Raw genomic sequence first — 72,089 nt, forward strand, 5'->3', positions numbered from 1 at the left:
AGTCACTAATCCCAAGTGATCAACTTCAATAACAACCCTATTAAATGTTGAACTAACAACTCAACTAAGACAAATTAACAACTATGCCAAGTTAGTGAAACATAAAGTGGTGTACACAAAGATTCAACACTAACCCTTATGATGACATTAGTGTAAGAACATGATTGGTTATGCATCTGGCCTTGAGTTTTTATGATAACTTTACATGGTATCTTAGAGAACAATTGTGTACTCTAATGGTTTTGGTTTACTGTGTAGCTTTTGCTAAACAGGTTCTGACTCTGGTAAGAATGCATGTGAGATCATCAGATTTTGAACTCAACATTCTGAAAGAATACCTTTGGTGTGTTACAAAGTTAAGTCAAGATCTTGGAATGCTTCTTATGCAACGATTCTAAGGAATGTTAGTACAAGTGCTTCTGATTGTGACTTTTCAAGGAAGCTTTGGAGGCCTTCTAAAGCTTTACTTCTGTTGTCCCAAGTTCTGAAGATGATAAAGTCAAGGTTTTGCTGAATGAGTTCTGAAGATCTGATGACATTACTTGTGAAGACCAAATGCTGAAGACTCTGAAGACAGGTTTCGGCTGAACAAGTTTTGAAGCCTCCAAAGACTTAGGTTAAGAAGACTCAAGTTGTGATCCTTCTACAATATGTTTCATCAACATACATCAGAAGCCTCTGAAGAAATAGAAGATAAAGATAAATACTGTTTTGCGTGAGATGGTGAGTATAAAAGTACAAAGTACATTGTGACCACTACTCTAATAGGGTAGCATACAGACAATCTTTTTTTACTTGTTATCTACCATTTCCACCATGACCATTGGGGACAAAACATCTGATTTAATGTTTCCTATTATACCTTCCAGCAGATCTCTTTTTCAGCTATAAAAGAAGAACCTGGAAGAATTTGAAATCAATGAATCAGTTCTACAAAACTACGCTAAAGCGCTGCACAAACTCTTTTCAGATATTCTTTGTATAGTTTTGTATTTTTAGTAAGGAGCTTTTGTTCATCTTTTTATCAACACTATTATGTTGTTGTACTTAAACATTGTGTAATCTGGTTGTCAGAAGCATCTCAGTATACACATATTTGTAATCAACGGTTGTTGATAGGTTTCTTGAGAGACTAGGTGTAGTCAAGATTCTCAAGAAGACTTTGGTTGTGGTCATTGTGGATTGGCAATAAGGATCGGCTGGCTTGTCGGGTTGCCCGCAAGGTTGATCAGACTTATTATAAGGATCGATGGACTTGTTGAGATTGTCAACAAGGTTGATCAGACTTATAGTAAGGATCGACTGACTTGTTAGGGTTGTCAACAAGATTGATCAGACTTATTGTGGTTGTCTGTAATTCGTTGTTTATAGTGGATTAAGTCCTTGTGAATAAGGCAAATCACCTTGTTGAGTGGACTGGAGTAACTTAGTTAACAATGAACCCGGATAAAAATAATTATATTCATTTATTTTTATTCACTTGTTAGATTTTTGTTTGAGTTGTGATAAGATTATATTTGGTGGAACTCAATTCAAACCCCCCATTTCTTGTGTTTATCGCACCTCCAATTAGGTGGAATATAAGTTACAAAGACTCAAAACCCTAGCACAAGGATATTAAATCTTGCGCACAAAATCCATGTCTCAAGCATGACACTTGAGCCTCCTTGTATAGCAATGTCTTATGAGATTTTCTCCTTTGGATATTTGATTTGATTTAGTCTAGAAGTGTCATCAAGTTTCACTTCTTGATAAGGTGAGATTTGGTGATACCATACGGATCGTGTTTGTCCTAAGGCTTTATTTTGGATCTTCTTAATTATTTTAATTGGAATCAGTAGCTAAATTGGGAAATTCGAAGGAAACATACTCTGTTGTAAAGTTGGGAACAAAATGATCTTCTAATACAATTTCTTACTACTTTGGCTTTGGGTCAAACAGGATTTTACCGTGGAATTTTGCAAGAATTCGATGTCGATTCCCACATGGGGTGCCAATGTTTCAAATTGGAACTAGAATAGGTATTAATTGATGAGTTTGGACTCTAGAATTTATGGTGTTGATCTGTAGTACGGGGGCGTGGGATAGACTAGAAAAGTCAACCCTCCAACATCCAAGTCAGTTATAGAGTCCAAGATGATTAAATTAAATAGTGGAAATTAGAAAGTATTCCTTGAATATCACGTTTTCTGGCTATATTCGTTAGATAATTTTATTTCGGATAAGTATGGTCGGGCTCTCGAATTGGGCCTTTGGCTAGCCCAGAGTAGAAATGAATTTAGAGGTACTAAGTGACTTGATCGGTAATTTTTTCCGTAACTAAGTATAACTATGTTAGGACCTTTGTAAGTGCAAGTGTTTTCCATGTGAAAATTATTATGTGATAAGATTATAGGCACTTGAAACTGCAAACCATGCTTGAGATTCAAGTCTTTGAGGTATATGAAGATCTTCCTAATGAGTTATAAATGTTGTTGCTTCAATTGATGATGAACCTTGAATTTTTTTATTATCATTGCCATGAATGTGACTTACACCACCAAAGGAATTTGTTTGTGGCATGACTTGAGTTGGCTTGAAGGATTCATCAGACTTGTCTCAGCATTCCATGACAGGGTGGTCATACTAGTTACAGAGTTGACACGTTGGACAATCACCAATGCCAAAATTGGACCTACCACGACCATGACCACCAAATTGGCATCCTCTACTACGAAATTGTTGATAACTACCATGACTTCCACCATTTCTACATGATTTTTCACTATGTGCAATGTGAGCCAAATTTGTAATAGCATTTTGTGACTGCTAACTCTTGAAAATACTTCTTAAACTTTGCTTCTTGCACATTTAGAAGGGCATAAAATCCATAATCCAATGACTTAGTTTTACCTTAGATCATCGTGATGAATGTATTTTATTCTTCAAGAAATCCTTTTAGAATCACATTGACCTGATCTCTTTCAGAGATGGGATTTCATGTTGCAAGAAGGGAATCAGCGATAACATTGATTTATAGAACATACTCTAATATTGAACAATTACCCGTCTTCATGATTTTAAGTTCTTACCTCCATTGATGAACCCTAACTTTCATCAATGTTTGTGAATTTTGTTAAGAGTCCCACATCGGACAATATATGGCTTGAACATGTGCTTATAAGTGGGGCAATCCTCACCCTACAAGCCAGTTTTGTAGGGTTGAGTTAGGCTCAACTATATTTCTTAACATGGTATCAAGAGTCTCATTTAAGATCCGGTGGGCCACCTATTATGGTTTCTACTATCGGGTCACCCACCATTTATTTTCACGCTCCAGTTGTCTAGTCCTGGGCGTGAGGGGGTGTGTTAAGAGTCCAACATCAGACAATATATGACCTGAACATGTACTTATAAGTGAGGGCAATCATCACCCTACAAGCCGGTTTTGTAGGGTTGAGTTAGGCTCAACCACATTTCTTAACAAATTTAATTTCATCCTTCATAATCATGCTTGCAAGACAACATACAAGAAAAAAACAAATTGTATAATGCTATTTTTCTTATTATATCCTTAAATATTTATTATTCTCTCTCCTTTCAATTATATAAATGTATCTTCCCCATTACATTAATGAATGATAATTTTGTAAAAACCTTTATAATTTCTCATTTTCATACAACAATTATTATTTTTCTTAATCTGTGTGAAAAGTCTAAAACGACTTATAATAAAAAACGGAGGGAGTAATAGATAATGTTCCTCAATGTATTGAGTTTATCGCTAAGACATAAGTTAAGTTTGTTAAGAGTCTAACAACCTTCCCTTAATAGACTTAACTAACTCTAACTAATAGGACTCAATCTCCGTTATTGGATTTATATTACGCTTTCTAATTTCATTAGAGTCGTCTATCTAGACTCAAATGTTCAAGGGCGTTAACATCACATTTAATTCAAACTAGGAATATTCTTGCCGTAAAAACTATCTATTTAAAAATAAAATAAAATGAAATAAAAGTCTACTTGAAAATATTTAACAAATATAAATTCTATATTATCTATAAAAAGTTGTGAATTATAAGTTATTCACAACTAATTACAATAAGTTACGTATAGTCTACTAACTCTATTTTTAAAAAATTTATGTTTGACAATTTTTATTATTTATAGATAATAATTACAACAAGTGACGTATAGTCTACCTACTCTATTTTTAAAATGTATGTTTGACAAATTTTATTATTTATAGATATTTCATCTACAATTTTTTTAAAATAATAGTTCCTACAGTTGTAGAAGTGCTTATTTTTTAAGCTGCTCCCAGAAGCTTATACAATACATTTGAATTATTATGTACTTCCAATACACTACCATAATTCAAATGCTCCAAGTTTTTCATGGCCAATCTCATCACCAACTTCTTAAACACAACATTTGTGACCCCTTTTTGTCAACAAATCTGCAACTTGTTCTTTGCTTAGACATTATCTCAACTTCAACTTGCCTTCACAAACCAGATCCTAAGTAATAAAACTTCATCTCAATATACTTGCTCCTCTCATGTGCAATAAGATTCTTAGCAAGGTTAATGGCTGAAACATTATCAATCAAGAGTGTGACAGCTTCTCCGGCATTAATTGCTGCCCAACTCTCCCAATAGATTCATAAGTCACACAACTTGACACACACATAAAGATGCGTCGATATACTCGGCCTCCCAAGAACAGGGTGCAACCAATTGTTCATTTTTAGAACACCAAGAGATTGGTATTCCTCTGTACATAAAGACATAATCAACCGTAGACTTTCGATCATCTTCACTTTTGGACAGCTGCAACCTTGCTTCAGCTGGTGTATATTCTTTGATGCACGAGCAATCCCAATTGACTTGTGGAACTCTGTGCCAAGAAAGTAAGTCATAATTCAAGGTCACTCATTTCAAACTCTTCCATAAGTTCACTCTTGAACATGGAAATACTCAACTCATTACTGCCTGTGATCAAAAAATCATTAACATATAAGAAAATTATGATCACATCTTTGCATGTATCCGTCTTCACATAGACATCATGCTCAGAAACACATTTCTTAAAAACAACGTCGACTAGGAAACCATTTATGTGTTTGTTCTAAGCTCTTAGAGCTTGTTTCAAACCATAAAGCGCTTTCTTCAATGTGTAAACCCTTCCCTCTTGATTTTTCACAACAAAACTAGGGGGTTGTTCTACATAAACTTCCTCCTCAAGTGGACCATTCAAAAACGTGGATTTAACATCCATTTGATACATCGACCAATTATTACAATTCGCAATGCCAACAACTCACCTTATGGTTTCTAGCTTAGCAATAGGTGCAAACACCTCATCAAAGTTTATACCTTCTCTTTGCAAAAATTTCTTCGCAACTAGTTGAGCCTTATCGTTGATAATTTCACCTTTGAGATTTTCCTTCACTTTATAGACCCATCTCACACCGATTGGCTTATTTCGTTCTGGTAGATCAACCAACTCCTAAGTATTGTTCTTCTCAATTGATTCAAGTTCCTTTTTCATCGCACACACCCGCTTTAGATCATTTAATGCCTCTTCCATGTTAACGGGCTCGGATTTGGACATAAGCGCAAATTGAATGAAATCATCATCATCATTGATTTTGTAGTCCTGGAATACTTCACAATCTTGGAGTCTCCGAGGAAAACCTCTTTGCCTAGTTGGTCGTCTACTGTGTGCTCCAATTTCGGTTTCAATCGGTTGTTATTCAGTACCTGCTGCAACCTGATTTTCTACAGTTTCACTGTCGTAACATGTTACAGGATTCTCGTAATCAGTTATGCCTTCTACTACACTAGTTCCACCAGCCTCTGGTAGCAGGAAATCGCGTAGTAATTGGTTACGCCATTCTAGCAACCGGTTACGGGACCAGTCAAACTCAATTTTTTACTGTCAAAAGGCTTTAGCTCGTCGACCAGAACGTCCCAACTAATCATGGTTCTATAAAAAATTATAATCTTCAGTAGGATAAAAACCAACAAGCACCATCTTTTCACCCTTAACATCCAACTTTTTTCGAAGTTGATTCAAAACGTGTCAAAATGTTATCGAATCAAAAACTCTCAAATGACTTAAACTTGGTTTAAATCCAGACCATACCTTTTCTGGAGTTATCTTATCAAGATTCTTTGTAGGTCACCTATTCAATAAATAGGCGGTTGTAGAAATGGGTTCACCACATAGCTCTTTTGGTAAGTATTCTCCCTTTAACATGCTTCGAACCATGTTCATTATCGAATGATTCTTCCTCTCGGCTACACCATTATGTTGTGGCGTGTAGGGTGACACAACTTCGCACACTATCCCCTCATCATCACAATACTTCCCAAACTCATTCGAGGTATATTCACCTCCATCATCTGTTTTGAGAATTTTAAGTCTGTGATCGCTTTTCCGCTCAACCATGAACTTAAATAATTTGAACACATCAAATACCCCATCTTTTCTCTTGATTAGGTATGTCTATAGTTTCCTACTAAAATCGTCGATAAAAGTGACAAAGTACCTATTGCCACCATATGAGTTAACATGCATTGGAGCGCACACATCGGAGTACACCACCTCAAGGTGATGCTTGGTCCTATCACATGCATCCTTGCTGAAACTACTATTGTGCAACTTCCCTTGCACACACTCTTCACATATCTCAGTTGGAATATTTATTTTTCGCAACCTGGTTACCAAACCATCCCTTTGTAATGCGTTGAGGTCTCACAAACTGAGATATCCAATACGGTAGTGCCACAACCAGTCTTCTCGAATGGCCACTGTATCAAGACACCTATGTTCCATCACTTCTAACTCTATCTTGAAAGTCCTATTGCATCCATAGGAGCTTTAAGGACTAAAACCTGTTTCGGTCCAAAATGCGCAAAATCTTCTTTTCCATGCGAATCATGTAATCCTTATCAAGAAATTAGCCAATACTCAAGAGATTACATTTAATTCTAGGAATGTATAACACATATTTGAGTAAATAATGTCCACTATCCCTTCTCATGAACAAAACATCACCGACCCCGTCGATCACTAAAGTGATATCATCCGCGAATTTCACCTTATTCTTTGTGGCTTGATTGATTTTGACAAACCAATCCTTTCGATCCGTCATATGTATTGAACAACCAGAATCCAAGTACCACTCATCACTGCCTTGGACTCCATCTCAAACTGTTACCATCACGCTTTGCTCCGAATGCGCTTATGTAACATTTTTCAAACTGCTCCAGCTGTTGTCCAGCAACTTGCATATACTACTGCTGCTATCCAACAGCTCATTATTGCCATAATTCTCCTCTGTGATCACCGTCAAAAGTGTGTTAACACCATCCACCTCCTGTCGAGAAAGCTTAGCCTCATCGCTTTGATTTTCCCATGGTTTCGTGTTACGATCACTTGCAAAATGACCAAGTCTATGACAACTGTAACAGTTCACATTACTCTTGTCAATTCTCTTAGAGTTGTTGCCTTGACCACTAACTTTGGAGCTGCTCTCGCCTCTTTTCCCCATCGAAACCTTCGAATTTTTTGGATCTTTTCCACCAAAATTCTAAAAATTTGACTTCCCTCTCTAAGTCCATTTTCATTTTGATCTTTTACTCTCCTCGTTGAACCGTGCTTGCAAAGCAATCTCCGCTTTGACTTTATCATTTCCTCGTTCATACATCCTTTTTTCATGAGCCTCAAGCGAGCTTTGAAGCTCCTCCTTGCTCAATGTCGAAGATCCTTCGATTCTTCGATTTCCACTACAATGTTGTCAAATCTTGACGTTAAATAACGCAAGATCTTCAACACAACATTCTGCTCCACAACAGTTTCTCCCTAAGACTTGATTTGATTCACCAAATGCGTAATGCGCATTACGTATTCATTGATTGTCTCCTTCTTTTCCATTTGAACTAATTCAAACCGAAGCTTATGAGTTTGTAACCTCACCACCTTTACTTTATCAGCCCTTTCATAGGCTTTCTTCAAGATCTCCCAAGCTTGGTTCACTAAATCGCAATCGCCAACTTTTTCAAAGTTGTCACCATCAGCAAAATAGTGAATCAAGAAGAGTGCCTTGTAATCTTTCTTCTTTTCTTCCTCGTGTGTAGCCTTTTTAGCATATGTAGCTTCTGCCCTAAGTGGAGGAACTTCATTGTTAACCACTTCAAGAACATGTTGATAGCCAAACAACACCTTCATTTGTTTGCACCATTTATCATTATTCTTCGAATCAAAGGTTGAAAGGTTGGTGGGAACTCAATCATTGGAGACGGTAGTCATCTTTGCAGCGGATTAAGGATCGTAACTAAGACTCTTGATTTCAAATGCTGGAACATACACAAACTATGTTGGTGAATCAATGGAGAAAAGTGATATTTGGAGAAGATGAAAATGAGAGAATAATATATATATATATATATATATATATATATATATATATATATATATATATATATATATATATATATATATATATATATATATATATATATATATATATATATAGAGAGAGAGAGAGAGAGAGAGAGAGATGAGCATCAAAATATTACACTTGAGGGTACTTATATAAGTTAAGCAGAAAAACACAATAAATTACCACACAACTTAAAATTAAGCTGAAATGCCCAAATTCGGGCTCGTAATCGGTTACGTCAACTCCAACAGAAACCCAGAATTGAAAAACACCTTCTGTAACCGGTTACACCTTTTCACATAATCGGTTACACTCTCGAAAAATCAATTCCTACAGTTCCAAAAGTACTTAATTTTTAAACTGCTCACATCCGATTGCTCCTATAAACTTATACGATTTGAATTATTATGTACTTCGAATATAGGAATGTATCTCATGATCTAATTTTAGTAATAAAATACATGAGAAGTACAAAGTTTCATTATAGTACAAGTGACGAGTACTAAGTTTTCTCCATAGTCTAATTGATAACAACTAGTCAAGTACCATACTTAAAAGGTAGTACAAAATCAATGGAAGTTATTTGTCAAAAAAAAAAAATCAATGGAAGTTGATGTACTGCATAGTCATGTTTATATAAGTAACAGTGTTGCAAGAAATAATGTAGATCTCATTTATTGCGAATTAATTCCCTGTATTGAAGAAACATCATCGAGTGCAGCGTTGATGAATTAATTCCATAATTGAATATTGTATGATCTAATTTCATCAATGCTACATTCAATTATGTTTTTTCTAAAATACGGTCGTGGCTAAAGAATAGTTTGTTTTGAGTTTATACTTTTGAATTTCTTCTACTCTCTTCAAAGTGCAGTTTTGGCTGGCCCTTGCAGCACTAACCTTAGATTCTGCAGCCATGGTGAATTCATGATAAGTTTTCTTCAATTTAAATTTTATATGTTTGAAATAAACTATATTATGGTGTTGTAGTATTTTTCTGCAATAAGTACTAGACATATGTTTGATGGATAATAAAAGAAGAAGAAGAAGAATTCAAATATATATTTTGATAGTTTTTTTCAGACTTTTGATTTTTTCCAGATTTAAAGTTCAACATTGAAACTGAGATACAAATAAATAGTCATTTATTTGTTAAATACTTGTTAAAGTGGTTGACATAACATTTTCACTTAATTGTAAGTATTTTATTTTAGGTTTAATTAGAATTTTAGTTATTTATCTTAATTGTTTGTTATATATTAGTCTCATAACTTGTACTTACTTTTAGATCTCATAATTATATTTTTATTAATCAATTTAATTAATAAATTTAATTGAAATACAATGTAAATGTAAAGAAACTTTACACCGTCAGTGAATGGTTAAATTACTTTGATTTTTATTTTAAATATATCTAAAATAATGAATATGAATGATTGTGGTGGGTAAATTGTGTAAAACTTTTTATATTGACAGTGCATATCAATTAATCTTTTAATCTATTTCATTAATTTTTATTCTTAAATATCTAATAAAAATATTGGCTTAATTGTAATTTTGGTCCCCTTATTATTTAGTTTTTGGGGTTTTGGTCTCCCTATTTTAAAATCCGGAATTTTAGTCCCTTTATTTTAGTTTTTTGAGAATTTTAGTCCCGTTGCAAATTCGAAGGCAATTTTTAATGAAATAGAACTCACATTGAAGAGATGTTCAACATGAATCTTAAATAAAATTAGTTTTTTTGAATAATTTACTGTTGAACTGACAATGACTCATCATCATTGTGAATGTCATTTCATTTAAAATTGCTTTCGAATTTGCAAGGGGACTAAAATCCTCAAAAAACTAAAATATAGGGACTAAAATTCCGGATTTTAAAATAAGAGGACCAAAACCCAAAAAAAAGAATAATAGGGGGATCAAAATTGCAATTAAGCCAAAAATATTTAAACATAAACCCATAGACCATACACCACCAAGAGTTCTTGGGAGTATTTAAGTGCTTCTCAGCTCAAAAAATTTAGCATATGAGAATGCAATTTAAATTTATTTGATTTTATTATGTTTTTTATTTTAAAAAACTTAGGTTTTATAAGAAGGTGTATGAATATGTTTTTTTTTTTTAAAAAAAAAAAAAACCTAAAATCCAATAAAATCAAAGGGAGAACCAAAGACAAAAGCTCAAGAAAGGGGGATCAAACCAGAATTCCTTTAGGAAGAAGAAAGTCTAAGCCTGAGAATACTTAGCTTGTCGTACAAGAAATTACTAGATATGTTGACAAGAACATGAAGAAACTAACCCAAGAAAAAGTTCTAGTATTGAAACCAAGTCTAGAGACGTGGTTGGCACAAGAGAAGGAGATTGGCAAAGAACCTCAATAACAATCTTAATCTTTGGAGGATGAATATTAATTCTGAAATGCTTTAGAATGCACAAGTTTAACATTGAGGAATTAGAAACTTTATTGGCATGGTTAGCTGACATCATGAGTTGGCAATTTATTGTGCTAAGATTTTCCACATCAACAAAGATTTCGAAGGAGGGATGCTAGGATTCTAAGAAAACTTGTTCCATAAGGCAATGATGGTGAAAATGATGAACAATAAGATGGAAGAAGATAAAGAAATATAAATAAAATTATATATTAGATGATTTTCTTTTAAATTCAATAGACCTCGGAGATTCAATCGTTTGATTTTTTGAAGGAGATCACTAGAGTTGAATTTTAGGAGTTTGTTGTTGAAGTTGCTGAGAATTTTTCTATTGAGCTCACGCCTTCATTCTTAAATAATTGAACTGATTCATTCAACTTCTTTATAATTTCTTGCTTTTTTTATTTTTCCTGAAAGTCAGGAACATTCCCTCTATTGAATTAAGGGTTGGATCAAATTTATGATTTCAACACTACTACAAAAAAACACATTTAACCTCATATGTGTAATACATTTAACCTCGGTTACAGAAGCAAGTTAACGAATGGAGTGATGAAAAGTTGTTACATTATCCCTTGATAATTAAAAAATCGAGGGGTAAAATTATATGCACATGAGTTTGATCCTCAACAAAAGCTTTTTTATATTTTAAAAACTAGTGCCACATACCTCTCAGTTTATGAACAAAACCGAAGGGATAGTTAAATTCTTTTTTTAAAATACTCGTTACATTGTTTGCATAAAATATTAATAAACTAATTTGTTTACAAACTACATTGTTTATATATATATATATATATATATATATATATATATATATATATATATATATATATATATATATATATATATATATATATATATATATATATATATATATATATATATATATATATATATATATATATAAATAATATTACATTGCTTAAACAAAATATTAAAGTAAAAATCAATGTGTCAGTGAAGATCATATGCTAGATTTTTGAATAATTGAATCTTGGGAAAGATCAAATATTGGATGCGAGTATATTCTCAAGATATATAATGGTGGATGTCGATAGTTTCACAAAAAATGGTGAATGATAAAAAATTGAAAGTAACATGTCATGTTTCCATTTTAATTTTTTTATTATTTACCATTTTTTATGCTTGCAATTTACGGCATGTTTAGGATTAAATTTATCAATGTCGTCAACCAAGGAAAGCAATGATGTTTTCTTTTATTGACAATATATGAAGGTTATTCTAAAAATATAACATCAACACCATTATATGAAATAAATTGCAAGGGCAAAAAAAGTGTTTTGTTCAAGATAGAAGAAGACATAACATCGGAAAAAAATTTGTCTTGCAATCCATCTCAAAGAATGATGAATACGAGTTTGGGGCGGCTACATATAAGTTAGGATTAGGGTCAAATCTATTTAATGAGTGCTTTTATAGTAAAATTTGATTATTTTATCCCTCGGTTATTACGAAAACCGAAGGGATAGAACATTTAGTTTACAAATTAAAATAGAAATAAAATTAAAGGAACCACTTATAAAGAATAAAAACATTAACTGCATTAGATGGGATTCGAAGCATGTTCTGAATTATTTTTCCCCTCAGTTATATTTAGAAACTGGGGGAATATGTGGTTTTTATTTTTAAAACAAATAAAACATGGCGCATCCGGGATTATACCTCGTTTTTTTTATATGTGAGGTGAAATCGTTGTCATGAAAAGTAGTTTTTCTAGTAATGCAATTCTTAATTCTTAGATATTTGTTATTGACAAATGTTTTTACATTATTTTCAGCATTTCTAAACTTAGAGAAGCCATCTATGAATAAAATACTCATCTTTTTCGCCTCTTGTGTTTCTTCATTCTTGTTCAACATTTGAAGAAACTCCATATATCCTTTCAAGAGTGTCTCACATTTCCTTAGAGGATTTACAATTATGAAAATAAAGGAATTGATTATCATCTAAAGCTTAAGAAGAACATCATTTTCTTGTGCCTTTGGAAACTAGAGAAGAAGTTCCACCAGCAGTTCCTTTCTTGATGGTACTTGTAGCGATTGTCTCATGCAGAGTTTTTGATACTTCCATAAGCTTAAGTAGCACCTCCTTTCTTGTGTCTTTGAAAATTGGAGAAGAAGCTTCATGGTATGATTAAATACATATTCTCCAAAGTTTAACTTAGACTTGGTTCCAATTAGAAAAATCAGTTTGGCCAAGGCATGAGTGATGCTTGAACTATGATCAGTGGGTGCCCAATTTGATGCACCTATTATGTTTAGAACAACATATTTCACACTTAATCTACCAAAGTGTAACCCTTTGTTGGGCCATTGTTTCACTTGACCAACAGTGATTTCCTTTGCAATCTTGTCCATGGAGAGAACATTTTTCAGATTCAACAGACTTGTTTCTTCCCAAATATGCATAAATAATGAAGGGTGAAAACTTCACACACTTTCCTCTAACCTAAAACTTCCTATACTCTTGAATTCCTTTAACATTGCAATCAGGTGACACGTTCACATTGAACTCTTTGACCAGATTTTCATAGCAGGGTCTTATATCTAAAACAGTCTTCATCAATCCAACATTCTTAAGTAGATTTATGACATCTTTCCACTCAAGAATATATTTACTCAACTCTCTTTCATAAGAAACCCTTCTTTGATAGGAGTTGGGGAACGACTGCGATTTCGTCTGTGACAGCGGCGGTGATCCGTCGGCTTCGGGGAAGGCGATCTTGATCGTCCTTTCGGACATGGAGAAGGTGAGCGCCGATGAGAGCGATGATCTTTTTTGCTTCTTTTGGCTAGAGAAGAAGGCTGGTCTCTTTTTGACGGGGAGTGTTTCCTTTTCTTGGCTGCTGAAACATCAGGCTTGGGACGCCTGTCTCTGTCGGTGTGGTGTTGATGTTCCAATGCTCCAATTTGATCATTCTGCTGCCGGATCAGAGCATTCGTCTGATTTAGAGCGGCGGAAATGACAGCCATCGTTGGATCGGTCGAGGTTGGCTCTATTGCCAAGAAAGGGTTTTCAAGAAAGGCTTCTTGGTCCTTTCTGCTAGTGTCCCCGTGGTGGAAGGCGGCGTTGTCGTGGCCGTCTTCAGGTGAGGGGGATGCGGTGTGACCGTTGCGCAGCTGGGAGACGGTGTTATTGGGAGGTATGATTAATCCAACATCGTCTTTTCCCAGTAGCGTAGCATCACGAGTGGAGAGATCTTTGCCGTCGCCGACCATGATGAATGAAGTGTGTAAGCTTTTAGTTCATGTGTTCTTGAAGGTTCAAGAAGTGGTCAAGAAGCGCAAGAAAGAGGAACAGGGAGACTTAGCAAATTCCCACAGACGGCGCCACTGTTCTTTTCGGTTGAACAGGTGGCCAGCAACGAGGTTCAACAAAAATATGAGGTTTTGGGTGAGATTGAAAAATCACCTTACCCTCTAGGACTAGAAGGCTATTTATAGGGGCGCTCCTTGGAGTGGATCTCCTCTTTTGTGGGCCTAAGCGTGGCTACCGGTCCAGAAAGCGGGAGAACTAACCGTTGCCGAGCACGGTGTCTCAGCGTGCTCGGTTACGTCTTGAACGTGCCCGGATCAGGCCAAGGATGGTTCTTATCCGTTTGGGCCAATGCTTATTGGGCCATAGGTGAGATTGGGCCAATTAAGATAATCGGGCCAGTCCATAACAAACATATTATTACAATTAGTTTATTTAAGGATGATCTTTTATTAGGGGTTTAACTCTAAGATTTAGAAGAGAGTTTAAATTGTTTGAGATAGATTTTGTAAAATAATTGAGTATGCTTTCCATAATGATTTATTATAAAAAAACACTTAGGGTCTGTTTGGTAAGATAAAAAAAGAGCTTTTAGCTTTTAACTTTTAGCTTTTAGCTTTTAACTTTTAGCTTTTAGCTTTTCAACTCACATTAATAAAAAAACTCTATTTGGTAATGCTACTTTAGCTTTTAACTTGTAACTTTTTTTACTAACTTTTAGTTTTTTTATCAAAAGCTATTTGAATTAGTTTTTTAGCTTTTGTAACCTTTTTTTTTCCATTTATACCCTTTTTATTTTAATCAAATGTTATTACCCTTATTAATTAAAATGATCATTTATGTCATTTTGTATCTATCAACTAATAAAACAGTTAATTTATCAAACACTCATGTTAGCTTATCCGCTATCAGTCACTAGTTATAAGCTACCAGCTATCAGCTAGTTTTATCAGACAGAACCTTATTAAAAAAACATTAAATATTATTTCATTTCAAAATTTATTCTAAATATTTATCTTCAAAATTAAATGTGAATTACATTTAATTTATTTTCTTTCTATTTATTTTCCATAAACAATAACTAATTGAAAGTAATTTATTTTCTTTCTATTTATTTTCCATAAACAATAACTAATTGAAAGTCGGAAACTCGTAAATGAGATAATATTAATGTATGAAACTTTTTTGAGAATTTCTAGTTTACTCTATCCAAATTCACTCAAATAAACTATCAAAAAGATATTTTCAATAAACATCTTCATCTAAAAAGATGGATAACTAAATTTTTTATTAAAAAAATTAAAAACCACATGCTACCAACCAATACATTATAATGTAACTCATAATTTTAGAGCTATAAAAAGATGGAAGTACAAGATTACATTCCAGTACAAGTGACTGGTACAATTTTGATCAAATGTTGAAAAGTACATACACAAATAGACAGAGGATAGTAACATCTAACAACTTGTTTTGACCCTTCCCCAAACAAAAAACCTAATTGTAAATTGTACTATGGAAAAACATTATACTGTGACACTTCTGCTCGGTGAAGGTATTGAATTACTGTTTATTAGTTGGACTATTGGGTTATTGATTGAACCGCATAACTAAATCGGATTAAATCGGATAACTCGGTTGAATAAATCGGTCTCTATTAAAATACTATATATTTATTAAATCGGTCGAATATGATGACTTAGTCTTTAAAAAATATCACAACACCTACAAGATTTTACAATTTTAAAATATCATAATTTCACATGTTTATTTTTTACATTCAAATTCTAAATATAATTACTCACAAGAAAATAATACAAATTATAAATTTAAATATATTTTAAACCAAATCTAATTGCAAACAGAAGAAAAGTTATTTCAAATAAGGTTTGAATAAAGTCTAATTATATTTTAATTATATTTTTTATAAAAAAATAATAATAACGACGTCTTTTGTGTCAAAAAAAATATGCATTTGAATTACCGGTTTTTTAAAACCGTCGATTCACTGGTTTTAACCGATTTTTACCGATTTTCACTGGTTCAATAGCATATTTGGTCCAACAATTAGACTAGACCAGTGACCCCTCCGGTTTTTGGTTTGACCGGTCCGACCGACTGGTTCGGTCCGGTTTTTAAAACACTGCTTCTACTTTCATGGTATAAATAAGATAAATAATTTTTTATGATTTTTTTTTTTGTTTTTTATACAATAATATTTTTTAAATAATTTATTTATTTATGTCACTCAATAATTATGCAAAATTTAAAGAAAAAATAATAATGTTCGAGGTATTGATATATCATATACCATGTATATACTTTGCATCCCAACAACATTAATTAAGAAAATAAACTTGTGAAGTACCAAAATATATAAGGTAGTACAAAATCAGCTAGAGTTGGTGTACTGCATCTGCATCTACATATAAGCATTAGTTTTGCAAGGGATTCAAAAAAGTTGATCTGAATACAAAATAATATATTCTGAACTAATTCCCCATATTGAAGAAACGTTATTGAGTTCACTGTTGATGAAATCTTAAACATCAATTACCTTGGGTTTATCTCATGTTGCATCCTTAATTTCATCGACATTGAACTCAATCATGTTTTTTTAAATATGGTTATAGTTTGTGTTTCTTAATTAACTTGCACTTTTGGGTGTTAACTTTATTTGCTATATATTGAGTGCATATGAAATCTTGCAGGTATGTTTTTTTTTTTTCATCATTTTTCATCATTGTAAAATTCAATTTCATATCATTCTATCATCATCTGATAATATGTTTCTTAGTCAAACTATGATCTAATTTGTTACTATGATTAGTAGATTAATTAGGACTCTCTAATCCTCTATCATAACACTAACGGATGTATTTCGGAAATTATGCTTACTTTTTAGAATTGGCTATGTTCTTATTACAGTCTAAAAGATTCTTATAATTTTCACGTTTAAAATATTCTACCCTTCTCTTGTTTCGAGAAGTAGAAGTTTTTCGTGTTGTTTTTTCGGTTGAAATATCCCTTATACTCCTTATCAATTACATTGCTTATTAAAAAAACTAATATGTCGTTACACTCATAATCTCTAGAGTTTCGTGGCTGCAGAGAATCTAAATTTGATAAAACTATATTATAAATAACGTTATTGTAGAGAATTCAAATCCAACATAAATCTATCATAAAATTGTCATTGTATAAAATTAAAAAACTATATAAATATTATTAATGTATGAGACACTTTTAATAAAAAGTGAAAGAGAGAATAAAAAAATAAAGATTATTATTATTATTAGGCTTAAATACACTTTTGGTCCTCCTATATTGGTATTTTTAACATTTTAGTCCCCAAACTAAAAAAGCCAACTATTAGGTCTCCCAATTTCAAATAACGTGAATTTTTTATGGTCCGTGGTCACTTGGCAGATTTTTTAATGACATGGCACCTTAAAATTTGTCCAGTCACTTGCCACCTCATTAAAATCAATTAACTATCCATTAAAAAAAGGTAAATTCTTTGGTACCCATGTATTCAAGTTGGGTACCGGTACCTTTAGTGTTAACTATTATTAAATAATTATTTATTTTAAAATAAATTAAAATAAATAAGTGACATGGCATGAAATTATAGCATTTGATTGGTTGAGGGTACCGGTACCCATCTAAACTCAAGGGTACCGGAGTGTTCACCTTAAAAAAATTTAAGGTGCCATGTTACTAAAAAAAGTTAATTGATTTTAATGAGGTGGCAAGTGACTGGACAAATTTTAATGTGCCATGTCACTACAAAGAGTTAATTGATTTTAATGAGGTGACAAGTGACTGGACAAATTTTAAGGTGCCATGTCATTAAAAAATCTGCCAAGTGACTAGGGACCATAAAAAATTCACGTTATTTGAAATTGGGGGACCTAATAGTTGGTTTTTTTAGTTTGCGGACTAAAATATTAAAAATACCAATATAGGGGGACCAAAAATGAATTTAAGCCTTATTATTATGATATGCCATATATACATATATATGGAAAATGCTAATTGTTAAGAAAACATAAAAACAAGAAAGGCAAGAATAAATCTCAACCATTCATTATCACGACCACCCCATGATTCCTATTAAAAAGGAAATTAAATTAAAAATTTCCCTATAATATAGTAACATGTGTTCATTCTTGCATTTCTTCTCCAAATTCCTTCGTACTAAATAGCATATATATATATATATATATATATATATATATATATATATATATATATATATATATATATATATATATATATATATATATATATATATATATATATATATATATATATATATATATATATATATATATATTGCATATCATATGAGAATGTGAGAATGAATCAGAACCATTAGATTTTAAAATAAAAGGTGGAGATTATGTGGGAATCTTTTTTTCCCTCTCCTCGATTATTAAAATAAATGATGTAGGAGAGAGAAAAAGATTCTAACATAATCTCCACCATTTATTTTAACATCTAATGGTTCATGCCCTCATATATATATATATATATATATATATATATATATATATATATATATATATATATATATATATATATATATATAATCAACAAACTCTAATTAACTTGGGTTCGGGTTTGGATCAAAACATATTCTCTTATAATTCAAGTTGTCGAACATACGCTAATTATAGTCGATCTGAACTATTCTTAATTTTTTTTTCTCATATTCAGGAATCTGTCGATCTTCAATCCTTTAAGGAAAATGTCGGTCAATTGTGCTTCACTTGAGCAATGCCTTACTTCAAGTTCACCTCAATTTACCTTTTCTCTTAAGAAGTAAAATCTAGCTTTTATGTGCTTACTCCATGCAGAACTGAATTCTTTGCAAGATTAATGACTAACTTGTTTGTTATAAATCTGCAGCACTAGAGGTTTCTTCACTTCGACCTCGATCTCTTCCAACTTAGATTTGATCCAAATTACTTGACACGCAACATAGGATCTTGCTATATATTCAGCCTCACACGAAGACAATGCCACCACAGGTTGCATTCTCGAGCACTATGAGATTGGGGAACCAAAGACTTGAAAGAAATAACCAGATGTGCTTATTCGATCTTCCTTATCTCCACACCCATCACCATTTGAATAGAAATTAATCACATCTTTGTTTTCATAGTTTCGTCAAAATAGAATTCTATAGTTCATCGATATTTTTAAGTATCTCAGGATTCTTCTTGCAGCTTTCATGTGTGACACCTTTAGTTCACTCATGTATATGCTCACTAATCCGACTGCAAAACCTATATTTGGTCTATTGTGGTGCACACATATCATAGATCCCACGATTTGTTTGAACAAATTAGCATCAACCTTGTCCTCCTCTCCATGTTTCTCCAATTTCAAGTTTGGCTCGACAAGTGAGGATGCAGGATTCGACTCATCCATTCTGAATCTCTTTACATCTCTTTGAAAAACTTCCTTTGATGTAGCACCATACCTTACTTAGAAATTTGAAATTCCATGCCTAGGAAATAAGACAAGTTTCCCAGATCTGACATTTCAAATTCCTTCATCATCAGATCTTTGAACTTCGACAAGTTCTCCAAGCTATTTCCAATTACCAGCAAGTCATCGACATATAAGTAGATGATTATTATATCTTGTGCCATAACCTAAATAGACACCATATTTATATTTACATTTGACAAATCCCAATTCGACTAAGTATGAGTCAATTTTCTTGTTCCATGTCATAGGTGCCTGCTTAAGGCCATAGAGCGATTTGTGCAAACTGTATACTTTCCTTGCTTCCTCCTGAATCACAAACCCAGGAGGTTATGTGACATAGACCTCTTTTCTAAGGGACCATTCAAAAATTATGATTTCACATCTAAGTAAAATATCGACCAGTCTTGCTTGCATGCCAAGGCGACAACCAATCTGACAGTTTTCAATCATGCGACATGCGTATATACTTCAGAGTAGTTGAGTCCTGCTTTTTGAATAAATTCTCGAGCTACCAATCTCGTCTTATGCCTTGCTATCGACCCATCAACATTGTGCTTAAACTTGAACACCCACTTCACTTTGATAGATTTTGTATGTGTTAACAATTCGACAAACTCCCATGTGTTGTTTCTTTCGATTACTTGTAGCTCTTCGAACATAGAATACCTCCACTGTTTATTATTTAAAACCTCTCTATAGTTGATTTGTTCAGAACCTCCAAGTAAAGCAAGATGAACTAATTCTCCATCTAGTGTGATTTCATCATCAGTCACTTCATAATCTTGAAGTCTTACTAGACGAACTATAGTTCTTTGAAGTATTTGGCTTGTACTAGCCACACCCTCTTCGACTTCGACTGTGTTGGGAATGTCAGCAACTACTTCGACTTCGATTTTAACTGGAATATCATCAATTGCTTCGTCTTCGACTTCATAGGTTTCTTCGTCGAAGCCATAACTCATCAATGACTTGTTGACTGTATCACCAGAATTTCAATCCTAGGAAGAATTTTCATCAATCACAATATTTCGACTCATCACGATCTTCTCATTAATTGGATTGAATAGCTTGTACGCTCTAGTTTTGTGATATCATACCAAAATCATAGGTTCAATATTGTTATCAAGCTTCCCTCTTCTCGCATCAGGAACATGCTTGTAACAAATAAAGCCAAACACCTTCAGATGGACTACTGATGGTCTTTTGCCACTCCATACTTCTTCAGGAACCTTGTTCTTCAACTTCTTGGTAGAATACCAGTTCAGAATATAAACAGCAGTGGTGACTACTTTGCTCCATAAGGATTTTGGCATATTCTTCTACTTCAGCATGCATCTTGTTATATCCAATATGGTCATGTTTCTTATTTCTGATATTCCATTATGTTGAGGCATATAAAGAGCAATTACCTTATAATCGAAACTATGTTCTACACAGAACTCCTTAAACATCTTGGATGTGTATTTGCCACCTCCATCTGTTCGTAGAACCTTGATCTTGTTTTCACTCTAGTTTTCGGCAAGTATCTTGAATCTCTTAAAGAATTCAAATACTTAGTCCTTTTGCTTGATCATATAGATCTATAGCTTTCAACTATACTCATCGATAAATGAGACGAAATACCTATTTCCACCAATGGTATGTTCCTCAAAAAGGCCACATACATTTGAATGTATAACTTTGAGTATGCAGAAGGATCTCATTGGCATAGTCGAAATGAAAGAATATGGATTTCTTCCCTACCAAGCAATCTTCGTAGAGTTTGTCAGGCATCACAAGACTTGGTATAACTCTTACCATATCTTAAGTGATCGATTGATTGAGTGACCTAAAATTCAGATGGCTAAACTGGGCTTGGGAGTGGCGGTGTTGACTATGCTCTACACGACAATTGGAGTTGTTGGCTGGTTATTTGAGCCTATTATAAGTATACTAACATTTATTTTTATATTTTTATTTTGTTATTTGAGTCTAGTAGTTATTTTTTGGATGTCATGTTAATCATTTTTTTATTATTCAATGCTGGGTATACGAGCATTTCCCCCGCATCTGTGATAGGAGACAGGAACGGGTCCCAGCGAGTGCTCCACTGACGAGGAGACGGAAGGGCAGGCAGGCAGTTCATAGTGGTGTTATAGAGAACAGGAAAAGGCTTGATGCTCTGATAGTAAATGATGTTGTCTGAACACCATACTCGGTGCACCGTCCCCACCGTCCATTTGATGACGTAGCCTTGTATTCAAAGCATATGAGGTGGGAGAACCACATTGCTAGACACCTTCCTGAGAGGTGTCTGCGACAGTTTGGTTTTTCCCAGGGCATCCCTCGTTTAGTTCCTAAAGCTCCAGCTGGTGGGATTGAGAGATGGTTTTAGAGCCACATCATCAGCTCTGCTTGTGACATTAGAGCTACCGCGATTGTTGTGCAGTACCCTTCCCGGTGAGAGGATGGTTACTTGACGTGTGTCATACCCCAAAATTTTCCCATACTATCTCTCCTATTCAAATTCAAATCAAAACACAAAGCTTCAAGACACACTCTCCTAAGCAAAGATCAGAGAATTAGGGATTGGCTTATTCAAAGGAAAATCAGTAAATCAATGGCTCCAAGGTATCCCATATGGCTCAATATATCTCACATGACCTCTATGACAAGTATCAAGTCTCAGCTCAAATGATTGGTCACCCAATTGATCAGAAAGTCAATAGTCGACTAGGTTATCCTAAAAGTCAACTGTGGTCAAAATAAAGTCAAAACTCCTGATTTTTTGTCAAGATCCTCATATTTAAGTATCATTCACCATTTGTTCAAGAATTGATCATGGTTCATCAAGGAAAGATCAAAAATCAACAAATCAAAAGGTTTCTAAATTAGGGTTTTTTAGGAAAAGTCAACTGAACTTTGACCAGCCATAACTCCTACATGGAACATCATAAATTTTCCATCCAAAGCTCATTTTGAAGGAAATTTAATTCCCTACAAATTTGTCTCTCACATGCCAAGTCTAAAAATGCTTCATTTGAGAGATATGGATCAAAACATTATAGGTCCTTTTCAAAAGTCAACCAAAAGTCATCTTTTTCAAAAGAGCATACAAGGAGCATGGAAAATTATTTTGACATGAGACCAAAAGCACTTGTTAGAGGACTCTTCAAGGTTTCTAAAAAGTCCTAGCACTCCTCTATACCTCAAAAATTGAGGGAGATAGGCCTTGTCAAAGTTGGACCATTTTGGAGGGAAAAATGTGAAAAGTAAAGGTTCAAAATGAATTTCTTTGCAAAGAGGCCCAACTTTTTATGGCCCAATCTTGTTACTCAAGTCATCTAGAAGCTCCAACCTCTATGCCACGAAATTTTGATTATTATTTGATTTTTAGTGAATTTTTATTCATTAAAAAATTGATGAAAATCAAAGATTTAAAGAAATTATGGAGAGATTTGATTTAATCTTAATTACCAATCATTCCAATCATCAAAATCACACTCTATAAGATACAAAATTCGTGAACAAGCTTTAAGGAGAATAAACATCCATTTTTGGAAAGATTTTATCAATATTTACAAAAGATTACTTTTGCATTCAAGGCAATATATTTTTCCTTTGTTTTTGACCAAAACCCTAGTACACCCATATATATATATATATATATATATATACAAACATGCTGAGCCAAGGAGGGAGGACGAAAAAAGTGGAGAGCATAAGGGTTTGAAACTTCCAAAAATTCTCAAAAGACTAGGGCAATTCGTAAAATCAGTGGCAGCCTCTTTCAGGTATTCTCACACGTACATTCTTGTTCCTGAGACATTCAAGGTGAGGTATATGTTCGTATCTATGGCCAAACGCACTTGATTGGTATGCTTCATGATCTCATATGGTATGTCACTCTTGAACATTCGTTTTGTTGATTTTATCATGTTTTAATGAGCATTAACATTACCAATGCGTTTTTAAGACTCAACAGAATAGGTTTGGCCCTTCGTTTGCTAACTTTGACGTAAGAATATAGATTCACCATTCTTAGGGCATTAAGCTTGCAAGGGCTCGTTTTCATGGTTCTAACGGGTTTCAGACGAAACAAAGCATGCCATTGAGTCCGTGATGTCCCAATCAACAGATCTGGGCGCCTTGATTTGTGTTTGGATCGTGTCTTTAGGTGTTTTAGCTTGCAGGTATGGTGAACAAGGTACCTGCGGAAAAATCCGCAGGTAAATCCACATCTGAATCCGCAGCTATTTTCGTAGGTCTGGATGAAGAAGACGATGACATGGCGTTGATAATGTGACTCACATCCGTGGCTTGATATTATTCGTTGGTCAACGAATCCATCCCTCTCTCTCCACGCGCGTGTACAATTCCTACTGGCTGGTCAAAAAGCCTTCGCTCTCTCTCCATTTTGATTGGCCCGCGCGTAAACCAAAGGGGGGTCCCACTCTGAATACTTTTCTGACCTTTTTCCATTTAGTAATTGTTTACTTATTTATTCTTATGTGTTTGTTCCAATGACAGCAAACGTGCATAGACCAATTGACAAAGGAAGAGACTTTCATCCATGAGGACCTGGGCTCGAGTCTTGCCCCAGACCTTTATTTTAACAAATACTCACGTCCAGATCCCATGCCCACGTCTTCACGAAGCCATACGATGCGCCCTCGCTCCTTACCATTGGATCGACGCCAACACATGATCCCACGTCCAAGAAGCGCCCCTCCACCATAGGCATCCAGAATTTTACCATACTGGATCTCACGCTAAGTCTTCTTTACTTCTTTCTTTTAATTGTTTTTTTTCTTCTTTATTTTTTTAACAATTCTTCTTTTTAAAACAACCTTTTCTACTACTCTTAAAAAATAATAATAATTCTTACCAAATCATTTTTTTTATGATTAATTTGAATTAATTTAATTACATGTTTTAGTTAATGATTTTAATTGATTTAAATTGAGTTTAGGTTGTAATTAATTAAATAAATTTTAATTACTGATTAATTAGGTTTATAACCAATAATTGATTTTAGGTTTGTTAACCTTGAAAAAACTCTTTAATCCGCCTTTTTAAGGTTTCTCTGATTTGCCCTTGTGGCTTGTGATAGTTAAATTAGTGTTGTTAAATAGAACTTTCATGCACTAACATTTCTCTTCTTTGTGCCCAATTTTCAGGGTTAATCAAGGTTAATGAAGGTTTTTCAGCCACGCGTCCTATCAGATAAAAAAAGCTAAGTTTTCTAGTTTCTCTTGTTTTAATATCATTTCATTTTTATTATTTTATTTTATTTTATTTTATTTTATTCTTGCCTTTTAATAGGGTTTACTCAATAGCCATTGAATCTGTAATACACTCACTCCTATTATTTTCATTTTCATTTTCAGGGTCAATCGAGGTTCGAGGGAGATCAAGACATCCAATGTTTAAAACTTATTATTGATCCTTCTTATTTTTTCGTGTGTTAATTTTCCCCATCCCCGCAGGTGTTTATTGTAATAGCGTAGGACATTTATCCTTCTGCCTTTAATTTCCGTATGCGTGGTTAGTAAAATAGGGAGTGCAAGATAAGTAATTAACTGAACGATAGCTCACCTAATACAAGATAAATATATGAATTGAATTCACGTGATTGATGCACACAAACACCTTTAGGGTACTCCTCTTGTTGCCTGTTGCCTACGAATTCAAATCATCATAGTCCCCCGGATATAGGGATACCTTAGCTTGTTGCCTACGAATTCAAATCATCATAGTCCCTCGGAATAAAAGATCATAGTCCCTTCGAGTTGCCTACGAATAAAGTGATCTCGTCCCTCGATGTTGCCTCGACAAATGATGATAGTCCCTTCGAATGCTAAGGTATCCTTATTGTTGCCTAAATGACTATTATATCCTTCCCTTAGACTACCTGCCCTCTTTATGGTAGGGATAGTCTTATGGCGAACGATTATTCTCGATGACCCGCACATCCAATTGAAAGACTTCCTGCCCTCTCATGGTATGGATAGACCCTTTCAAACGAAAGACTTAAGGAACAAGAAAGACGAACTTAGGGTAGGTAGTTCTTAATTGCTTGCTCATAATCAAATCAAAAATCAAATGCTTTTCACACCTCCTATTTCAAAACGATTCCAAAACAAGGCTACGCTTATTTACAAGCTAAAGTCCTTAACGAAATCTTTTTACTATTCACACACGACACTTCAAACTCTTTCAAACAAACAAGTGAGCTAAGCAATTAAGAGCCCATGGAAAACCATGGATGCAAAGGGTGCCTTACACCTTCCCTTTGTATAACTTACCCCCCGAACTCAAAATCTTTCAAAGGTCTTTCCTGTTCTTTTAGCCTTTCCCAATTGGATAAAATAAAAGTCGGTGGCGACTCTTGCTCTCCGCAACATTTCGATAAAAAGTCAGTTCACCATATTACAACGTGGTATCACAATATATCACACCCTCACCTTATACCACCGACTACAAGGTCTTCTGATGCTCAGGGGCCTTCTGATGCTCAGGAACAGTCTGGCGATGTTCCGCCACTACCACCTCCACCTCCCGCAAGTGACTAAAATAAACGCCTCTAGTTGATTGATGTTCTTGCAGATAACCACACGGGTTTGGTAATCCCGGATGCTGGGGTTTTTACAGAATTATCTAGGATAGCAGACATAGCCTGTGGGGGGGGGGGGGGGGGGCTTTGTAAACATATTATATTTTGTTTGTATTATATGTATATTTTGTGACACAGACTTATCACCGTACTTATTTATTGCATAATATTTTGGTGATTACATGCTTCAGTTTGAAGATAAACACAACATAAAATAGTACAACATGAATTTAAAAAACACTAAACATGAAAATCTAGGTACTATCAGATGATTCTGAATGTTTCGGCATCTTGATTATGTCGTCGATGGATCTTGTTATATGCGCATCCAACTCGATCAGACCTTTAATTATTCTACGGTGAAATGATTTCCGCATGGCCCTGACATCTTCGTCGGTCTTCAACTCAATCAGGTTGTATTTTACTATTCCATTACTATCAATCCAATCTTCGCGAAACTCAATCTTTCTCACCTTTATGTTATCGGCATCATGCACTAATTCATTCAACTTGTCAGTCAAGTTGGCGAGGGATGTGGTGCCACCTGGAAGCTTGAATTCAACATGAGGGCTGTTTCCGTTGAAATACACTTCCGCTTTAATCAAAAATTAAGGAAGATGCATTTTTTGAGATGTCTTTCTCTTTAACATATGCCCCTATTTATAAATGGCGATTAATTATAGACCGTACAAATTTTTCGGTGCAATCAGAATCCTCCAAATATGTCGGCAAAATCCCGATCGTTGAAAAATTCATAATCAGTATACTACCAGAAATTTCATTATACCACTAAATTTCTGGTACAGAATGGTAAATTTGAAATTTCCGATAAAAAATTAACCATACCAGAAATTACAAATGCACTACCGAAAACTTTGACAGTACCAAAAATTTAGTCTGTACTAGAAATTTGGATTTTTGTACCAAAAATTTAGTTCGAAAAATTATTCTCATTTCACCAAGAATATTCTAAAATAATGAAAATTGGAAGAATGCCTGATAAAATTTGAGGGTGGCAAGTAAAATGCTCTAAATATTTGAAGTATATAGCACCTAAAAAAGAAAATTACACTAACCTTTCACGCATGATTTATTAAAATGGCATCAATGTTCTTTCTAATTTTAAAACATGCCTAATTTTTTCAAAAATTTATTAAAATAACATTGATATTTGCTCTTAATTTTAGTGAGAGTAAAAAATTATAAGTCTAAAATATATTTATCTACGGTTTTTTGTTTAACATTAAAAGAATTTGTTGATATATTTAAATTTAAAAAATGGTAGTACATATTTTTAATTTAAAAAGAGTATCGATGGCATTTCTCAAACTTAAAAAAACAATTTGCTAAAAACGTAAAAGCAGAAGAAATGATTAATGTTTGAACTTGGAATATAACTTGTTGAAATTTATTTATTTATTTTTGCTCAAGTAACTTGTTCAAATTTAAATAAAAGTAAAACATAGAACGCATGCTTAAATTTAGTTAAGTTTGAATGAGTTTCCAGTACGTTTAGAAGTAGACTTCATAACATAAATATCTAACCTTTAATATATCACATAGACTTTTATTTATTGACAAACAAGAAAGAATAAATACTCATTTTAAAGATAAATTAACTTACTCGGATTCCTTAATTACTTTCATAAAATAAACATGCAAAATCTATGCACATTAACTACGTAGAGTAAATTAACTTACTCAGATTCCTTCAATTACTGTCACATTTCTCTTTTTTTTTTTCTTTTTAAATTATCACATATATTTCATTATAAAATAAAATGCTCTTATCACATATATTTCATGTTTCTAAGTACTCATATAACTTATTTGATGTAAACTTCACTTTAATTTCTCACGAAATCAAAAACATAATTTTCTTTTTTTATCTCTACTCTCTTCTGAAAAAATTGCATGCATCATGCGTGATTCCAACTTACTTAAATGAAACAACTCAAATCTTTTCCTACTTAATTTTACAAGGTTCAAAATCGAATTTGTGTTTGAACATGCAGCCGCGTTATAACTATTACAAAGAGTTTGTCATTCATTAAAAAGATATCAATATATTTACTTTTGTGCAGAAAATATTAAAATCACATAATTTTTTATTTTGAATGAATTATGTTTCTGTTCATTAGGTAAAATTCCTCTCTTTTTCCACTTGCTAACCTCATGTTGAGATTCATAATTAAAAACAACTATACTAAATAGTAAGTTATTTATTTATTAAATTAAAAAGTGAAACTTTACAACATTTGAACTCACCCACCCACTTGCCTTAGGTGAAACTATAACTACAAAAATAAAATAAGATACTAGCTACATATCCTCTTAGCAGCTATATCAAAAGTCACATTTCAATAGGAAAAAAACTTTAAAGATAACAAAATAATGACTTTTAAGTTTTACTTAAATTAAGTTCAACTGCAATCTCCAATCTGCTTTAAGAACTTTAAAAAGATTTTTCAAAAAACATCAAAGAACTTTTGGAAGCTCATGTCTATGTTGTATGCAAATTATTAAACTTACAAATAGTCAAATTCAACACTACCATTTTACACGTTTTGGCGCAAACATTTCTCATAAAATTTAAGATTAAAATTACGGTAGAAACACTACCAAAGCATTCTTGTAACAAAACCAAAAAAGAGTACAAAACGCAACTCTCACATTCGCGTTATATTTCGGTTGTAAACTCGTCTTAGAGCCAAAACAAATGTAGAATCTTGACAACTAACCTCTATGGAAGAAGTATTTTTACAATACACAAATACACAAATATGTATTAAAACTTCAAATCACTCATTGAGACACTGTTATAGTCTTGCATCAGATTTAAGATTGTTCTATAAAATAACATTGATTTGAGACACTAAATAAAAACTTACATTGCTTTGTTATATAATCTCAACATGATACATTAGTACTGCATCATGAATTTCATATTGTTACATATCTCAGTTCTTCAATTAATTGCTCAATACTAAGTTACATTATTTAAATAACTAACTTGATGTCAGAAAATTCAACTCCAATAATAGTAACTCTGTTCAAACAATCCACATTATGAGTTTTGCATTCATCATACAATTTGCAACCAAAGTCCAATCCAATACAGAAAGAAAACAAAAATAAAAACTTAAAGTCTAAAACAAAAGTTTAAGTAAAATTAAATTAAATTTCATCTCATTCATCTCCATCTAACTAACCAAAAGACAAGTCCAAATCAATTTAGAATCAAATTTGTTACCAAATTCAGAATTTCAAGACTAAATAAGACTCTCTAACTCCCTACAATTACATCAAACATTAATATCTCATTCTATTCATAAATTAGCCTCTATAGCACCGTCGGCGCATAATCCCGCATAATCCAAATTAGATAAAAATTCTATTATAAACAACGTCGTAGTAAATTCAAACTCATTTAAACGACTTCGTTGCAGACGCAAAAGTAGAAATCTAAACCTGACTTAAACTTACCATAAACGACGTCGTTGCAGATGCATTGTAACGAGTCTAAATTCAACTTAAATTTATCATAAACAACGTCGTTGCAGATGCATTATACATTGTACCGAATCTAAATCCGACTTAAACCTATCTCATAAACGACGTCGTTGCAGACGATCCAAATCCGTTATAAATACACAATAAACTAATCCCCTGGCCCTAAACATAAAAAAAACTTTTGCCTTTTCTGTTTCTGTTCCTGTTCCTCCTGCAGCCTCTTCACTTTTTCCCCAGAAAAAAACCTAATTCCTCATCAGAAAAAAAAAATTGAAAATTCAATTATTTTCTCATGGTGAAAAAATCAACAAAGGAGGAGGTGAAACAGGAATTACCGCCGGACGATCTCCGGTGCAGCCGCACCGACGGCCGGCAATGGCGGTGCAAACGGAGAGCGATGGAGAACGTGAAGCTATGCGAGGTTCACTATCTGCAAGGCCGGCATCGTCAGAACAAAGAGAGGGTACCGGAGTCACTGAAACTTTCAAACGACGTGAAGGTGAAGAAGAAGAAGAAGAAAAACGACGTCGTTGAAATTAGGTCAAAGAAGAACAAGAAGAAGAAGAGGAAGCATGTTGATGTGCAATTGGAGTTGATAAGGATGGTTTTGGAGAGAGAGGTTGATAAGAAGAAGAATGTGAAGAGGAATAACAATGAGGAAATTGAATTGCATTACAGTGAGGGTGAATTGAGGAAGGAATTGCCTAATGGGGTTATGGAAATTGCTCCTGTTTCGACTCCGTGTGATGTGGAGTTTCAGAGTAATGGGAAAACGTTTGTCGCGCCGCGTTACTTCAGGTCCAAGAATGTTGATAAGAGAGTCCCTTTTGATAATTTGCAGGTGTTTTTTTTTTCTTGCAATTGTTTGTGTTTTTTTGATCAATCACACATTGCATTTTTGTTGTTGTGTTGTGTACTAATGTTTTGTTGTTGTTGTTGTTGTTGTTGTTGTTGTGTATGTTTGTGTTTTTTTCAGGTTTTGAAGAAGTGTGGGAGGAAGAAGTGTCATTGTTGCCAGAGTAGTGATTCTGGGAATCTTATAAAGTGCTCCAACTGCCAGAAGGAGTTTTTCTGCCTGGATTGCATTAAACGAAGGTTGGAACTTGTTTATGTTCATTAATTCTGATTATGAGCATGATTTGATTTCCTGTGGCATCATTATCTGTTGCGTACTCTGGAGCACTGACACCTTTGATAAAGGCGTGTCTTTGTCTGTGTCGGACACCAGCACGACACCGACACTTGTGATTAGGTTCAACTTTTTCATTTTGTCAAATTATTACCTGTATCAATGTGTCAGGTGTATGTGTTTGTGTCCGTTCTTCATAGGTTCATAGATTGTGCATATGTGGTTTAATTTTTTCCTTGATTTTGCTCTGAGTGTACTTGGTGCTTTATCATCAATATTGCATATTATAGCAGAGTAGACAATAGCAGCGCTATCCCGCTTTAGTGGAGCGGAGGCCAACCGCTACGGGAAGAGCCTTACCGGTGTTGAACACTATAGCGGCTGCTATAGGGAAAATAGCGAGATAGCGGAGCAGAGCGGTTCTTGGCCTGGAGCGGTTTTTGGCCCACTATCCTTTCCCCCCTTAAATAACCAAAATTATCTCATAAGTTTACAACGTTTTAAGGATAATTTTGGGTTTTTCAATCAAATTTGAGTTGATACTCAACCTTAACCTTCCTTCATAGTCGTTTATACGCTTCAAGAGTCATGTGTGCTTTGATTTATGAATACTTTGATTTGAGTTATTTGTTTAATTTTACATTAAATATGTTTATAATTATTATATGTAATTTGTCCAAAAAATGATCAAATAGAGCAGGTCGCCCCGCTATATGCCATCCCGCTATCCCACTTTTGGGGTTGGCCGCTTTGCGCCGCTATCTGGGAATGACTATTTTCTATTATAGACTAGTATATTTTGGAAAATTCTGATGCTTGAATACCAATAAATTGTGTTTTGATCTGCTTTATGTAAGATTATTCATTGGATGTTATGTTTTGTACCACTTTTCAAAGTAGTATTACCACACTGATTGATAATTGACCAATATGATTTCTGTCACCTGTACCTGTATGCTGATGATCAAAATATGAAACACTTGACAATTTTTTGTTTAAACAAATTAGGTATTCCGAGACTCCTAATGAGGTTAAGACGGCGTGTCCAGTTTGTCGAGGAACATGTACTTGTAAATATTGTCGGGCAGGTCTTTGTAAAGACAATGAAAGTAAGGTCTGATATCAAAAGAACGATACTTTTCTGTTGGGATATATTTTTCTTTAGCGCAGTTGTTGACACTTCAATCTTATCCCTTTTTGTTTCAGGACCATTTGGCTGGCAGAAATAGTGTTCATAGGATATTGCATTTTCATTATTTGATCTGTATGCTCCTTCCTGTACTAAAACAAATAAGTGAGGAGCAGCGTACCGAGCTAGAAACAGAAGCGAAAAATAAAGGTAGTAAAGTAACTATTGCTCTTCTGATTTTACAGTTTATGAACAAAGTGTTTATTAGATACAGCTATCTTAGATGACTTATGTTTGACAGGGAAAAATATTTCTGATATTCTCATCAAGCAAGTCGAATTTGGCCGCAATGAGAAAAATAACTGGTAATTTTTTTCTGCTACAGTAATGGAATTTCAAATTATTTTATAATGCTTCTTTCTAACAAGTATTTATTGAACACTTGTCTCAGCAATTACTGCCACTCGTCGATTCTAAATCTTCACAGAAGCTGTCTGAGTTGTTCCTACAGTCTTTGTTTAAGATGTTGCCAGGCATTAAGTCAGGGGAGCCCTTTTGAGCATATAAATTCTTTGGTGACCGAGATACCTGATAAAATGGACGTTTGCATTGATAATGAAAGTTACCCTTCGGATGATAATACCATTTCTAGCGACGATGTAACTGATACTTCACTGTTATCTGATTGGACTGGTTGTAATGGCACTACCGACAGTGTATCATGTCCTCCTTCAGAACTAGGTGGTTGTGGTAATACCCACCTTGACTTGAGATGTGTTTTTCCTTTAAGTTGGATCGAAGAAATGGAAACGAAGGCAGAAGAAGTAGTTTGCAGCTATGAAGTTCCTGAAATTTTGGATAAAAATTCAAGTTGTTCACTTTGTAGTGACAAAGATCATAAAACTAACAGGCATAAACAATCACAAGAAGCGGCTCGAAGAGAAGATTCTAATGATAATTGCTTATTTTATCCTACAGCTTTCGCCATCAGTTCAGATCATTGCGAACACTTCCAGAAACACTGGGGAAAAGGCCATCCTGTAGTAGTCCGAAATGTGCTCCGAAGTAGAAAAAACCTCAGTTGGGATCCTTTGGTCATGTTCTGTGATTATCTTGAGGAGAGCATTTCAAGATACGAGAATAATAAGGACTTACTTGAAGCTTGTTTGGATTGGTGTGAGGTCAGTATCAACTAATTGCGTATGCTAAATTGATATAAACTAATATCTGTTCAAAATAATACGTTTTATGTCTATAGTTATTGCTGTTGATGACTGAATAGCTTTGCTGTTGATGACTCTATAGTTATTCATGCTTTTAATGATAATGGAGCTTCCCTTGAACCAAAAAACCATAGATAAAATTATATTATTTTGGAACTCTTTCTTGCAGGTGGAAATTAACATTAAACAGCATTTTACTGGATCTCTTAGATGTCGACCTCAGAAAAATGATTTCCATGAGATGCTGAAATTAAATGGATGGTTATCTTCCCAGCTATTCAAAAAACAGTTTCCAGATCATTTTGCTCAAGTAATTGATGCTCTTCCACTTCAAGAATACATGAATCCCATGTCCGGTCTTCTGAATTTAGCGGCATATATGCCAGATGGGAGTGCAAAACATGACAAAGGCCCATATGTCCATATTTCTTATGGCTGTGCTGACAAGGAAGCTTGTTCCGTGCTAAATCTCTCTTATGAACCATATGATGTGGTATGTTCCCTTACTATGTTGCATTTGGTTTCTTAAATATATCTGGAATAAAAGTTTTCTAAACTTTTAGTTTGTTTCATTGTAGTTTGGAATGGAAAAGTTATTTCAAATATCACAGAATACGCTTCTTCTGATTTTTGTTTTGCGTACAGAATTTCCATGATCATATTCTATGCATGTATCCTGTCATGATAACTCGGCTACTCATCTTTTTTTTTTTAGTAAAAAGCATGCTCTTGGTTGGAATGCTTTTCACTTCGAATGATCGTATGTCCCTTGCATATCAAGAAAGTCATGTTCTTGTGAGGTGTGTGAGTGAAAACATGAGAAGTTTAGCTATTACAACTAATAAGTCATGCAGCATCTTATATTATTATCATTGTTTATATTTTACAATTGTTTTTCGTTTCAATAACCTTGTGGTACATACTTAACAGTGTCATAAACATGATATTTCAACTGTAAATTTAGTTACAACTTACACGGCAAATGGTATGTGAAATAAAAAGAAATTCCTAAACATTGTCATCTTTTGTCAAACCGACATGTATTATTCAATGGTTGAATCATTGCAAAAGCTTCTTATTAAATAACATTGCTCCATGCCTCATTTGCACTTCATAATACAGTTTTATGCAGATAACAGATGTCATTTACTATGTCTGATTTGTAATTCCAGGTTGATATCATGGCATATACCACAGATGCTCCTCTCTCACCAGACAATCTTGCTAATGTAACTAAGCTATTGAAAAAGCATCAAACTCTGTGTCAAAGGGGGTCGCCAATGAATACTTCCGAACACGTAGAAGACAAGGAACAAAAAGAAACAGAGAGTATTGCCATGGAAGGAACCGACTTTTACAGGAGAGTCAATAGAACATCTAGCATTAATGAAGTCAAAACAATGCCTAGTCAGAGTTTAGAGGAAAATGCTTCCATCAATGAAGAATGTGTTTCTGGTTCAGATTCAGATTCAGATTCTGAGAAAACACAAAGCTCTTTACCTCTCCGCAAGACAGTTCGAAGCACTGAAATGTATTCTGTTGCTCAGTGGGATGTCTTCCGAAGACAGGATGAACCAAAGCTTCTAGAATATCTCAAAAGACATGCTGATGAATTTTCTTGTGCCAGTGAACATCACGGCAAGAAGGCAAGTTACAAATAAGACAATTCCTTAACATGATCCTATTTGAATTGATAATAATTGGTTTTATCTCTCTTATTTTGCAGATGGTTCAGCCAATTCTAGATCAGAGCATCTTTCTGGACACTACTCACAAAATGAGACTGAAGGAGGAATTCAGTAAGTATATCATAAATTCATAATCTATATTTCTGTATCATCTATCATATGCCTCTAATATATATATTTGTTGACTTATCCTTCATCGTTTCCAGATATCGAACCGTGGACCTTTGAGCAACATGTTGGAGAAGCTGTTATCGTTCCCGCCGGATGTCCATACCAGATTAGGAATTCTAAGGTCTCTTCTAAACTAAATTATTAAACACTTTCTTATCTGATCTGTCCTTTCTAGGCATTTTAGACAGAAAAAATATCTCAATTTTTCTTGAATTTCATTCTTTCTAAACGTGGTTTATATACTTCAAAGTTTTACACTTATAGTCAATTTAGAAAGCAAGATGTTATTATCTCAAGTTTGATTTAGGTAGTAAATCACTTTTTCTCAAATTGTATGGATACATGACAAGCATTTGATTTTTGACCTGCAGTGTTGTGTTCATGTGGTATTGGAATTTCTGTCTCCTGAGAATGTTGCAGAATGTATCCAATTGACTGATGAGATTCATTTGCTTCCTGAAGACCATATAGCAAAAGTAGACATGCTGGAGGTAAACTACATATCAATGTATTATTAATTTTCATTTTCTACATTCTTCTTTCAGATGCAGGCATGAATTAACAAAAAAATCTTCTTCGTTTGTGTTATGTTCATGAAAACAGGCGAGGAAAATGGCTCTTAATAGTGTGGAGACGGCTATAAAAGAAATACATGAGCTCACTTCCAATCCAAAACATGATTGAACTTAGTTAGAATATATTCTTAGATACCTGCAGACTATGTATGTATTTATTTAATTTTTTTTTAGATTTAGAATCGAGTATGGTTAAGATCTAGCAAGGTACTTAAATTGTTTTCTTCTTTTTTACTTTAGGTGCTTCGGTTGATTAGTTTCAGATTCTTTTTTTTTTTTTAGATTGTGGTGACATTTGTACCTTACATGAATTTTGAAATAAATAACTTCATGGTCTATAATGTTTTTCCAACTGTTCAATTTTGAAGTGATCAGTTCAGTTGCTCTGTTTTTTGAAATGGGAATGCAACTACAAGGTCCTGAGTGCAAGAATAACAATCTACAAAACAATATGTGCACATGCTTTATAAACCCTGAAGTATCTTATACTAATCAGTGCCCTAAGGAGATTTGTTTAACAGTGCTCTAAATTTTATCTTGAAAATACAAGTTAGACACTTTTTGAAGTAACAAATATCTTATTTTGTATGCGAAAATTCCTTCTTCTGGTTGATTAATCAATGGGAATGCTTGAGGGTTTATACACACAACAATTGTTTGATTAATCAATGGGAATGCAGCTTGAGGGTTTATGTTCATTAACCATTACAGCTGAGATTATTCTGGTGATAAATCGTCTGAATATTGATCATCGTTAAATCAATACGATATTTACTTTAAATTCTAACAAGTTTCGAACAATGATTGGAATCGTATGGAATATGGTTGATATACTAGTTAAATTTGTTATCATACATTGTAAGTAACATAAACATGATCACAATTCCTTTCGTGGTTCATCACTTTATTCTTTCTACTTTGATTTTTCTCGTAAACTTTGATTCTCACAAAATTACAGTTGAAAATTAAAGAAAAAAAATACAGGGGATAGATTTTTCAAAGAATGGATTTAAAAAAAAAAAACAGAAATAATTGGCAATCTTGAGGGAGCCCTTAGAACATTGAGATGTTTTGGGGGTTATGTTGTCAAAATTGTTTCTCAAGAGCCTCAAACAAAGAAAAAGCCTCCTCTGTTCAAGGGGCCATAAGTCCATCAATTGTGTAAGAAAGGTCCTTTGCCCAATCAGCTCTTAGCAGCAAAGTCTGAAGTGTCTGCATCACGTCGTACCCGGGATCAAGCTTTCGCTGCCAACCCTACAAGTTTTATAATCACAAATATTAGGTGAATCACATCAGCAAATAGAAATAATACAAAGGCAAACAGAAGAAAAATAGTTACCTCAAGAACCAAGGTTGTCACCATGACAGTACACACATTACCATCGATATTAACCCTATGACGCCTAACTTTCTCGAGTAATTGCTCCATGCACTCGGCAGGGTGAACTATGTCACCTTCAGGGGTGCCCCAAAAATTAAACGACTCTTCCACTTCCTGTTAGAAAACAAAGGTAATAATAATGAATGAAATAGTGCAAGATTCATAGTCAAGGAGTCCATGAGCACATGTAATTGATAAAGCAAGTTGGAAAAACAATTACCTCGATAAAAGCCTTTGGATTGGGGCAATTTTGTTTCTTTGATAGACTGAGTGCGCATTCTGCAGCAGTGCGGCCATCCCGGCGGGCAACAGATTTGAAAAATTCGAGTAGGTTTACCCTATCACTACCAGAGAGCTCAGCAGTCATGCCTACATCTAGGAAAATTACATGAGGCTTTGATTTGAAAAGTCGTTTGCTAGACTTTCCTCGAACAAGGATATTTCCAGGATGCATATCTGCATGAATGAAGTTGTCCACCTGGAAGAAGACATTGTATGGTTAGGCTAAAAGTTTATGATGTTCCATATTTGAAACTGCTATGGGAACTATGCTGCTTTTACTTCATATTAAAGATTAGGAAATGAAATATGCTTCTTTTGGATTACTGGTCCGACAAGTAATCCATTGACCTATTTCCTCGACCAAATCGATGACCGGTCCGAGTTTTAAAACACTGATCTAGGATTACACTGATCTATAACAATTCCCCTTTTATGGCACATAATAAATAAACAATGCCCAAAATGACTATCCAAAACCACAAGATAACAATGGCATCAAAATTTGCAAAAGAAATATATTTTACCAGAAGCATCTTCAAAAGTGCATGAGTCCCGATGTGAGCAAGAGCAGATTTAAAATGTTCATGTCCTTGAAAATCATCAACGTAATGTGAGACACTTTCTCCCTTTTCATATGTTTCTACCAAAACAGCAGGGTGGACAAGTGGATAGACAGGCTTAGGGAAAGAAACATCCTTCCAGCTGCGGAAATTATAAATGAAGCGGTTTAAATGGGCGGCTTCCCTAGCAAGGTCAACTTGTGACATCATGAAAACCGCAAACTGTTGTACACTCTCATCTAATCTTAACCACTTCAGAGCTGGAATGAACATGGAAATTTTTGCCGCCGTATTGATAATAGCAAAATCCCTTCTGATCGACTCTCCCACACCAGGATGTCTAACCTTTACGGCAACCACCAGTGGTTTTGCTTGTTTACCAGGATACCGATATTTTAATGTAGCACGGTGCACTTGAGCAATGCTTCCAGATGCAACAGGAACCTCTTCAAAATTTTCAAAAATTTCGGAAATTTTTCGGTTAAATGCTTTTTCGATGGTTTTCTTTGTGTAGCTGAAACTATGCTCAGGAGCTTTACTATGAAGTTCGGAAAGCTTGGTGCATAGATCACGAGGAAAAAGATCAGGACGCGTAGCTGCCCATTGACCCCATTTTATGAAAGCAGGACCTGCTCTTTCTAGTGTTCGAAGAACAACATGGAGCCACAGTTTCCTAAAATTTGGCCCAAAATAATCTGCAAACGGTCCCATCACAATGCTCGGAGAGAATAACACAGCTAGATATAGAGCCCTCACTAATAAAACAACACCTTCAACTATCATAAATGTAAATGTAAACATGTAATTATACCCATCTCGTGCACGCATATACAATGCATCATGTGACGGGTAACGTTCTGTATCTCCCCATCTTCGTTGAGACAATGCAAGCTCTCCACATGCAAATGCGAAAATACCAGGAACCAGCAAATAAGAGCGAGTCAAAGACAAGCTCACCGCTTGAGCAATCATATTTATGGTGGGAGAAAATGTACTATCGCCACTGGAACAGTACTTTCTGTACAGCCTTTTCCAAGCAATCTGAGAATGATGCGTGACTTCATTACTTGCTGAAGTTACAGAAAAGTTTCTAAAATTACAGCATTTGTTAAAGCTTTCCCTTGTCGCAAGCCACCAAAATGAAGTACGTGCTGCACTATGAAACTTATAATGCATGTAGAATCGGCAGTGGTGAGTATTTGGTCCAACCGAGGCAATTGGCCCATTTCTACTCACTTTCACGTATCTGCCTCTATTTATTCTATGAACAGATTGGGCCGCTCCCTTTATTTTTCTAAGCATCAAAAATCTGCAAATGAATAATCATGTCAATGACAAGAATGTTATAAGAACATAGTTCAGATATATTTCCAATAATTAAGACCGTAAATATGGTAAACAAGCCATTACTATGGAAATGCTAGTTACATCGGCTTCTCTTCACTCATAAGCCAGAACCACAAAAAAGCATAAAACGTCGATGAGTGTAAAGGGTGCATTTGGTAGAAGCTTATTTGTTTTTACTGTTTGTCTTATGCCATAAACACATGTAAATGTAAGTGTTTGAAAAAATTAATGAAAATAGCTTATAACATCTACATAAGTTGTTTCACAGCTTATTTCAATAAGCTCCCCGATATTCAACAACAACGACAACCAAGCCTTATCCCACTAAGTGAGGTCGGCTACATGGATCAATTTCTGTCATAATGTTCTATCCTAGACCATGCTTCTATCCAAATCTGAAATCGTTAATCTCGAGATCTTTCTTAATAAATTCTCTTATAATTTTTCTATGTCTTCTTATACCTCTAACTTATTGACTCATCTCCATCTGATTTACTCTCCTTATCATATAATCTTACAGGTCTTCTTTCTACATTCTCAAACCACCTAAGTCTATTTTCCAATATCTTTCCTCTTCAATTGTAAGAATAACTTTTATATGAGCATTGAGCCATTGATAGGATAATAACTTATTCAATAAGCACTTTACTTAGCTATTTTCTCAACCACACACCCTAACTAAATACTAGACGAGTAAACTAAATACCCAATCTTCCAAACAGCATCAAGAGGTTGAAAACTAAGTTCTTTAAAACAATGGCTTGAAAACTAAGTTAATACAGAGTACAAAATACCCCAACTACTAGTTCCTCATTTCCTGGAATCTACACCACCCATTTGGGGAAACTTAATGAAGTCAGATATTTCAGCTACAAAAGTAATGAATGTTGTTTCAATATCACTTTTTTGTAGAACAATTCAGATCTATACCTCTCCAATGTAAAGAGAAGATAACCAATTAAAACATCACGCAAGAAAATAGGTCAGAATCAAAGAGAACAATTTCATCATTCTAAACAGAAAATTCAACGATTCACAGTAGTATTCAATTAACCCATGATGCATTTTTTTCTCACATCAAACTAAAACTCAACCCCAGAAAGAAAAGACTATTTTTTTTCGCATAGGTTGATGAAATAAACGAAGCAACCGCAATGAAAGCAAGAAATGAAAAGAAATCGAATAGAATGATGATGGTTATTACCGCAAAATGCAAAGGGAAAATGAAATCAAAAGAGAGAGAAGAGAGAACCTTGGAAGAAAGACAACATGCTAGTTTGGTGAAGAAATGGAAGAAGCGACGAAGTAGGCGAGCCTCAGTTTTGTGCGATTGTTGTGGATTTATGTATGTATGAATAATGTGAATGTGAAAAGATGTTATTATGTTCTAGAGGCGGTCATCAATCATCATGTAAGAAACCCTAAGGTCCAAGAAATTCATCTTTTTTAAAATATCACTATTTTTTTGTGTCACTAAATTACAATATATTTTTAAACAAAAATAACTATGGTCAAATAAATTGTTCTTATTAGAACTAGAAATAGGTGGAGATCGAATAGATTTGAGTTTTCATTTAATAGAATGAATTCACGATAAGGTGGAGCAGAATATTTTAATTGAGTAGTTTGAATGTGTGAATGAGAAAAATATCTTATATTATATTTGAGATGGACGATTTTTCTAGAGCGAGTATACGTATAGGTCTTTTGATTTTAAACTCTTTAAGTTTTTAATGTCTTGATACATAAAATTTTAGACCGAATCTCTTTAAATTCATTAAATTGGATGTTTTCTTTTAAATTTGAATTCAGCATTGTGTATACGGGTTTATAATCTTTATTATAGTGTAAATTTTATGATTTTTATTAGTAAATTTCAATTATATTTTATTAATTTAAATGAAAAATTACATTTGATAAGATAGACCCTAGGGTAATATTACAACTTGTACAAATTTTCAAGTTTATAAATAAAAGAATATGTGTATTATATTTTTGAAATGAATTTTTAAAATAAATAATTAAAAGTGTAATAATTTTCTGTCTAATTTGATTTTTTTTAGAATTACAACATTTTAATTTGATCTACAAAATATTGAATACTAAAAAAAAAGTAGAATTTGATTAATTTTTAAACCTTATTTTCTATTTAGAAAAAAAAAAGAATTTAATTGGTATGAACCGATATTATAAAGTATTTTTACACCGTCGGTGAATCGTGATTGCTAAATATTTATTAAATTTTAACTTTTATTTTAATTAATTATAAAATAATATTTGTGAATGGTTATGATGCACTGACGATTTAAAGAATTTTAAATTGACACTACATAGTAATTAATCTTTAAAAAATAGCTTTATATTTTGATAAATTTAGTTTATTATCTTTACAAATCATAACCTTTAACATTTTTACAAGTTAAACTAAGCAATTTATACTAGAAACCAAATTTTATAAGTTATAACTTGAGATCAAATACAATTGATTGAATTTTTAAATATAAACACCTTAAAATTGTATTTTACTTTATGAGATTTTATATTTGAAGACAAGCATGATAGAAAAAATACATATCTAATTGTTTTAAAAATAAATTTTAGATGAATCAAAAACGAACTCACATAATTTACCCTCTAAATAATTCAACTCACATGAAAATTAAACTCCTTGAAATATGTCATTAGAAATATTAACATTTACCATAATCATTTATAAAATTATATTTATAAATAATGGTAATATATTAATAATATAAAAAAATTTACCCAAACTATTCATAATAATTAAACTCCTTGAAATAAACATGAAAGCTTAAGCTTTTTGTTTTGAATAGCATTTGTACAAACATGAGTCAATGCATAGCATCCCTTTTAAAACTGGATGAATACTTTTCGGTGTGCTATTATTGCTTTGCTGCTCTTTTTTTTTTGGGTAACAATAAGCTTTATGTTTCTAAAAATCAATTAATAGGTGCAAAAATAAGAACAATTCATAGCCACACTTTGGTACCTTGTCACGAAAGCTACCCAACGTGTCTCTTTTTTTAAGTCGGTAACAACGTGTCTCTTTGATGACTGCATGAATTTGTGTGTGTATATATATATATATATATATATATATATATATATATATATATATATATATATATATATATATATATATATATATATCCGATCTTTATTCCGCTGTATTACATTTCTGGTATCTTCACCTGATTATAAAATTAGGGTATATTTTTTAATCTAACTATTTGTAGATGACAATTAGTGGCTAAAATTTTTGTTGTAGAAGGTTAGATAACTTAGAAGAAACTAAGTATGTAGGTTCTTCTCTTGATATTAGTATATTTATATCTTGGCAACAAGTTATATAGGTTTTTTCAAAATTAAAGATGTTTTTTAGTGTTTTCTTATTTTCATCGTTTTCCCATAGAAGGGAGTGTCAAGATGATTTTGAAAAAGAAAAATTTTTTGCTAAAAAATATTGGACATCTTTGATTTAGGAGAGATCCTTCCATCCCTTAGGGTTGATAGTTAAACAACATTTTGTTTGCAAAGATGACTTATCAGTTGTTGTATAGATATATTTGTACTAAGATCATAAGTTATATTTACCTACTTAGTTTTACCTGAAGTAGCTAATAATCATCAAAATAATTTGATTAAACATGAAGAACTTATGGAATATCCAAAAAAATTGAATAAACTTAATAAATGGACAATTCCATCAGTACCTTCAAATCAAATTTATAAATTTGGCAAAATAGATATATTATCTCGTTTTGCTGTAAAAAGTTTAGAACAAACTATTCAAATTTCTGAAAGTACTCAGACAATCAAACTTTTAATAAAAAAGAATTTACTTCCTTTTAAAAATTATAATTATATCCATGTTGATTTAATACAAGTTGCTGTTAAACCTTTGACTTTGCTAGGATTAAATACTAGCATCCTGGGATATATCAGAGATGGTAGATGTAAAGATTTTAAACAATCTTTAGCTGCTTTAACTGAGACAAGTCTGTGTCATAGACCAGTTTATTTTGATGTCTTTTCCAATATAATTTTATCCATGTTTGATAAAAATTTATTATTGCTCTCCAATTAACCATTTATACCAATGGTTACAATTTCAAACATGGTAGTGAAATTATGGCTATATGTTTTAGGGTTTATTACAAAGTTCTTACCACTTTAAACCCTAAAGCTAAACAAATATCCTTTCCAAGAACTACTACTTTAGTTCAAACTAATTTGCTAACATCTAATGTTGCAACTAATAGGTTGCTAAAATGGGATGAAATTAATTTTCCAGAAACTTGGAACCTTCCTCAAGCCATTGAACCAGAACCTATCCTTAATAAGGATGTTGATCAAATAATTCAGTCTAGTGAAAGAGATTTAGAGATAAACTTTAGCTCTAAAAGAATTATTAGAATACCTAGATCTATGTCTGGAAGACGCGGAATTCTATAAATGAATTTTACTCTGCTCCTAGTCAATTAGCTAGACCCTCAACTTCTCAATTAAGAGAAGAAATAGAAGTCGTTGAAAATATAAGACTTAGCGAAATAAAATTCCCCATGGTATATATCAAAAACCAAATCCTCCTAGATTAGAATCACCTACTCCCTTAGATATGGACTTCCCGTTATAATGTTAGATTATTCTCCAGGTAGTAATCTAAGAAACTTTGTCAATGATGAGTTTCAGCATGAAAGATACACCCAATTTAGAGAATGGTTTTTTAAAACTTTTCCGGCTCATGTGTTAGCAAGTTTTAAGATGAGTTCTATACTCAAATGTCTATGAACCAAGATTTCATTCCTTTTGTCAAATGGTTCATTAGTTACTTTATAAGTAAACAAAAATAAGAATTGGTTTTCATGAAACAAGACGAACTGTTAGTCCTACAAAAGCCTTGGGAAAATATCCAAGGAGAAAAAATGGAATCTCCTTTTCCCCCAGAATAGACAATAAGTTTGGGTTCTCATACAGAAGCTACACCTTATCTTACCCTTCAATTACAAAGGGTTGAACAAAATCAGATTACTCTTAAGGAGTTAAATTCCATAATTAGATCCAACAATATACTAATGCCTACCTTGTTTGTTTAGAAGAACAATTTATTTCTCTAGAAAAAGAACTTTTATCCATAAAAGACCTTTTAAACAAACAAATAGCTCGTCAAAAAATTATTATTGACCTCATTAATAAGCCTAAACCTTAGGAACAAGCTTCTACATCTAATATTTCAGATGTTCCTATAATTCAACCTCTTATTCCTATAGAAGGATTTAAAATGGTAATCAACGGTAATGAGTTTGCCCGTATTCTTGAGAAAAAGCTTAAAGATTTACATTTAACTATTATGTCTAATCAAGACTCTTCCAATGAAGAAGACATTAATGATTTAGCAAATATGTTTGCTGACTTAAACATTAGTAATCAAAATACAAGTGAAATAAACATTGTTTATAACTCTAAACCCTTAGAAAAATATTATTATAAGCGTCCCTCTCCTCAAGATTTACTTTTTTGAGGAACCTGAACCCTTCCAAAATTCGTATTCTGGAAAAGCCATTTTTGAATGGAATATTGATGGATTAAATGACAAGCAAATCCTGGATACAATACATAGAATAATTATGTATTCGATTGTTTGTAAACATCACGAAATTTCCGACAGAGATATTACCTCCTTCATATCAACTGGATTTGTTGGTTAATTAAGAGGCTGGTGGGATCATTATCTCACTGAAAGTCAGAGAGAAGATATTCTTCACCATAAGAAAATGGTTTAGTCCAAAGCTTCTGGAATTGGATCAAGTGGTATTGCCACCACAGGTGTAGAAGATGCGGTTTATACACTGTGTCTCTCTATCCTTCAACATTTTGTTGGAACTAATATCCCTATTAGAGAAAAAATTCAAACTCTACTTCAGAATCTAAGATGTCCATCTCTTACACATTTTAGATGGTGTAAAGATACCTTTTTATCTAGAGTTTACCAATTAAACAACCCTAATTCTATCCACTGTGTAATACGGTGAACTGACTTTATTTGAAATGTTGCGAATAGCAAGAGTCGCCACCGACTTTTATTTTATCCAATTGGAAAGGCAAAAAGAAACAGAAAAAAACCTTTTTAAAGAAATCTAAGTTCGGGGGGTAATTTATGCAAAGGGAAGGTGTAAGGCACCCTTTGCATCCATGGTTTACCATGGGCTCTTAATTGCTTTGCTTGCTCGTTTGTCTTTAGAAAAAGCAGATGAAAGAAAAAATGGACTTTAGCTCGTAAATGAGCGTAGCCAGTTTTTTGAAGAATTGTAAGAAAGAATATGAAAATTGAGCATTGCAAGGCAATTAGGGGCAATTACCTTAAACTCAGATGATAGGTCTCTTTTTAGCCTTTCAGAATGAAAGGGTTAGTCCTTGCCATAAGAGGGCAGGAAGCCTTTCGTTTGGAGGTAGAAGGGTCATCGAATTATCATTCGCCCAAAGACTGACCCATGCCATAGAGAGGCAGGTAGTCTAAAGGGAATGATCAGAATAGCCTTTTTCGTAGGCAACCAGAAGATACCTCAGCCTTTTCCGTAGGCAACTTTCGAGGGTCGAAGTCATATCAGTGTATCGAAGGCAGCATCATTTTAGGGACTTATGACTTTTATTTGTATCGAGGCAACATGGCTGAGGTATCCTCGTATTCGAGGGACTGGCTATTCTGCAAAAAAAACACAAGGCAACAAGGCAACAGGCAACAGAGAGGTTACCCTAAAAGTGTGCGTGGGTGCAACAAACACGTGGTTAATTCAGATATTTATCTTGTAAAATTAGTGATTCTACGTTCAGTTCATGGTTTATCACTCCCTAGGATTACTAACCACGCAGTTATAAAGTAATAACAATAGTATGGGGAAGGGGAAAATGAAACCAGCGGATCCCTTAATAGGGTTTGACATAAGTAATAATAAAAAATAGAAGAGATTTAGGGTTACCAATGACGTAGCTTTGGCATTTGACAAACCCTGAAAGAAAGAAAAATGGCAAACAAAAGAGGGTGAGTGCATTATCGATTCAAATGATAATTAGGGTTAACCCTAATTAATAACAATAACAATAAAAGAAAAAGGTAAAAGAAACTTAGTTTCGATTGATGAAGGTTGATGGGCAAAAGTTTGCCTTGAGCCTTAAGCATTGACCTTTTGATTTGATCTGATATGGTTTGTAGTCGGAAGTAGCCTCGAAGTCAACCCTAAAAAATAGGCAAAAATAAATAAAGGACGTGAGTGCAAAAGAGTCCATTGACTTTCGAGGCTTTTACCCTAATCATCATTTTATAATGCGAATGAAATTTAAATAATAAAATAAAAATTGAGACTTAGCTTCGGAAGAGGCGTGGCGCGTAGTCAGGAGGACTTTGACTGATTAACCCTGAAAAACTGCACAAGAAAAGATTTTTAGTGCATGAATGAACTAAAGACAAACCTCACAAACCTTCATCAAGGCCCAAGTTAACCATGATTAATAGAATAAATAAAATCGGATTAATTAATTATTGGTTTTTAACCTAATTAATTAAATCGATAAAAATAGGGTTTCGATTATATTCTCTAACCCTAATATGTATTTTTTATCGATCAATAGGATAATTAAACAATTAAACGATTAATTTAAACATTTAATCATAAAAATAGTATTAATAATCAAATTAAATTAATTAATAAATTATGAAATAAAGATTACTGAAAATAGATGATTTAATAAAAAGGAAATTTAAAGAAGTATTAAAAAAACAATTTAGAAGAAATAATATTAACAAAACATTTACATAAAAGAAAACAAATTATTTAATTAAAATAACAAAGGGAACTCAGCTTGGGTTCCGGTGAGGTTGGCGTCTGAAGATGCATGCTGCGCCTGCATGTTGAGGGCCATTGGATCTGCTGCTAGTGGTGATCTGGTGGTTGATAATCGGAGGTGTATCGTAGGCGCAAGTTAAATGGCCACGCTGGATCTGCATCAAACAATTTGGAAAAATAATAACACAACCTGGGAACCGAACCCAGGTCTGGTGACTTGCGAATACGTTCCCTTCGCCACCTGCGCTACGCTTCGTTTCATGTTCATCTAAACCACGCATACGTTAATAAGCGAAAGTGAACGATTCAAACACAAACGCGCGTCGTTCTCCTTCTTCTTCTTCGATTGCTAAAACTCAGACTTCTACCCACGGTTCCTCGTGTCGCTACAGCCCTGCGAAAATCAAAAACACAGTAAACCAAGTCGTAAATTCAAACCAAGTACATGGATCGATTAGAAATCATCCCTTAAACGTGATGGTGCCATCGATTTAAGGTAATTTTGCTTCCATTGAAAAACCCCATTCTTGGACCTTCGAACCCTAGCCATGGAGAATCCGTATACCTGCACTAAAAATACAATTAAATCATGCAGACCTCTTCCAAACATCACCACGGTTGTGAATATGCAATTAAAACCGGATTACAATGCGTATATGCACGAGATCGAAATTCAAACTTTCCCGGTTCGGCATGAGCGCATATTCACGTTTTTGGGGCCTTTGATCGAAGGTGACAATATGTTTACGCTCAGTGAATGCCAAGGAAACGATTGAGCTCTTTTATTTGGTCTGAAACCACCTGCCAATCGATTCACCATTTGCTCCTTGTTCATGATTTTTCTTTGCACAAAGTCTCTGTCTCCATCCAAAATTCGTCCCCTATTTCCAGTGTATTGTTGTGAATATATAATGGGATAAATTAGGTCAATAGAATTGGAAGGAATCAATTTGAATTTATCTTGGAGAGATTTGATTTTCCAATCTCATGAAAATTGCCAATTTTGACCAAGGTTTGTATGCTTCACACGGTCTGCAGCTTGTTTTGGATATCAAATGTCATTTGAATCTAAGCCCACGAATATTAATTTTATTTTAATTAAAATTGAACTAAATTGAATTAATCCAACAATAAAAAAAATAAAATAAATGACAACAAAGCATGCAAATGGGCTTTAGAATTCTTTGGCAATATTAGAGATATATTTGAGTCAAGGAAACATAGGCCCATTGAAGAATTTCCAAGTTTACTCCATATTTTCTTCATGCATTTTCTTCAAAGTTTTTGATTAAATTGATTTTTTTTTAATGAATAGAATTTTATATAAAAACAAATAATCATCAGTAATTTGTGGTATTGGATATAGATCCCATTGGTAACTTGTGGAACAAGATTGGATCCAAAGGTATCGGGCCCATTTGCAAAAAATCAATTTAGCCCTTATTGCTTAGGAGAGTGTGCATCCACTTGAATTGGAATAGAAAAAAAATGTATGGGCAAATTTTGGGGTATGACAGCTGCCCCTGTTCAATTATCTTAAACCTGAAGATGTAGAGTGGTTTGTATGCCAGTCGGTATCTGAAGGTGGAAGATGATTGAACACTAGAATACCAAGAAATTTGCCCTAGCTGAAGTAGGGACCTTTGTCGGAGATGGGCTTAAAGATGCCATCCAGGTCTTGAGAGAAAGTTTATCGGAGATTGATCATGTCAGCACCGTTCGTAGTAACTGAATTAGATCTAAGTCTTTTGAACTATTCATGAGGATGCTCGAAACTAAGTATCAGAACTAAATCATTGTCTTGATTATCTCTGAACTATCTTCGAAGTAATGGTCAAAATTAAATCTCTGTCTTGGTTATCTCTGAACTATCTTTGGAGGATACCCAAAATTAAGGGTCAGGATTAAATAACTATCTTGATTATCTCTGAACTGTTAAGTATCAGAATTAAATCTCTGTCTTGATTATCTCTGAACTATCTTTGGAAGATATCCAAAATTAAGTATCAGAATTAAATCTCTGTCTTGATTATCTCTGAGCTATCTTTGGAAGATATCCAAAATTAAGTATCAGGATTAAATCTCTGTCTTGATTATCTCTGAACTATCTTTGGAAGATATCCAAAATTAAGTATCAGAATTAAATCTCTGTCTTGATTATCTCTGAACTATCTTTGGAAGATATCCAAAATTAAGTATCAGAATTAAATCTCTGTCTTGATTATCTCTGAACTATCTTTGGAAGATATCCAAAATTAAGTATCAGAACTAAATCTTCATCTTGAATGAGTGTCAGAATTAAATCTTTGACTGGATTATCTCTGCACTATATCTAGAAGATAATATTCATTTGATTGTAGAAGTGTACTGCAAAAGAAACATCAGTTTTATGCAATGTCGGGATGATCAGTAACTTGATGTACCCTGATTGGGAATAAAGACATTAATAAACCATGTTGGTGAAGAGCAAAGTGTTGGAGAAACGACAGTGTTGAAGATGTAAACTCTGTTGGGGACCCATATCTGTGTCGGGACGAGAACTTTTGAAGACATCTTCTTAATGACTACTTTGTGGGGATATGATCTTATGAACCTGGCTCTGTGGGGAGATGTGGGTGTCTTGAAAGTTGCCCCCCGTATCATAGTAACTTACTACTCGATTCAGGACACGCCACTGAGTATTGATCAAGATGTTGAACTGGACTTGCATAGATCTGCCCCTGCTAGTGAGGACTTTATGAAGTGTATATTGTAGGTGACATGCCCCTAGTAATCGTAAACTTAGGGTGATGCCCCTGACTGTTTGGCTTTTGAGAGATTCTTGGAATCTTGACTTGATTGCCCCAGATTGATTGGGAAAAACGTGTCATGCCCCTTGTATACGTAGGGGACATTGCTTTTTGGAGTAATATTGTCTGTCGGGATAACTTTCAGTCATTAGTTGTACCCTGTGCAAATTCTTTCTGTTGCTAACATTTGAAATTATGTAGCAAAATTTGTTTAATAATGAATTCATGAGATGCAATGCATACGTTTGTCTTGAGTTTTTGAAAAACATTAAAACAAGAGATGTAAAAGCGTGATATTTATAAAACGTGATGTTTGTAAAGAACAGGATATCAACTCAGCATTTGTGGTAAACCTTAAGGAGTCGGGATACCTTTTTGGTGACAGTATGCTTTCGAACTAACCATGCTTCAATTAGGACTTTCGAGGGTTGTAACGTGGCTTGGTTCATGGTTTCAGTAACAAATGATAAAGGCTCAAAGTTTATTTGTACCCACCCCTCTTCGTGATGTTCTTCGATCCTAAGCTCAGCTAATTCAACTTATGCATTCAGGTTCCAAGAGACTTTTGGATTTGCACCTTTGATAATGATGATGGTTCACAAGCAGAGAGAACTTTTGAGATGACAGTCACTTCTTCCTTTTGGTAGTCACAACTTTGAGTTGTTCAAGAACTTATTGACTTCTTTTTTTCATCTTTTTGATATCCCTAACTTTTGCCTGAACTGTCTCTTTTGAGCTTACAGTCAGCGGGACGCCTTGATTTTTGCCTAAGTCATCTTTTGTTTTTTGACTTAGCAGGCTTTTCTTTGTACATACGTTTTTTCATTTTTTTCTTTTTTTGAAAGATATTGACTGCCTTACGTAATGATTGATTGGACCATCATTGGCTTTTGATTGACATCTCCAACACTTCTTTGATGTGTGCGGATGAACACTTAAGATTGAAACCTTTGTTGAAAGGTGTACTGAATGATTCTCTTAAAATAGAGTGCACAGCCAAATTAACTGAGAACTACCCTGCCCCAGGTTATGATCAAGGGTTTTAATTAGTACAAGCAAGAAACTTCTACTTCTTAGGCTCAAAAGGGGTTGACGAGGGATTATCATCCTTATATCTCCACTGTTTAGGAATTGAAACAATGCCTGTACATCGTCAGCATAGTCCGTCCAAAAGCATACTGTATGAGGTTGCGGTATCATTTTCGTCATCCTCCCTTAAAAGGCCTACAGCTTAGCAGGAGTTGAATAAACACAAAACATATGCAAAGTAAATACGCAATTTAAAATGAGTGATAACGAAATAATGTATTCAAGACAAACATATGCAATGCACTGATGATAATTATTAAAACAGATAATGTCTATCATAAGTCGAATGTTTAAACGAACAGAATAGAAATTGCAAATGAAAGTAAATCTAATGATCTAAAAATTTCATCCTTCTAGCCATCCATAGCATTAGCAATCTTGTTGTGATTAGGCATGGGAGCAGTGATCACATTAGGAGTTGCAGGGGTGTCGAACTCAATTTCGCCAGCGTCGATCATATCTTGGATCTTGTTTTTCAACGGCCAACAATTCTCTGTGTCATGTCCAGGACTATTAGAATGATATGCGCACCTTGCATTGGGCTTATAACTAGGAGCAGAGGTGTTAGGATTCTTAGGAGGATCCCTCAGGGTGATCAAATTTGCCTTTAGCAGGTGTTGTAAAGCTTGAGCTAGTGACATGTTGATCTTTGTGAATTGACGTCTGGGCGTATCTTGTTTGTTTTGACGACCTTGTTGAGGTGCCGGTGTGGTGCTCAGAACTGCCCCAATAGATTGATCGTGATTTATGCTTTTTTGCCCATACACAGCATTGGAATCAGACCTCCCATTGAAATGCTTCTTTGTAGTACTTGAGGATGTAGCCACTTGAATCTTACCACTTCGGATGCCATTCTCGACACGTTCCCCAGTTAGTATAAGCTCAGCGAATCCAGATGACGAACTTCCCAGCAAATGACTATAGAAAGGGCCAGTCAATGTATTCATAAACATATCTACCAGCTCCCTATCAGTCAAAGAAGGTTTGACTCTTCCAGCTAGATCTCTCCATTTCTGAGCGTACTCTTTGAAACTTTCATTAGAGCCCATAGACATGCTTTGTAGTTGCATGCGAGTTGGTGCAAGATCAGAATTGTATCGATATTGTTGGTAGAAGGCACCCATCAGATCTTCCCATGTACGGATGTTAGTACTTTCCAATTGATAGTACCATTCGAGTTGAGTTCCAGATAAGCTCTCTTGGAAAAAGTGAATCCATAGCTTCTTATCAGCAGTATGAGCTTGAATCTTTCTTACATAGGACCTCAAGTGCAGCTTAGGACGAGAGACTCCATCGTATTTTGCAAAAGTTGGAATCTTGAATTTCGGAGGTATAACAACTCCAGAGACGAGTCCTAGATCTTCAAAATCCAGTCCAGGTACCTTCTGAATTTCTATGGCTTTCATACGTTCCTCCAGCAGCTTATATTTGTCATCAGGATGTTCATCCTCATGGTGGTAGTCCTCTTCTTCTTCAGAGGGTTTGGCAGAATCATGGTTACTTTTTGCCTCAGTTTTGATACTAGCATCATCATCTTGCTCATCTTCGTCACTGTCTTCAGAGGTTTCAGCATCCCTGAGTTGCAAGATTGGTCTAAGCTTTTTCACCTTAGTCTTCTTACCCTTCTTCTTCTTTTTTTTAGTCAGCATGGCTTTCAGCTCTTCTTGCCCCTTGGACAAATTCAGAATTAAGGCTTGGAATTCAGTGTTTTGAGCTTGGAGATCCTTAACTGATTGTTCGAGATCCATGATGCTGAAATAAACAGCGAGGAAGGATGAGAAACCCATCATAGGAAACCTGTTATGCGATGTTATGAATGCAAATGAAATGTTTTCAAGGATCTTTAAGGAATTTAGTTAGCAACATTAGAAATTTAATCAGTCACGACTTCGTCTGAAGAACCTTGGCTTTCGTCTTTAAGCGTCCTTCTTTAAGAATCAAGCTCACCATATCGAGTGGGTCATCGCCTCTGATTCCGGACACCTCTGATTTTGAAGGTACATGGCCAGAGGAAAATAAATCCTCTTGCCCCTTGATAGGTACAATGTCTCTGAATTGGAAGGTATGTGGCCAGAGGAAAATAAATCCTCTTGCCCCTTGATTTGAAATTCGGTCCTTGATAAGAGTACCTGAAATCGTGCGCCCTAAATCCCTAAGATCCTTGAAAGGGTTAGTTAAATCGTGTTATGCTTATGATATCATGATGTCATGAATGTTATGCGAATGCAATTCATTAGGCATAGTGTGGGATAGTAAGGGCAAACACGCCCTTTCAACAAAACCTGCAAAGAACGAAGGTTAGTAGCAAACACAAACAGGTCACACAAGTCACGCAAGTCACACAATTTTTGGATTAAGGCTTGCATGGAGTCTGATCAGGTGTCCTTCCCAAGGGTATTTCTATGGATAAGGAAATTTCAGCAACGGGTTCTACAAGTTATCCAGAATTGTCAGCCCTTCTAAAGCACCCTCGGACATGATGCATTCGCACCATGCAATGATACTTTGAGAAAGAACCTATCTGAATTGTAGCATCGGGTAGCGACTAGTTCTTAACATTTGTCAAGAGTAGTCCCCCCGCTACGTTCCTAAAGGCCAGGATGGGTTAAGGGTAACTAAAGGTCCTTGAGCTCCGGCGCACCCACAGACACATACATAGACCTCCCTCATTCGAGAAAGGTGTGCATATGCTATGGAGTCCTAACTCAAGCGTGAACTTCATATTGACTCATCTCCCACATATGTGAAAGAGGTCGCCATGACTATGCCACTCCTAATCTTAAGTGTACTTGAATCCGGGAATAGGATTCGTCCTTCATTTAATTCCCAAAACGCCCCTGAAAAATAAAACAAACAAAGCAAACAATAGAAAACATTTAAAGTGAATCCTAAACTTTTAAGGTAACCCCTCTTTTATAAGAAAATTCTCCCCAGCAGAGTCGCCAGTTCTGTAATACGGTGAACTGACTTTATTTGAAATGTTGCGAATAGCAAGAGTCGCCACCGACTTTTATTTTATCCAATTGGAAAGGCAAAAAGAAACAGAAAAAAACCTTTTTAAAGAAATCTAAGTTCGGGGGGTAATTTATGCAAAGGGAAGGTGTAAGGCACCCTTTGCATCCATGGTTTACCATGGGCTCTTAATTGCTTTGCTTGCTCGTTTGTCTTTAGAAAAAGCAGATGAAAGAAAAAATGGACTTTAGCTCGTAAATGAGCGTAGCCAGTTTTTTGAAGAATTGTAAGAAAGAATATGAAAATTGAGCATTGCAAGGCAATTAGGGGCAATTACCTTAAACTCAGATGATAGGTCTCTTTTTAGCCTTTCAGAATGAAAGGGTTAGTCCTTGCCATAAGAGGGCAGGAAGCCTTTCGTTTGGAGGTAGAAGGGTCATCGAATTATCATTCGCCCAAAGACTGACCCATGCCATAGAGAGGCAGGTAGTCTAAAGGGAATGATCAGAATAGCCTTTTTCGTAGGCAACCAGAAGATACCTCAGCCTTTTCCGTAGGCAACTTTCGAGGGTCGAAGTCATATCAGTGTATCGAAGGCAGCATCATTTTAGGGACTTATGACTTTTATTTGTATCGAGGCAACATGGCTGAGGTATCCTCGTATTCGAGGGACTGGCTATTCTGCAAAAAAAACACAAGGCAACAAGGCAACAGGCAACAGAGAGGTTACCCTAAAAGTGTGCGTGGGTGCAACAAACACGTGGTTAATTCAGATATTTATCTTGTAAAATTAGTGATTCTACGTTCAGTTCATGGTTTATCACTCCCTAGGATTACTAACCACGCAGTTATAAAGTAATAACAATAGTATGGGGAAGGGGAAAATGAAACCAGCAGATCCCTTAATAGGGTTTGACATAAGTAATAATAAAAAATAGAAGAGATTTAGGGTTACCAATGACGTAGCTTTGGCATTTGACAAACCCTGAAAGAAAGAAAAATGGCAAACAAAAGAGGGTGAGTGCATTATCGATTCAAATGATAATTAGGGTTAACCCTAATTAATAACAATAACAATAAAAGAAAAAGGTAAAAGAAACTTAGTTTCGATTGATGAAGGTTGATGGGCAAAAGTTTGCCTTGAGCCTTAAGCATTGACCTTTTGATTTGATCTGATATGGTTTGTAGTCGGAAGTAGCCTCGAAGTCAACCCTAAAAAATAGGCAAAAATAAATAAAGGACGTGAGTGCAAAAGAGTCCATTGACTTTCGAGGCTTTTACCCTAATTATCATTTTATAATGCGAATGAAATTTAAATAATAAAATAAAAATTGAGACTTAGCTTCGGAAGAGGCGTGGCGCGTAGTCAGGAGGACTTTGACTGATTAACCCTGAAAAACTGCACAAGAAAAGATTTTTAGTGCATGAATGAACTAAAGACAAACCTCACAAACCTTCATCAAGGCCCAAGTTAACCATGATTAATAGAATAAATAAAATCGGATTAATTAATTATTGGTTTTTAACCTAATTAATTAAATCGATAAAAATAGGGTTTCGATTATATTCTCTAACCCTAATATGTATTTTTTATCGATCAATAGGATAATTAAACAATTAAATGATTAATTTAAACATTTAATCATAAAAATAGTATTAATAATCAAATTAAATTAATTAATAAATTATGAAATAAAGATTATTGAAAATAGATGATTTAATAAAAAGGAAATTTAAAGAAGTATTAAAAAAACAATTTAGAAGAAATAATATTAAACAAAACATTTACATAAAAGAAAACAAATTATTTAATTAAAATAACAAAGGGAACTCAGCTTGGGTTCCGGTGAGGTTGGCGTCTGAAGATGCATGCTGCGCCTGCATGTTGAGGGCCATTGGATCTGCTGCTAGTGGTGATCTGGTGGTTGATAATCGGAGGTGTATCGTAGGCGCAAGTTAAATGGCCACGCTAGATCTGCATCAAACAATTTGGAAAAATAATAACACAACCTGGGAACCGAACCCAGGTCTGGTGACTTGCGAATACGTTCCCTTCGCCACCTGCGCTACGCTTCGTTTCATGTTCATCTAAACCACGCATACGTTAATAAGCGAAAGTGAACGATTCAAACACAAACGCGCGCCGTTCTCCTTCTTCTTCTTCGATTGCTAAAACTCAGACTTCTACCCACGGTTCCTCGTGTCGCTACAGCCCTGCGAAAATCAAAAACACAGTAAACCAAGTCGTAAATTCAAACCAAGTACATGGATCGATTAGAAATCATCCCTTAAACGTGATGGTGCCATCGATTTAAGGTAATTTTGCTTCCATTGAAAAACCCCATTCTTGGACCTTCGAACCCTAGCCATGGAGAATCCGTATACCTGCACTAAAAATACAATTAAATCATGCAGACCTCTTCCAAACATCACCACGGTTGTGAATATGCAATTAAAACCGGATTACAATGCGTATATGCACGAGATCGAAATTCAAACTTTCCCGGTTCGGCATGAGCGCATATTCACGTTTTTGGGGCCTTTGATCGAAGGTGACAATATGTTTACGCTCAGTGAATGCCAAGGAAACGATTGAGCTCTTTTATTTGGTCTGAAACCACCTGCCAATCGATTCACCATTTGCTCCTTGTTCATGATTTTTCTTTGCACAAAGTCTCTGTCTCCATCCAAAATTCGTCCCCTATTTCCAGTGTATTGTTGTGAATATATAATGGGATAAATTAGGTCAATAGAATTGGAAGGAATCAATTTGAATTTATCTTAGAGAGATTTGATTTTCCAATCTCATGAAAATTGCCAATTTTGACCAAGGTTTGTATGCTTCACACGGTCTGCAGCTTGTTTTGGATATCAAATGTCATTTGAATCTAAGCCCACGAATATTAATTTTATTTTAATTAAAATTGAACTAAATTGAATTAATCCAACAATAAAAAAAATAAAATAAATGACAACAAAGCATGCAAATGGGCTTTAGAATTCTTTGGCAATATTAGAGATATATTTGAGTCAAGGAAACATAGGCCCATTGAAGAATTTCCAAGTTTACTCCATATTTTCTTCATGCATTTTCTTCAAAGTTTTTGATTAAATTGATTTTTTTTTTAATGAATAGAATTTTATATAAAATCAAATAATCATCAGTAATTTGTGGTATTGGATATAGATCCCATTGGTAACTTGTGGAACAAGATTGGATCCAAAGGTATCGGGCCCATTTGCAAAAAATCAATTTAGCCCTTATTGCTTAGGAGAGTGTGCATCCACTTGAATTGGAATAGAAAAAAAATGTATGGGCAAATTTTGGGGTATGACACACTGGAAAGTCAAATTTATTGATGGTTTACCCCATTTCTTTTCTAAAAAGGTTAGACATTCTTTAAGAAGTAAAAATGACGGGATAAATATTAATTACCCTGATCTTACTTATGATCAAATTATTAGCACTTGTGTTAATGAAGGGTTAATCTTATGTAATGATATTAAGCTTAGAAATCAGCTTAAGAAACAGAAGCTTTCTGAAAAACACCAAATGGGTGAATTCTGCGACCAGTTTGCCTTTGATCTTGGAAGATCTTCTGAAAATAAAAGGAAGAAAGGAAAAATCTTCAGGAATAAACCTCATAAAGTTAATAAGGATATTTATAAAATTCTTATAAGAAGAATAAGAAAAGGAGTCACTTTAATAAAGATAGACCAAAAGATAAGACTTTTAATAATAAAGGCAAAAGAAAAGCTAAAATGCTAGATGTATCTTGCCACAAATGTGGTAAAGCTGGTCATTATGCAAACCAATGTTGGACCAAGAAAGCTCTCAATGAAATTGAGGATGAACAATGATGCTCCGCAAGTGCACGGAAATATCGAAGTAATATAAAAGATTGTCGAACCCACAGAGACCAATGTCAACCTACTGTAATCTATCGTCGCTTTGTAAAGTTAAGGCTAATGAATAATTAATTAAGGAGAAACTAAAGGTAAAACTAAACTAAAAAATAAAACTAAAACGAGGCCGAGATATGATTTGCGTGTTGCTGAAGGACTTATAGAAAACAGGTACTAATTACGACAATAACTTAGTTCCGTAGAATATACCAACTTAAAGACTTTGTCTCACGCTCTCGCGGTATTAACTAAAGCCATACTTCCTAATCCCAAGATTTTTCTCTCGCTCGTCCGGTAACTAAGAAATATATTTTGAAAGCCAATAATATTCTAAACGCATCTAAAGCGCTCTTCTGTATTTAGATTTGTTGCCTAATTTCCACTATCTGATTCGATCCCCACGCTCTCGCAGTGCCGACTCTAACCTTAATTGATTTCTCACTCTCATGACAAAATCGTGTTAAATAACCTCTCACTCTCGTGACAAAGCTATTTAAATTAGACTTGGAAATTAAAACCAAAACAGAATTTTCATAAACTCGCACCTACAATTTTTACGAAGTCCCATTGGTAACAACAGTCCTCATAAACCGGACTCAAGAATATTTAGTCGGACATGGATAGGAAAATAAACATGCAATTAAGGTAATAAAACATAATGAGAAACGTGATTTAGCAATTAAATTAGAAAACAATAGCAGTGAATAAAAAACCTGGAATTAAATAGATGCCGAATTTGCAATACGCTTGAATGCTTCGAATCAAAGTACATAAATTAAATGCAGAAATAAAATCGTAAAACTAATTTGTAATAGCCCCAAAAATCTGGAGAGCTATTACTTTTACATGGTGAAAGAAAACTGCCTAAAAACTAAACAATAAAAAAATTTGGCCGAGAAGAATAGAGAGCTTTATGTTGTTAACTGCTTTGCTTTTATATCTAACTGGATTGGAGAGAATCTAGGAAAAGTGGGAGCTAATTGCTGAGAAATCGGAGGAGAATTGGCTTCGCTGTGAAAATGGATGAAAATGGACAAAATCGTTACTAAACGTGGAGAGTAAAAATGGCTTGTGGAACTCTCTCTAAACTTAGGGTTTCCCATGTTCCCCTCTTTTGATGGGTGTCATTTGCCCTCTTGTAGGGGCTCCTTCTCCTTCATGGAAGCTATTCACCACCATTATGGTGGTCATCTCCTCTTCAATGAAGGTTCCTCCCCCATTGTAAGTTTTCCCTCCTCTCTCTTCATTCCTTTGAAACCCTCACTCATGTTAGATCCATACATGCTTCTTCCTCCAACCTCCATCAAGCTCATCCTCCTCTCTACCATCAACCATGAATCGTTTGCAACTCAAAAATCACCTCCACCAACCAATGGCCTAGAGTGGTATCGACATGGAAAATGACCTCTACCGGAGCCGCCGCCACCGAAAGATAAGGAAGCCCGGATTTTATGTGTGTGTTTTCATGTAATAGTTTATTTTATTGTACTTGTTTTGTTGTGGGTTCTATTTTTTCTTGTTTGGTTTGTCTTCTTGGGTGTGTTGTTGTTAGGCTTAGGTTGTTTTAAGTTTGTGCTCAAGGTATTTGATGAAATGCCTCAAAGAAGCTTGGACGAAGGATATGTATTTTGGAGTAAGAATCTTACTAGGGATGTGGCAAATCAAACTTCTCTTTTCAATCAACAGTTGTTTTATTCACAAGTTGTGAGATTAATCAATATTGTGAACTTGAATAATTGATTTGAGCGTAATAAAGCTAGTGTCAAAGCTAAAGATATGATCCGTAATTGGATAGATTTAAAGATTGGAGTTCCAAAACTCACATGTCTCTTGTGGAAGAACTTTGCTTGGTTGATTGGATTAAAGTTTTGGTGTGGTACCTTCCTTTTGGTTTCTATCCTCTCAAAGCTTTTTAATGTCCATAGCTTGTTAGTCTTAATTATTAGTAATGTTATCAATGTGTGGATGGGAAATGCCCTAACACATTTTCTTTCTATATGTTTGTACTCTCTCTTTTTTATCTAATGAATGAGATTGTTTTAAAAAAAATGGCTTGTGGCAGGGACCACAAGCCTAAAGGACGACCGTTTCCTTTGCTGAGGTGGATAAAATAGGGGCGGGGGCCACATGGCTAAGGGGTGACCACCCCACACCCTATTGTGACTAAGTGGGTGACAAAGTGGGGGCCACCAAGCTAAGGGGTGGGCGCCCCACCTTCTTTTCTTTATTTTTTTAATAATTTTTTTCTTCTTTTCTTCCAAGGGTGGGGGCCACCAAGCCAAGGGGTGGGCGCCCAACCTTCTTTTCTTTTCTTTTTTTTTTATATTTTTTTCTTTCTTTTTCTTTTTTTTCTTTTCTTTCCTTCCAATTTATTTCCTCTCTTTTTCTCTCCTTCTTCTTTCTTTCTTCCTTCTTTCTTCTCATTTTCCTTTGCAGCTATTTTAATAATTGAATACCTGAAACACGACAAAACATCGGCGTAATAAAAGATAAACAAATAAAAATTAAATAAAACTCATGTGAATCAAGTTAAATATACGATATAATTTCGTGTTATCAAACAATTACGCTCTCAACTTGAGAAAGTTTGTTTACTTAAGTCTGAATCAGAGACTAATTCTTCTAATGAAGATATTGACAAGATCTATGAATCATCATCAGATTATTCCTCTGATAATTCTGACAATAATAATTGTCAATATAATCAAATAGATTACTGGAAGTCTATTGTTGACATGAACGGTCTTAATGTTCTTACTACAAAACAAGATGGAGCCATAAAGGCTATTGAGTCTATCTCTGATAATAATCTTAAAAGAAAAATGCTTGAAGTTTTAATTCAAGAAAATTCTAAAAAAGAATCTCCTATTATTATTGAAGCCCCTTACCAATTAAGTGAGGTTTTATCCAGATTTCAACAATCCAATATCCGTGAAACTCTTGTTTCCCTTACTGATTTACATAGAGAAATTAATCTTTTGAAATCTAAAATTACTCAGATAAAGAAAGATGATAAAAAATTATCTCAAAGGGTCTCCTTACTTGAAACAGGTAACCTTAAAGTTGAAGAAATATCTTCTACTAGCAGTCCTTCTACTAATGATAGGTTTCTCACTCTTATTGATAGAGTAATTTCTCAAAAATGGTTTGTTAGAATAACTTTAGTTATTGACAGAACGTTTATTTTAGAAAATGAAGTTGCTCTTATTGATAGTGGCGCTGACCTTAATTGTCTGCAGGAAGGAATTGTTCCTACCAATTATTATACCAAAACCAATCAAACCCTTGCTCAGGCTAGTGGTGATAAATTAACGGTTAATTATAAATTACCTAATACATACGTTTGTAATCAAGATATTTGTTTACCTACCCATTTCATCTTAGTTAAAAGCATGACTCATAGAGTTATTCTTGGAAGTCCTTTTCTAAATATCATTATGCCTTTAATTAATGTTGACACTAAAGGAATTACTACCATGATTAATGGTAAAACTGTCATTTTTGAATTTATTACTGACCCTCATATTAAAATGTTTAATGAAGTTAAAAGTATTCTCTTAAATAAAGAAAAACAATTAGGTTTTCTTAAAGAGGAAGTTAGTTTATTAAATATTAATGACAATTTAATAAAAATGAAATAAGAGAATAAATCAAATTGATTGAGAAACAATTTAAAAATGAAGTGTGCAATGATTTACCAAATGCTTTTTGGGATAGAAAGAAACATGTTATTTCTTTACCTTATCTTGATGACTTTAATGAAACTCAGATTCCCACCAAAGCTAGGCCTGTTCAAATGAACCATGAGTATTTGGAGTTATGCAAAAAAGAGATAGAATCTCTTTTATAGAAAAAATTGATAAGAAAATCCAAATCTCCTTGGAGTTGCACAGCTTTTTATGTCAATAATGATGCTGAAAAATAACGTGGGGTCCCTAGACTTGTTATTAATTACAAGCCTCTTAGTAAGGTGTTAAGATGAATTAGATATCCTATTCCTAATAAAAAAAACCTTCTAGATAAATTAAACAATGCTTTAATCTTCTCTAAGTTTGATATGAAATCTGGTTATTGGCAAATTCATATTAATGAATCTGATAAGTATAAACCACCCTTTACTCTGCCTTTTAGACATTATGAATGGAATGTCCTTCCTTTTGGCCTTAAAAATGCCTGAAGGATAGAAAAACACTTAGAAAGGGGGGGGGTTTGAATAAGTGTAGCTTTAAAAACTAGTAAGATAAAAACTATTTGCACAATGATTTTTATCCTGGTTCGTTGTTAACTAAACTACTCCAGTCCACCCCCTTGGAGTGATTTACCTCACCTGAGGATTTAATCCACTAATCACACTTGATTACAATGGTTTTCCACTTAGCCAACTGCTAAGTCTTCTAGAGTATCCTGATCACAACCTGATCACTCTAGGAACAAACTGCTTAGACAACTTCTAAGACTTGCTAGAGTATACTGATCAACAACCTGATCACTCTAGAACTTACAAATTAATGTAAACAAATTCTTTTAAGAGTTACAATGCTTCTTATAAAGCTATTATCACAACTGTGATTTTCTCTTAAGTTTAAGCTTAAATCTCACTAAGATATTACAACAGCAATGTAGTGAGCTTGATGATGAAGTTTGAGAGCTTTTGAATTTGACAGCGTTTCAGTTTAATGCGCAAGTGTTGTATTGAGCTTCTCATCAGAACTTCATATATATAGGCACTTGAGAAGATGACCGTTGGGAGCATTTAATGCTTTGCGTAATCCGTACAGCATTGCATTTAATGTTTCACTCTTTTGTCAACTACCTCGAGCCTTGTTTCCGCTGTGTCTACTGACGTTGCCTTTAATAGCTTCTAACGTTCCTTTTGTCAGTCAGCGTAGCCTTCCAGTCTAGTACTTGCTTCTGATCTGATGTTTGTGTAAACAACGTTTGAATGTCATCAGAGTCAAACAGCTTGGTGCAGAGCATCTTCTTGTCTTCTGACCTTGAAGAGCTTCTGAGCATGATACCATGATGTCATACCCCAAAATTTGCCCATAATTTTTTTTTTTTTTTTTATACAAACTCAAATCAAAGCACAAAGCTCAAAGACACCCTCTCCTAAACAAGGCTTAAAGATTCAGGGTTTTGTTGTTCTGAAAGAAAATCAATGAGCCAAGAGCACCGAAGCATCCCATAGGGTTTATGATATTTCAAAACTATATCCATGGCAAAATTCAGGCTCTAATTCAAAAGATTTCCATTATAAGACCCATGATGCCATTCTTTTATTTGTTATCATTATTATAAAAGATACAATATTGGTTTATTTTGTGATCAAATCTCAAGTAAACATCTGAGTTTAATATAGGGAAATTCGGGAGGAATGATTGACACAAGTTAGGCTATCTTGAAAAAAATGTAAAAGGCTAAATGGAGCAATTTGAATGTCTGAGTAAGTGGGCCTAACTGATGGGGTGTAAACATGAAAAGGACATAGCAAGAGATCTCCAAGCCCATTATGCATAATCTTGGTTTTTGGTCCTTGGTCCTATTTTTTTGATTTTTTATTATTATTGATTTTTATTTAATTTAAATCAAAATAAATCAAAATCAAAACAAATCCAAATGAAATATCAAAAAGGAAGAATGATGTACGTGAATTTTCTCAAAACAGCAAGATTTAAATCTCTTCCAAATCAAATCTCCAATTACTCAATCTCATGGATTCAATCAAAAATTTCTCACACAATCTCCATAATAACAGAGATTTGACTCAATTTTGCAAAACCTAATTCAAGGCATATATATGTCCAAAGCCAAAAACAGAGGTGGAGGATTTTTTTTTTCTCGGCTGCCAAGAGCAATAGCGAGTGCTTGAAGGTACAAAAAAGGGGAATTCGAATTCAAGGTAAGAAGCTAATTCAACGAGTTTGGTCGGCTTAAATACATTCCTAGATCATCTCTGAAGCGATGGCCATCATCACTTTCAATTGAAGCACACCAAATCGCAAGCAATACGGTCACGGTTTGTCCCAAATTTTTCTTGGATCGAATTCATACTTGTACGCATATTCAGCATGTTTTGATTATATGATTGTGTTCGTAATTGTGTTTATGTGCTTTCTGGATAGTTCAATTGGATTTTAGTTGCAGGAATCCGAATCCACCATTGCTAGGTTCTCATAGCTTTAAATTGGGGTCTTGTAAATCCGGCGTAATTAGACGAAATCAAGGGCATAATCGGACTCGGGATAATGTTTATAGTTAACCTAGGTTATTATTTTGTGTTTATTGATGAATGTTTGCAGGATTTGAGGTTGGGGTTCAAGGCCATGATGCAAAAAACGCTGCTTAAATGTTTCTGTTTGTTCCAGAAAATCCCACGAAGGGGATGACAAGCTGGGCGTGACTCTTTATTTTTTATTTCAAATACTGGATTTGTTTTTATTATATACTCATTGTTGCACAGTAATATCACGAGTCAAACATAGCAGAGATGGCACAGGAATGCGTTTGGTTGGCCAGCGAGAGAACCTGGGTTCGAATCCCAGGAGACTCACCTTTTTTTTTTTACAATAGCAAATTCATGTGATCCAGTGTGTTAGTCAGAGCAAGATCCACGATACGCCTTCCAACCAACAACCATCAGATTGTTCTCTCTCCAGATCTAACGGGCGAAGAGACGCTGGAACACCATGAGCGTCCTCAGCTATCCCACACCAGAATATTCAGCTAAGTTTCTATATTATTTTTAGTTCTTTTTATTTATCTGTTTATTTTAACTATCAAATTTCTTTTTTACATAAAATTAATTTCTCTTTTTGTTTTCTAAAAAGGCATAACAAATCATGAAAATATTTTTAATTGTGATTAAATTGTTTTCTTATTTAAATTGTTTAGATTATTCATTTAACTAAATTATAATTAGCTTTTTATTCATTGATATTAGGTTTAGGATTTAATCAAAACCCTTTTTTTATCGATTTAATTAATTAGGTAGAATACCAATAATTAATTAAATTGATTTTATTCTATTAACCATGGCTAACTTGTGCCCTAATCAGAGTTTACGAGAATCATCCCTACACTGAAAATTTTTCTATGTCCTTTTCAGGTTTGCTTTTCCAATACACTCCGAATACGCGCCTATTCCAAAACACGAAGTTAAGTAATCTATTCGATTTAAATTCTATTTGGTTTATTTTTTTTAGAAGTAGGTTTTGTTTCGCCTTCATCTTTTTCTCTGCCTTGCCTTTTTCAGGATCGACCCTAAAGGCGCCTTATCAACCATATCAAATCAAACCAAAGCTAAGTGGTCTCGCTTATTTAATTATTAATTGTTTTATTTATTTATTTCTTTATTTTCTGGTTAACCCTGCCAACCTTCGAATTAGCCATACACTCACCCAACTTTTTATTTACATTCTTTTTCAGGGTTGTCAATTGCCAAAGCTACGTCATTGGTAACCCTAAACCATCTGTTCTGTTTCTTTTATTATTACTTATGTTAAACCCTGTTGGGATCCGCTGGTTTCATTTTCCCCCTTCCCATAAATTGTTTATATACTGCGTGGTTAGTAATTTAGGGAGTGCAAATTTAAACTGGATTAGAGTCAGTAATTATAAGATAAATAACTTAATTGAACCACGTGATTGTTGCACACACGCACGCTTTTTGGGTAACCTCTCTGTTGCCTTGTTGCCTGTTGCCTGTTGCCTTTGTGTTTTTGCAGAATAAGCCACGTCCCTCGAATTCGAGGATACCTCAGCCATGTTGCCTAGATAAAAAGGTCACGACCCTAAATGATGCTGCCTTCGATACACAAATATGACCTTGACCCTCGGAAGTTGCCTACGGAAAAAGGCTGAGGTATCTTCTGGCTGCCTACGAATAAGGCTTATTCTGATCCTTGCCTTAGACTACCTGCCCTTCTATGGCATGGGACAGTCTTATGGCAAAGGATGCTTCGATGACCCTTCAACCTCCAAATGAAAGGCTTCCTGCCCTCTTATGGCAAGGATAGATCCTTTTACTCTGAAAGGCTAAAAGAACATTTTTCATCTAACCAGGTAATTTGCCCTTAATTGCATGCTCTGGTTTAAAAACATCTTTCTACTATTTTCTAAGCACTTTCAAGGCTACGCTCATTTACGAGCTAAAGTCCTTGTTTCTTCATCTTCTATACATTTCTAAACTTTTGGTTTCAAAACGAGCAAAGCAATTAAGAGCCCATGGAAAACCATGGATGCAAAGGGTGCCTTACACCTTCCCTTTGCATAATTACCCCCCGAACCCTATTTTATTTAAAAGGTTTTTCCTGTTCTTTTAGCCTTTCCGATTTAATTTGGATAAAATAAAAGTCGGTGGCGACTCTTGCTTACCGCGACATTCCGATTAATAAAAAGTCAGTTCACCGTGTTACAGAACTGGCGACTCTGCTGGGGATTAAAATTCGATAAAAGAGGGGTTACCTTAAAAGTTTAGGAATCACTTAAATGTTTTCTATTGCTTGCTTTGCTTGTTTTATTTTTCAGGGCTGTTTTGGGAAAATTGAAGGACGAATCCTATTCCCGGATTCAAGAACACTTAAGTTTAGGAGCGGCATAGTCATGGAGACCCCCCTTGTGCATGCTTGGGGTTGGTCAAAATGAAGTTCGCACTTGAGTTAGGCCTCCACTGGTTATTGTGTACCTCTTTTGCATGAGAGAGGTTTACGCATGTATCTTTGGGTGCGTCGGAGCTCAGGGACCTTTAGTCACCTTTAACCCATCTTAAACTTTTAGGAACGTAGTGGGGGGGCTATTCTTGGTGCATGCCAAGTTATGGTCGCTACCCGATACTACAGCTCAGATAGGTTTCTTCCTAAAGTATCATTGCGTGGTATGCATGTACCATGTTCGAGGGTGCTTTAGAGGGGGCTGACAATTCTGAGTCACTTGGTAGAACCTGTTGCTGAAATCTCTTTATCCATAGAAATACCCTTGGGAAGGACACCTGATCAGACTCCATGCAAGCCTTAAGCCAAAAACTGTGTGACTTGTGTGACTTGCGTGATTGGTGTGACTTGTTTGTGTTTACTACTAACTTTCATTCACTTGTAGGTTTTGTTGAAAGGACTTGTTTGTCCTTACCATCTCGCACTAAGTCTAACGAACTGCATTCGCATAACATCATGACATCATGACATTATAAGCATAACATAATTAACTAACCCTTTCAAGGATCTTAGGAATTTAGGGCGCGCAATTTCAGGTGCTCTTATCAAGGACTGAATCCCTATCTAGGGGCAAGAGGATTTATTTTCTTCTAGCCACATGCCTTCCAATTCAAAGACTCAGTACTTAGCAAGGGGCAAGAGGATTTATTTTCCTCTAGCCACATACCTTCAAATTTAGAAGTATTCCGAATCAGAGGCGATGACCCACTGGATATGGTGAGCTCGATTTTTAACGAAAGACGTTCAAAGACAAAGTCCAGATTTTCTTCAGACAAAGACACGACCAAATCATTTTCTAAATGTTGCTAACTAAATGCCTAAAGATCCTTGAAAGTATTGCATTTTCATTCATAACATCGCATAACAGGTTTCTTACCATAGGTCTCTCATCCTTCCTCGCTGTTTATTTCAGCATCATGAATCTCGAACAATCAGTTAAGGATCTCCAAGCCCAAAACACTGAGTTCCAAGCCTTGATTCTGAATTTGTCCAAGGGGCAAGAAGAGTTGAAAGCCATGCTGACTAAAAAGAAGAAGAAGAAGGGTAAGAAGACTCAGGTGAAAAAGCTTAGACCGATCTTGCAACTCAGGGATGCCGAAACCTCTGAAGACAGTGACGAGGATGAGCAAGATAATGATGCTAGTATCAAGACTGAGGCAAAAAGTAACCATGATACTGCCAAGCCTTCTGAAGAAGATGAAGACTATCACCATGAGGATGAACATCCTGACGATAAATACAAGCTGCTTGAAGAACGTATGAAAGCCGTAGAAATTCAGAAGATACCTGGACTGGATTTTGAAGAACTGGGACTCGTTCCTGAAGTCATTATTCCTCCAAAATTCAAGACTCCCGCCTTTGCTAAATACGATGGAGTTTCATGTCCCAAGTTGCACTTGAGATCGTATGTAAGGAAGATTCAACCTCATACTGCTGATAAGAAACTCTGGATCCATTTCTTTCAAGAGAGTTTATCTGGAACTCAACTCGAATGGTATTATCAGTTGGAGGGTACCAACATCCGTACTTGGGAAGATTTGGTTGTTGCTTTCTATAAGCAATATCAATACAATTCTGATCTTGCGCCAACTCGCATGCAACTACAAAGCATGTCTATGGGACCCGAGGAAAGTTTCAAGGAGTATGCTCAAAAATGGAGAGATCTAGCTGGAAGAGTCAAACCCTCCTTAGCTGACAGAGAATTGGTCGATATGTTTATGAGTACACTGACTGGTCCTTTCTATAGTCATTTGCTGGGTAGTTCATCATCTGGATTCACTGAACTCATACTGATTGGGGAACGTGTCGAGAGTGGCATTCGAAGTGGTAAGATTCAAGTGGCTACATCCTCAGGTACTACAAAGAATCATTTCAATGGGAGGTCAGATTCCAATGCTGTGTATGGGCAGAAAAGGATAAACCATGATCAATCTATTGGAGCAGTTCTGAGCTCCACACCGGCGCCTCAACAAGGTCGTCAAAACAAACAAGATACACCCAGACGTCAATTCACAAAGATCAACACGTCGCTAGCTCAAGCTTTACAACATCTGCTAAAGGCAAATTTGATCACCCTGAGGAATCCTCCTAAGAATCCTAACACCTCTGCTCCTAGTTATAAGCCCAATGCGAGGTGCGCATATCATTCTAATAGTCCTGGACATGACACAGAGAACTGTTGGCCTTTGAAGAACAAGATCCAAGATATGATCGACGCTGGAGAAATTGCGTTCGACACCCCTGCAACTCCTAATGTGATCACTGCTCCCATGCCTAATCACAACAAGATTGCTAATGCTATGGATGGCTAGAAGGATGAACTTTTTAGATCATTAGATTTACTTTCATTTGCAATTTCTATTCTGTTTGTTTAAACACTCGACTTATGATAGACATTATCTGTTTTAATAATTATCATCAGTGCATTGCATATGTTTGTCTTGAATACATTATTTCGTTATCACTCATTTTAAATTGCGTATTTACTTTGCATATGTTTTATGTTTACTCAACTCCTGCTAAAGTTGTATACCTTTTGAGGGAGGATGACGAAAATGATACCGCAACCTCATACAGTATGCTTTTGAGCGGACTATGCTGATGATGTACAGGCATTGTTTCAATTCCTAAACAGTGGAGATATAAGGAGGATAATCCCTCGTCAACCCCTTTGAGCCTAAGAAGTAGAAGTTTCTTTCTTGTACTAATTAAAACCCTTGATCATAACCTGGGGCAGGGTAGTTCTCAGTTAATTTGGCTGTGCATTCTATTTTAAGAGAATCATTCAGTACACCTTTCAACAAAGGTTTCAATCACAAGCGTTCGTCCGCACACATCAAAGAAGTGTTGGAGATGTCAGTCAAAAGCCAATGACAGTTCATCAATCACCAAACAGGGCAGTCAATATCTTTCAAAAAAGAAAAAAAATGAAAAAACATATATACAAAGAAAAGCCTGCTAAGTCAAAAATCAAAAGATGACTTAGGCAAAAATCAAGGCGTCCCGCTGACTGTAAGCTCAAAAGAGACAGTTCAGGCAAAAGTTAGGGATATCAAAAAGATGAAAAAGAGAAGTCAATAAATTCCTGAACAACTCAAAGTTATGACTACCAAAAGGAAGAAGTGACTGCCATCTCAAAAGTTCTCTCTGCTTGTGAACCATCATCATTATCGAAGGTGCAAATCCAAAAGTCTCTTGGAACCCGAATGCATAAGTTGAATCAACTGAGCTTAGAATTGAAGATCATCACGAAGAGGGGTGGGTACAATCAAATTTTGAGCCTTTATCCTTTGTTTCTTAAACCGTGAACCAAGCCACGTTTCAACCCTTGAAAGTCCTAATTGAAGCATGGTTAGTTCGAAAGCATACTGTCACCAAAAAGGTATCCCGACTCCTTAAGGTTTACTACCGATGTTAAGTTGATATCTTGTTTTTACATCTCTTGTTTTAATGTTTTTCAAAAAAAAATCAAGACAAACGTATGCATTGCATCTCATGAATTCATTATTAAACATATTCTGCTACATAATTTCAAATGTTAGCATCAGAAAGAACTTGCACAGGGTACAGCTAATGACTGAAAATTTATCCCGACAGACAATATTACTCCAAGAAGCCATGTCTCTTACATATACAAAGGGGCATGACATGTTTTGCCCAATCAATCTGGGGCAATCAAGTCAAGATTCCAAGAATATCTCAAAGATGCCAAAAACAATCAGGGGCATGCATCCAAGTAAATCTGAATCTATTTCCAATCAACATGGGGCATTGTCCTGGGCCTATGATTACGAGGGGCATGACGCCCATAGGGCACATCTCACAAGGTCCTCGCGAGGCAAATCTCTTCAAAAAAAAAAAAAAAAACCTACTAGCAGGGGCAAACCTATGCAAGTCCAGTTCGACATCTTGATCAATGTTCAGTGGTGTGTCTTAATCAATGAAAATCCAGGTACTGGGAGCAACTTTCAAGACACCCATGTCTCCCCACCAAGCCGGTTTAACAGGATCATATCCCCACAAAGTAATCATTAAGAAGATATCTTCAAAAGTTCTCGTCCCGACACAGATATGGATCCCCAACAGAGTTTACATCTTCAACACTGTCGTTTCTCTAAACACTTTGCTCTCCGCCAACATGGTTTATTAATGTCTTCATTCCCAATCAGGGTACATCAAGTTACTGATCATCCCCAAGCAAGAATCATAAATCCCCAGTTATACTTCTTCAAGACAAAATCAGATGACAAAATCACAATGATACAGAGATTTATTTTCTCAAGATACTCCAAAAAGCATAAATCATTTTCATACATCATGTGTCATAGTAAATTCATACATAACATACATACGCTTCATTGCATATGCATAACACTTTCATTCATAAACATTACAATACATGCATCACAACATTGCATAAAACTGATGTTCCTTTTTCAGCCTACTTCTACAATCAAATAAACATTGTCTTCTAGATATAGTGCAGAGATAATCAAGTCAAAGATTTAATTCTGACGCTCATTCAAGATGGAGATTTAGTTCTGATACTTAATTTTGGGTATTTTCCAAAGATAGTTCAGAGATAATCAAGATAGTTATTTAATTCTGACACTTAATTTTGGGTATCCTCCAAAGATAGTTCAGAGATAATCAAGACAGAGATTTAATTCTGATACTTAACAGTTCAGAGATAATCAAGATAGTTATTTAATTCTGACACTTAATTTTGGGTATCTTCCAAAGATAGTTCAGAGATAATCAAGATAGTTATTTAATTCTGACACTTAATTTTGGGTATCTTCCAAAGATAGTTCAAAGATAATCAAGACAGTTATTTAATTCTGACACTTAATTTTGGGTATCCTCCAAAGATAGTTCAGAGATAATCAAGATAGAGATTTAATTGTGACAATTATTTCGAAGATAGTTCAGAGATAATCAAGACGACGATTTAGTTCTGATACTTAGTTTCGAATATCCTCCATGGATAGATCAAAAGACTTAGATCTAAGTCGGTCTCCAATACGCTTTCTCTCAAGGCTCAGATGGCATCTACAAGCCCATCTCCGACAAAAGTCCCTACTTCAAATAGGGCAAATTTCTTGGTATTCTAGTGTTCAATCACCTTCTACCTTCAGATACCGACTGGCATACTAACCATTCTACATCTTCAGGTTTAAGATAATTGAACAGGGGCAGCTGTCATACCCCAAAATTTGCCCATAATTTTTTTTTTTTTTTTTTATACAAACTCAAATCAAAGCACAAAGCTCAAAGACACCCTCTCCTAAACAAGGCTTAAAGATTCAGGGTTTTGTTGTTCTGAAAGAAAATCAATGAGCCAAGAGCACCGAAGCATCCCATAGGGTTTATGATATTTCAAAACTATATCCATGGCAAAATTCAGGCTCTAATTCAAAAGATTTCCATTATAAGACCCATGATGCCATTCTTTTATTTGTTATCATTATTATAAAAGATACAATATTGGTTTATTTTGTGATCAAATCTCAAGTAAACATCTGAGTTTAATATAGGGAAAT

At 34.7% G+C, this 72,089-nt stretch overlaps 3 protein-coding genes across 3 annotated transcripts; 1 reads left to right on the forward strand and 2 right to left on the reverse strand.

Moving 5' to 3' along the window:
* Positions 1-13,508: 13,508 nt before the first annotated feature.
* Positions 13,509-14,108, reverse strand: LOC131622828 (uncharacterized). Its single transcript, XM_058893860.1, has one exon. The coding sequence runs from the start codon at positions 14,106-14,108 to the stop codon at positions 13,509-13,511; it is 600 nt and encodes a 199-aa protein (XP_058749843.1).
* A 15,614-nt stretch (positions 14,109-29,722) lies between these two features.
* Positions 29,723-36,392, forward strand: LOC131622805 (lysine-specific demethylase JMJ28-like). Its single transcript, XM_058893838.1, has 12 exons — positions 29,723-30,596; positions 30,732-30,850; positions 31,893-31,998; positions 32,091-32,223; positions 32,315-32,378; positions 32,465-33,194; positions 33,406-33,729; positions 34,409-34,882; positions 34,963-35,035; positions 35,131-35,216; positions 35,467-35,586; positions 35,699-36,392. Exons 1-12 carry the CDS (start codon positions 30,048-30,050, stop codon positions 35,777-35,779), a joined length of 2,859 nt encoding a protein of 952 aa, XP_058749821.1. The 5' UTR covers positions 29,723-30,047; the 3' UTR covers positions 35,780-36,392.
* A 109-nt stretch (positions 36,393-36,501) lies between these two features.
* On the reverse strand, positions 36,502-40,651 carry LOC131622807 (uncharacterized). The gene is made up of 5 exons (XM_058893839.1): positions 40,493-40,651; positions 37,858-39,202; positions 37,272-37,529; positions 37,010-37,165; positions 36,502-36,924 (listed from the first exon to the last, which is right to left on the reverse strand). Exons 2-5 carry the CDS (start codon positions 39,193-39,195, stop codon positions 36,805-36,807), a joined length of 1,872 nt encoding a protein of 623 aa, XP_058749822.1. The 5' UTR covers positions 39,196-39,202; positions 40,493-40,651; the 3' UTR covers positions 36,502-36,804.
* Positions 40,652-72,089: the final 31,438 nt, after the last annotated feature.

Source organism: Vicia villosa, unplaced genomic scaffold (assembly GCF_029867415.1).
Source record: "Vicia villosa cultivar HV-30 ecotype Madison, WI unplaced genomic scaffold, Vvil1.0 ctg.000044F_1_1, whole genome shotgun sequence".
Lineage (NCBI taxonomy): Eukaryota > Viridiplantae > Streptophyta > Magnoliopsida > Fabales > Fabaceae > Vicia > Vicia villosa.

Excerpts from the sequence above, each read along its gene's own strand:
- LOC131622828 (XM_058893860.1), bottom strand. The coding sequence starts at position 14,108 with ATGGTCGGCGACGGCAAAGATCTCTCCACTCGTGATGCTACGCTACTG.
- LOC131622805 (XM_058893838.1), top strand. The coding sequence starts at position 30,048 with ATGGTGAAAAAATCAACAAAGGAGGAGGTGAAACAGGAATTACCGCCG. Across the intron at positions 35,036-35,130 it reads GAGACTGAAGGAGGAATTCA|ATATCGAACCGTGGACCTTT; the intron begins GTAAGTATATCA and ends CATCGTTTCCAG. Across the intron at positions 35,217-35,466 it reads ACCAGATTAGGAATTCTAAG|TGTTGTGTTCATGTGGTATT; the intron begins GTCTCTTCTAAA and ends TTTGACCTGCAG.
- LOC131622807 (XM_058893839.1), bottom strand. The coding sequence starts at position 39,195 with ATGCTTAGAAAAATAAAGGGAGCGGCCCAATCTGTTCATAGAATAAAT. Across the intron at positions 37,530-37,857 it reads CACTTTTGAAGATGCTTCTG|GTGGACAACTTCATTCATGC; the intron begins GTAAAATATATT and ends GTCTTCTTCCAG. Across the intron at positions 36,925-37,009 it reads TGACAACCTTGGTTCTTGAG|GGTTGGCAGCGAAAGCTTGA; the intron begins GTAACTATTTTT and ends TAAAACTTGTAG.